Source organism: Toxorhynchites rutilus, chromosome 3, assembly GCF_029784135.1.
Source record: "Toxorhynchites rutilus septentrionalis strain SRP chromosome 3, ASM2978413v1, whole genome shotgun sequence".
In the NCBI taxonomy this organism is placed as follows: domain Eukaryota; kingdom Metazoa; phylum Arthropoda; class Insecta; order Diptera; family Culicidae; genus Toxorhynchites; species Toxorhynchites rutilus.
In genome coordinates, this window is record NC_073746.1 from 330,659,832 (window position 1) to 330,731,920 (window position 72,089).

The 72,089-nt window shown below is 39.1% G+C and overlaps 2 protein-coding genes across 6 annotated transcripts in view; one reads left to right on the forward strand and one right to left on the reverse strand.

Moving 5' to 3' along the window:
• Positions 1-6,579: 6,579 nt before the first annotated feature.
• Positions 6,580-54,074, reverse strand: LOC129778305 (uncharacterized). Of its 5 annotated transcripts, none has more exons than XM_055785121.1 (4): positions 53,985-54,074; positions 22,758-22,985; positions 14,880-17,290; positions 6,580-7,404 (listed from the first exon to the last, which is right to left on the reverse strand). In XM_055785121.1, exons 2-4 carry the CDS (start codon positions 22,767-22,769, stop codon positions 7,299-7,301), a joined length of 2,529 nt encoding a protein of 842 aa, XP_055641096.1. In that variant the 5' UTR covers positions 22,770-22,985; positions 53,985-54,074; the 3' UTR covers positions 6,580-7,298. The 5 variants fall into 5 exon arrangements, with proteins under 5 accessions (XP_055641096.1, XP_055641095.1, XP_055641093.1 ...); XM_055785120.1 differs by having other exon boundaries at positions 53,869-54,053; XM_055785118.1 differs by having other exon boundaries at positions 53,619-54,053.
• A 9,875-nt stretch (positions 54,075-63,949) lies between these two features.
• Positions 63,950-72,089, forward strand: part of LOC129777738 (uncharacterized) — an 8,734-nt gene continuing 594 nt past the window's right edge. The window contains exons 1-2 of the mRNA XM_055784195.1: positions 63,950-64,733; positions 70,893-72,089. The exon at positions 70,893-72,089 is cut by the window's right edge and continues 594 nt beyond it. Coding sequence (XP_055640170.1) covers positions 71,593-72,089 — 497 coding nt within the window. The 5' untranslated portion in view covers positions 63,950-64,733; positions 70,893-71,592. The remainder of the gene's footprint in view (positions 64,734-70,892) is intronic.

The window sequence follows — 72,089 nt, forward strand, 5'->3', positions numbered from 1 at the left end:
CACCGCTTCTTCGCCCTTATGGTATTTCTTGATGAACGACGCAACGATGGCAGGCACTTCGTAGTAAAAATTTCCCCGTTCACGGCCAATCCGGAACTAAAGAAGAGTGGCTTTGACATCCTCTTCTCGTTGATTGTCAACCACAGCAGCACCTTCTTGGGGAACTTGGTGTGTGAAATAAACTTCACTTCGGAGCTCACTTCCTCCATGGGAGAGTAAAATACGAAGTGTCCGCTGCCTGTCATTGTCATTCAGGGTGAGATAGGGCTCGTCGTCCATCACCACCGCCACGTCACGATTCGCCGGGAAAATCTACTCGACCATCTTATTCAGCCGCTGCCGCTGCGTCATTGCCTGCAGATCAGCGGACGGTATTTCCGCTTCCTGACATGAATGTCCATGTTCGCCAGGTACTTTTTCACTGTTTGGCTAGTTGCATCGACCTCCCGGCTAAGCGTACGCAGCGATGTAGCCACTTTTCCCTCGATATTCCTCTTCAGCATCCTTTAGAGCTTCTTGTCGCTCAGGGTCGGCGGCCATCCGGAACCGGGCTTTCTTTCGATGCTCTAATTGTTGTTCATGGACGTATCCGGCGTCCACAAAGTGCCGCACGATGTTCGTTTTCGACGCTGCGGGCTACCGTTCTTTGAACGCGCACACTTCTGAACGGAGTAGCTTCACTGTTTTCGCCATCATGGTTAGAGTTCGACTGATAGAGCTGTCAATTTTTTTCTTCTGACTCATGGGTTACTATGATTGATGCTGCATGGGTAGTTTCGTCAGTGCGTGTGAAGGTAAACCCAAGGAAAATCGGCAATTTTTGTCCATTTTTTTAATGCAAACGTTAGTTGGAGAAAAATTATCAGATCAACTGCGCCATAGCTCATGCAGAGTTCAAGCACATCCGATAACGGTTTTACCCAAACCATCCCGTAGCGTGCATTTCGCTCTAACACATGGTCGGTGTTCAATCAGACCAGACTTAGTAACAAAATAAGAAAAAATGAATTGATAGTGAGAAACAATCAAGAATTTCTCAAACTACATTCTACATTCTTTTATTAGATCACACCAATCATAGAAACGTTAAAACAGTCAAGTTTTTTACATTAATTCATTTTAAATGATCAGTAAAAACTGATAATAGTTTACAGTCAGAGTGAACCAAGTGCATGCGACCATTGCGACTAGAGAGGAACCACGTTTTCCTGATAACCCGAGAATGAAAGAAATTTCAAACGAAATATTGGATTCCTTTGCATCAGAAGATTCTCCCTTTCGTTCTTCAATCAACTCGGAAAAGTAATTCATATTGAAACACAATGCATATCTTTTTCAGACAATTAATAGTTTTTGAAAAGACGATCGAATATATTATTATTTCTTGTTCAGAAAGAGTGGACCAAATGTCAGAGAGTAAAAAAATTTATTAAACTTTTCATGATCAATTCAAATCTTACCGTGGACTTTCATTGATTGCGAGTACTCTTTTTCCAAAATCACTATACAGTCAACTCTCAGTTACTCGATGTTCTATAACTCGATAATTTCTCTAACTCGATGAATTTCATAGCACCTATCACCTTCCTCACTCGATTGATTTCCGCGTACATGTTTTTGTGCGTTATTAACTGTCATTTCAATTGCTCTTCAAAGTGACGACGAAGTGTTCGTGTAATCAAGGATTTTTTTTCAAGTATGGAAAACCACGAAAAACCTTTCAAGCGAACGATGAAAAAAATAACCTTTGCAGACTTATTCATTAAATTTACTTGTAACGAAGAACGTAATGAATCACAATGCATGAATCGAACTAACATGGGATCAGTTTAAACTTTTTACTCACAAAGTAAATATGTTGAATTCAATTAAATTCGGAAATTGTTTCATACAATTCCAATAGATAGATCCAATAGATCCAATGGTTAACGCTTTTCACCAGCGACATTTCGGTGGTAGGGATTGTCGGTATCGGCTTCCATTCCAAATCCATCGCTCAACAGCTCATTTAAATTACATTGAAAACATTCTACCGTAAAAAGAAAAGAATAGTTAATTGATTCCAATGAATGGCTTGGAAAATGAATATAGCAAGAAGCCAAGTGACCACTGGTTTGGGTCAAACCTTGTGAAAAAATCATCAGATTTGGAACATAATGAAGCTTCCAGTTAGGAAGACTGGTGTTGGATTTTCTTAACGAAAATCTATTAGGTGTACCGGTAAGTTTCTTCGGTTTTACAACAGATGGCGTAACTTGATTATTATTTCAGTGGATCAAATTTCCAGACATTCGTTGGGAAGCTACTGGCATTGCGCGTCTTTTTCAGTGTATGTCAAAAAGTTGAAGCGTAAACAACATAGTTTTTGCCAATTCGAATATGTCGAATTTTGTACCAACGTGAGTGTTTTTGCGGGGAGTGCTACTTCATTACGTCAATATGAAGAAAAATGCTGCATAAGGTCATCGCATTTTGGTGGAAATTTATGGTATTCAAGCTTGAAATGAGCGAACGTGTCAGACGTGGTTTGGACGGTTTAAACGTGGTAATTTTGACTTGGAAAACGAAGAACGTTCCGGACCGCCAAAAAAGGTTGAAGGTGGAGAGTTGGAGGCTTTACTCGATCAAAATCCGTCACAAACGCAACAAGAAGTTGCAGATACACTTGGAGTAGCTCAGCAAACCATATCTGATCATTTAAAAGCCATGGGAATGATCCGAAAGATAGGACATTGGGTGCCATATGAATTGAAGCCACGAGACGTCGAACGCGAACAACTGCTCCAACGGCATACAAGGAAGGGTTTCTTGCATCGAATCGTTGCTGGCGATGAAAAGTGGGTCTATTACGACAGACTTAAACGTCGGGCAACGTATAGATACCCCGATCATGCATCAACATCGACAGCCGCGCGGAATATTCACGGCCAGAAGGTTATGCTGTCTATTTGGTGGGACCAGCTAGGTGTGGTGTACTATGAGCTGCTAAAACCGAATGAAACCATTACGAGGGACCTCTACCGACGACAATTGATGCGTTTGAGCCGTGCACTGAAAGAAAAACGGCCACAATACGAAAAAATACACGAGAAAGTTATTTTGCAGCATGACAATACTCGGCTGCATGTCGTGAAACCGGTCAAAACATACTTGGAAACGCTGAAATGGGAGGTCCTATCCCATCCGCCGTATTCTCCAGACATTGCTCTGTCCGATTACTACCTTTTTCGATCGATGCGAAATGGCCTGGTTGACTTCTCCAATTTTGATGAAGTCAAAAATTGGATCGATTCGTGGTTAGCCGACAAACCGGCCGATTATTTCCGCAAAGGGATCCGTGAATTGCCAGAAAGATGGGAAAAAGTTGTGACTAGAGATGAGCAATACTTTGAATATTTAATTTGTAACCATTTTTGCAGTATAAAGCATTAATTTTTGAGAAAAAAACGAAGAAACTTAACGGTACTCTTATTATATGTGAAGAAATGTCACTACTACATTTTGCTTCACTACTACATTTTGGTTGGGATATCTTGCCTCAGACAAATTACAACTCAGCGATGAGTCCACCCAGCAAATAGAAAATCGCATAACTAGGCATATTCTAAGTAGCATACAAAGTGAGATCGAATCAAAATCATATATAATGTCGATCAAAGGATAAACTGTGTACATCGATTATCGTATAAAATGCCTCGATTTTATATATCACTTCAGATTAAGTCGGTGTAACAAACATCGGTTTTATGATATACACTATCGTAAAATCGATCTATACGGAATCATATAAGCATATCAAGCTGATGCAGTTCGTGAGTCGCATGAACATATAAATTGAATTCATATAACACTGCGAAAAATTTTATTACATTCTGTGGAAAAACATTCAACAGTAGATAATGTTAGATCGTAACTGAGGCCTTATTACATCATATTAGGAATTTGACATGACATGTTTCGCGATGTCGTATGTACAGTGTCGACGTCTGCTGATTTAGGGAGGCAAATTAAGCTCTACCAAATAAGTAGGCCCGAAAGCAGCTTTAAATTGGTAAAATTTGAATAATATTTTTACTTCATGTCATTTGATTACTTAAAACACGTAGCACTGAGCCTTACTTGACCATTTCTATATAAATTTCAAGACATTTCCACTAAAATACAATTGATGACGTATTAGATTACATCTTTTTCGTATTATATGTACGAGTTTTAACTGCTCTAGAATTATGTTCCAGACAGCCGAGCGAGAGAGTTGTTACTTATCATCCAAACCATCGGATTTCAAAGCCCATCGAAGCGAATTTTCTTGACCAGCTCCACCACTCATTTTAAATATTTCTACCCCCTTCTCACTAAAAGTAAATTGAAAAAAATCTTATTTCTAGAATCATAAATGTTGTTATATTAGGCTGTCAAAGAAGTCCTGCGGTATTTCCGCGAGGTGTCGTTGTAAGCGCGTAGTTCTAGTTGTATTCATTGTATCGAGTCATACTATAGCTTGTTGGAAAGGTATTTTTGCGCGCTATAATATAGTCCTTGACAGTGTTTTGTTTGGTTAAGTCGTTCGTGAGTTATAGTGTCGCAAATATGGAACAAAATAAAGAGAAAATCCGACATATTTTACAGTACTACTATGACAAAGGCAAAAATGCATCTCAAGCTGCCAATAAAATTTGTCCAGTTTATGGACCCGATACAGTTTCCATTTCCACCGCACAACGATGGTTTCAACGTTTTCGTTCTGGTGTAGAGGTCGTCGAAGATGCGCCACGTTCCGGAAGGCCTGTCGTCGAAAATTGCGACAAAATCGCTGAATTAGCCGAGAAAGACCGGCATAGTAGCAGCCGTAGCATCGGCCAAGAACTGGGCATAAGTCATCAAACCGTTATTAACCATTTGAAGAAGCTTGGATTCACAAAGAAGCTCGATGTATGGGTGCCACACACGTTGACGCAAAAAAACATCTTTGACCGTATCGACGCATGTGAATCGCTGCTGAATCGCAACAAAATCGACCCGTTTCTGAAGCGGATGGTGACTGGCGATGAAAAGTGGGTCACTTACGACAACGTGAAGCGCAAACGGTCGTGGTCGAAGCCCGCTGAAGCGGCTCAGACGGTGGCCAAGCCCTCATTAACGGCCAGGAAGGTTCTGCTGTGTGTTTGGTGGGATTGTTAAGGAATAATCTATTATGAGCTGCTTCCCTATGGCCAAACGCTCAATTCGGACCTGTACTGCCAACAACTGGACGGCTTGAAGGTAGCACTCATGAAGAAGAGGCCATCTTTGATAAACAGAGGCCGCATTGTCTTCCATCAGGATAACGCCAGGCCACACACTTCTTTGGTGACGCGCCAGAAGCTCGGATGGGAGGTTCTTTTGCATCCGCCGTATAGTCCGGACCTTGCACCAAGTGACTACCACCTGTTTTTGTCCATGGCGAACGAGCTAGGTAGTCAGAAGTTAGCCACAAAAGAGGCCTGTGAAAATTGGCTATCCGAGTTTTTTGCCAATAAGGAAGCGAGCTTCTATAACAAGGGTATAATGAAGTTGGCATCTCGTTGGGAACAAGTCATCGAACAAAACGGCGCATTATTGACTTAAAACAGATGATTGTAACTAATTTTATGAACAAATGAAAATTTAAAAAAAATATCGCAGGACTTTTTTGACAGCCTAATATTTAAAAATGGCAGTTCGTTAGGTTATGATAATAATTGTAACCTCACGTAGATTTTCCGCCATTCGTTTTTTCGTTTGTCTGTAGTAAATCGTATATGAACATGTCAAAAGTTGTACTAGATGCATCTGTAAGTCGTAATTCATCCAAACTAATTCGCAAGCAATTGTCTAGATTGTGTATAAGCTTCACTTTTGCATGTATATGGCAGTTAGGCACATCATATACCACCCAAAATATACAGCATCATAATATACGCTAGTTATACAATTTGATGTTTGCTGGGCAGACTTCGATTGGCTTCCAATGTTGAAAGAGCTTTACAATGCCGTTACCCAACAATATTTGACAGCTGAACAGAATTAGTGTGCTAATTGGTAACCTATAGTAAACCTTCTGGAAAAATGTTATTCGTCGAATAAGAAATAGCTTGACTTATTAGAGGGAAGAAGGAAGGAAGGATGTTCAATTAAAGAGACTTTAAAAAAATTAATTCTTAGTCTTGCAAAAGTCCCTTGGCAAAAACATTACATTTCCGTTATTCCTCTACACTCGCGCCTTGAAAAAGGCTAGACTCGTCCAGAAAACGATGTTCACAAGTCGAATATTCAAAGATTAAAGGTGACCTTAGAGGGATTGATATCGTATTGAACAAATACCATATGAATAAGCCATATCGAATGCAATCATATCAACTGCTTTAGAAAAAGAAACTTAAAGCTTGTTTTGATTAATCTGAATGGTTTGATTCATATTGATAGGTTGACAGGCGCTACGTTTACAGGTGATGTTCGATAGTTAATAAATAAAGTAATAATAAACTGTAAACGTGTGATAATAACCATAATCATCAGCGATTTTGATTCAAGTTTCTTTATTCAAATCTCGTCACTCCTGGAATCACAAAAGATGTTTCACTCCAAACAAGACTATAGTAACCTAACTCTATCGTTTATTCAAAGGTCTGTTATCTCAGTTACCTCAATGTCAGCTTGACGCCCCAAATTTGTGTGTGTGTGCAGTGACAAAATGTGCAATCTCGTTTTTTTTTTTACTGTAAACGGAACATTTGAATAAGTTATGAATTAAATAACAGTTCACATAATTTAAATAAAATCATAATAAATATCTGCGAGATTTCTCTATTTTGTCACTTCTTCGTTTCAATCTATATCTTCTCCGAAGCGATTGGTTCGCTAAGTGTTGGATTGTCTTGGATTGATTACTTTTCTAGGTTTGCAAGAATTGTCTTCTGCTTCGTGTGTCACGCTTCGCTCATTATCCGCGAACGACGTTATTTTATGCGATTACTATCTAAAGGCACTATTACATATTTATATAAATGGTACTGTCGAGAGCCTAACGTTAACACAATTTTGTTTTCCTCTTTACCCTCTTCCTAATCATCCTTTGGCATTTCAATTCAGTAGGGTGGTGGTGCTCAGGCACCAACTTCGCGAACCTCTACTGACGCGACGCGATCGTTTTGAAATCAGTTTTGCTTTGAGAATTAATAATCGCAATTTTAATATAAAATCTTTTGCTTCATTTTGGGGTCACTTCGGCTGCGACTTAAGTTTTTATCCTTTGCGACCGCTTTCGTTTACATTCACGGTTACGTTCGCTGATGACACACGAATCTCGCACAGTCATGCTGTCTGATGGCATCGGTAACCTCCGAGAGATGGTCAGTTAAAGTGGCTCCCAGCGTCGGATGCATCCTACAAAAAAGATGTAAATTAGTGTCGGTGTGTTTGGTATACATGACTAGCGGTGAAAAGCAGGGGTTATTTATCGGAACATGTCGTGCTGAGGGAACGATCATCGGTTTGCATAATTTGTTGCTCGAAATTTCCATGAAAATGAATGGGGGATGCTAAAACTGTACAAAAAATAATATTTTTTTAGTGATAGTTCTTATTTTTCATAAATGGCACTAACGTTCATAGAGGAACTTCGCCATCTCAACGTAGTATTACTTGCGTCATTTTTTTATTAAAACTAAGTTGAGATTTCTATACCAAATAACACGCCTTGAATGCATTCTGAGTGACAAGCTCTAGAATACGCGTGACTACAGTGCAAGTCGGAGGAAATTTATTTGACAAAAAATTCCCCTGGCCAGCATGGGAATCGAAACCAAACCACAATCCGTTCGAAATCGACTTTCTATCACATTAGCAAGGTCGATTATAATTTTAAAATTGTTGAAATTTTTAAGGAAAATTATTACTTGACCTTATTTCAATATTTTGAACTTGTAGTTCTCACCCTTACTTAACTATTTTTGACGTAGGATTTCGTTTTTCGAGAATATATTGAGGGGAAAAAACGAGTTTTATCAGATATATATTCCTCAACAAACAAAAAATGGTGGCTTTTCGTAGCCTGATTGGTTGCGTGTCCGCTACTAAGCGAACGGTCAAGAGCTCATAACTCAGGGCCCCTCAACTGACCATTTTAGTGTGTTATTCTAGCTACTATGTCCACGCAACAATAATCATGTGTCGGTAATCCCAGTCCCTTACCGCTCACATTTTCGGTCTGCTGCATCGGTAATTGGCACTATTAATCACGCAACAAAGGAAGCTTCATATCAACAGTCCCGCTGTGAACAGCCGATCTGTGAACATTCGAACAATAGCAATATTGTTACGCTGAAAAAGGCGACATGTGTTGTGCATCGATAGAATAGGAATTCTCTTGCGCCTAAACGGCTACTGTGTTATAGATAAAACAAATGTTTATCGATAGATAGCGATGCTCTTACGCCTCAAAATGGTAACTGTGTAATATACAACAAAAGTTATCTAGGATAAAAAATGTACACGAATGAATTCGGCTCTGTTACAGCTGAATTGCTAAATGAGCCTAATAAAATAAACTGTTGGGATAAAAAAAAACAGACAAAAAATAAATAGTTCTACAAGTTTTTGATATAGGACTATGTCTTTGATTTCTATATAGGGGGGTAACTCAACGAAAAATGTAACGTTTCATTAAGAGTTTTCAAACGCATATTACTCAAAATCGTTATCGCGACGTTATGTTGTGTTATATACCATTAGACAGGAAATTTATCCAGTTTTTTTTTGCTCAAGACATGAACAGTGAATATAGTAAAAAAGTTAACAATTTGACAATTCAAATGGATATGTTTTTTTTCTCGATTTTACTAGCCTCGTTTTCCCTCACAACGCAACGAGCAATCTTTTTACCTACAATTAGGCGTTAGCTCATAATGTTAATAGATGCGTATTATGAATTATTCTCGATTTACCGATAATAGGCCTTTATCATTTGTCGGAATCAATGGAGGGATGATTTAGGAATGATATTGAAGATGGTATTGGATGATTGCACTCTATACTCTCCAAAGATTTGACGAGAGCCTGGCTCAAAAGGTTAAACGTCGATAGAAAATTTATTATATTGAAGTTCAGGTTGTTGTCCAATCGATTCGTGCTCAATTCACGTTTAACGTGTAGGTCTTGCTACTAACAATTTATGGAATTATGGTCCAGGATGTCATTATATCAAGCATGTTTTTTGGTAATGTAAAAAAATGCCATCAATGAATTTAACCGGCTGATGATTTAGAAGTTCGAAAAGGTATACTCATGCATATGTTCATGACTTCCATTTGGTGTATCAAAAAAAAAAAACAAAAATACAGATTTTGAACAATGAAAAAACTCAATTCAAATGCAATTACTACACACAATCACAGTCCTATGCCAAGATCCCGTCCGTGCCTCTAGGTCCAGACCCATCAACTTTTTTAGTGAACCGATGTCAACCAATGATTTTTTACGTAATCTTGGATGTATTTCCAGTCATCGTACGTAGGATTTTTTCGAAATATTGATTTTTGACGAAATAGCGACATTTTTTTTGTAAAAAATGCGTGTTTGCCTTAAAAATCGAGACAAAAATATTCACCAAAATTTTATTTTCCAAAAAATCAAAAAAATAAATCCTACGTACGATGACAGGAAATTTGGTGGAGAGTCTGGGAAAAACTATTTTATCAAAATCGGATAGACCGTTTCGGAGGTGGAGCTCCCACCAGTTTGCAAAACTTAGTTTCGAGAAAAACGCGCTTTAAATTTTTGATCCGCGCTCCTCACGCAAAGGTTTAGGTCCACTAATTGGCTTGTAACTTTGGAACGGAGCATCGGAAAAACCTGGGATAAAAACTACAGTAAAGTAGAACTACAGTAAAGACAGTAGAGAGAACATTTTAGGCCAATTTTTTTTTAATTTTTCAAGTTTCCATAGTGTGCTACCCCCTTAAGAAATATTCTTTTACATGAACATTTCCATCCGTCACTAAATAAAACCACCGATTATCGAAAAGAGGCGAATGTACTTTTGAAAAAGAATCACTAACGGGTGACGTTCAGTTTAAAGTTTGAAAGACATTTTTTCGAAACATATAATTCTCGCGTAACTTTTGAAAAGGTCCAATGTAACATTTTCGCCAACTCGAGAAAAACGTAGTTGAAGACCCGAACATTATTTTGCGAATTGTCTTAAAAGCTATCAATCTTTATTACTGTTTTCACCACTAGCTGTCAAGAATAACTTCGTAAAACCAATCGTAACTATTGTTCCGTGATTTGAGATTAAGGTTGAAGCCTCGGAGCGAAAAATGTTACATTGGACGTTTTGACTGCCCGCGTTTGCACATTGGACATATTACGTTGCACTATCAAAATTAGAAACTGACTAATAAACAACAATCCAAATATCAGCATTTCGTTCTAAAGACTGATTATTATTGTTATCACTCGTTGAATTGCACTGAAATCGATAACAACACCTGTAAGAAACAAATTCCAAAACGACCGAAGTACGACTGCGAGTTGTTTTGACTGCTTTGTTACTTCGGACGTTTCGGCCTTCGGAGGAAAGTGGCGTCCGAAGTAACAGCCGGGTGCTTAAAATTCATTGGATATTTTTTGTATCGGCGACAAAAAGATGAAGAAGATAGATACGTGAACGATTGTTTTTGTAATACATTCAATGATTGAAAACTAATAGCGTGCATCCATTAACTCGATTTGTTTACATTTGTTACATAGGACCTTTTCAAAAGTTACGCGAGAATTATGTATCATGGTCGTGGGTGTGGGTACGGACTAACCTCCCTCGTCCCCCGTACACTACGCCACTGCATATGTCGATTGGGTTTGAATCTCGGATTGTAAAATGCCGAAGTCGATCTCGTTCGGGTTACAGAATGCAACATCGTGCTAATTTCAAACACGATCGGGTTCCGGAATGCATATTGTGGCAAACAGTCACCCTGTATTATCGACTCAATGGAAATGTGAATTGAACTCAGGTCGACATACAGTCCATATGATTGATCATAGCAGGCAATGCTCTGGTGGTCATGAAAAACCTTGATTCGCCTTTTTAAATTTTTTCGCTTTTTTACTGTCAAATAAAATAAAAACCAGTGATGTAAATCAAATTCATATTCTTTTTTAAGATCCAATCAATAAATAAAAAATAACAGATCACTTTTTACACAATATCGACGTAGAGGAACGTGACATCGAATATTTGGTTACCCGAAAAGTATTTGCTGATTCAAGGCTAATAAGACTAATTGGATTTGCTATTGAATTAGTTGGCAACAATTGTGTTAGTCCACAAAATTCTTAAAAAAACAGAAATAAATTGATTTTTTATTTCTTCCCGACATTTTTGTCCACTGCATCTACACACACCAAGATAAAAATTTATTCGTAAAATATTCCAACTTGAGAGTTGAAGCTGTAAAATAATGTACATCCCATCTTTATGCGTTCATTCTATCTATCTATCTATATATATAAAAATGGAGTGATGTCTGTCTGTCTGTCTGATTCTTATAGACTCGGAAACTACTGAACCGATCGACATGAAAATTGGTATGTAGGGGTTTTTGGGGCCGGGGAAGGTTTTCGTGATATTTTGAGACCCCTCCCCCCTCTCTAAGGGGGGGCTGCCATACAAATGGAACACAAATTTCTGCATTACTCGGAAATTAACCAAGCAAACGAAACCAAAGTTGGCATGTGAAAGTTTTAGGGTGCAATAAATATTTTTATGATGGTTAGACAGTCCTTCCCCCACTCAAAGGGGGGGCTGCCATACAAATGAAACACAAATTTATGCATTACTCGAGAATTAATCAAGCAAATGAAACCAAATTTGGCATGTGGAGGTTTTAGGATGCAATAAATGTTTATATGGTGATAAGATACTCCTTCCCCCTCTCTTAGAGGGGGCTGCCATACAAATGAAACACAATTTTTTGCATTACTCGGAAATTAATCAATCAAACGAAACCAAAGTTGGCATGTGAAAGTTTTAGGGTGCAATAAATGTTTCTATGATGGTTAGACAGTCCTTCCCCCACTCAAAGGGGGGGCTGCCATACAAATGAAACACAAATTTATGCATTACTCGAGAATTAATCAAGCAAATGAAACCAAATTTGGCATGTGGAGGTTTTAGGATGCAATAAATGTTTCTATGGTGATAAGATACTCCTTCCCCCTCTCTTAGAGGGGGCTGCCATACAAATGAAACACAATTTTTTGCATTACTCGGAAATTAATCAATCAAACGAAACCAAAGTTGGCATGTGAAAGTTTTAGGGTGCAATAAATGTTTCTATGATGGTTAGACAGTCTTTCCCCCACTCAAAGGGGGGGCTGTCGAGTTTTGCTAGAAGTACTAGGAATGTTACAGTAAAAGGTAATTTTAAAGGGTAGATTAGAGGATCAATCAATGAATAGTTCTGCGATTGGGCGGGACGAAGTTTGCCGGGTTAGCTAGTGTATAATGAAATTGTATTCAATTTGTAATGAAAAAAAAAATTATAGGAGGTTGTGTCCAAGATACGACCGCATCGTTGACGTAGAACTACGCTGTTATTTTATATAAGTCGCATGTTTATAACTTCGGATACTATTTTATAATTCTGTGAAATTTTAGAAATAACTGTTTGATAGAATGTCATGTCATCATGCTACATGTAATTTAGTATTGCCTCAGTGGAATCACACCTTTAGGCATCGTTCTCACAACGTTAACCAAGCGCCAAACAAGCGTTCTCCATAGCATGCATACAGAGCCATACATTGGTGGCTTGAAGCTACTAAGACTATAAACACTTCTCATCATTTTGCATTATTCTTCAAAGAAACGCTTCTGTCAATATTACTGGTCTCGAAAAAAGTTGCATTACTTTCTAATGCTCAAGATAAGCGCAACTGTCATCCTTAGTGGAGAAAGTTTTGCTACTGGCAAGCGAAACCAAATCACACACAAAATTGCAGAGCGAAATTTACTTACTTGGTGACTTAATAAACGAAATAAACTCTTTCTGTTAACAACTGTTAACATAACAACCCTGAAAAAAGTGGCATTTCCCCTTCGTTGCTCGTCGATAAGTTGTCCGTTATTGACAGCTCTGTTCGGGAAAGCACACAAATGGATAGAACAAATGTATGGAGAAATTGAAACAATTATAGTGTTATATATAGTTTATAGTTATCATGAATTTTAACCATTTACACACCAGGGGATCGTGATGTATAGCATATCAAACAAATCTTAGGGAATTTTCGATTCGTTTGGTATGTAAATCGCCAAAATCCGTTCGTGGCAACAATAATTATTAGCGTTAACTTTATTTCATTAAAACGTGACCTGTTTTCTAATTTGGCACCCTTAATGAAAGACGTATTTTTTTATCCCATTTATTTATTTATCAGGCTCATTAGCATTTTATCTGTAACAGAGCCGGGTTTTTATCGTGTACATGTACATATAATTATGTTTCTATAAATTGTAAATTACACAGTAGTAGAGTAGCCATTTAGGCGTTAGGTTTTCTGTTCCATTACATTATGGTAAATTACACTGTAGTAGCCATTTAGGCGTAAGGGTATTCTATCTGTTCTTCCATTGTTCAGCAGACCGGACAGCGGAGACAGTTGAAATCGATCATTGTTGGATTATTTATAGAACAGCAGCCCGATGTTTCTTGCAGAGCAGAGCAGTTGTATGGATGAATCGATCTTTGTTCCACCGTGGACCGATGATCTCCATAGATGATGATGGTTAAGTGGACGTAGTGATTCTATAACAACACAAAGATGGTTAATTGAGGGCCCTGAGTTTGAACTCACGATCGATCGCTTATTAAGCGAACGCGTAACCAAGTGGCTACGAAGACCCCCGTGAAAGTCGTAGTTCTACGTCAAAAACATGAATAACTTTTCCGTCAACCCCATAGCTTCCCATGTAAATCTCATGGTCGCATCCATATACTCATCCATCAACATCAACGTGAGAAAGATGAAAGATGACACTGTATGCACTCTGTATGCGCTCTTCAAACTGCAACAAATTGCATGTATGTTTTGGAAAACTTCATAAACAGTTCATCTTCTTCCCCGTTTACCTTCCTGTTACTTAACCGTGATTGTTTATGTGCAACTTCAATTGCAAAACGATGCCGTTGCAATTATGGGTTTTTGTTTTGTGCAGACATAATTTCGGGTGAAAAAAATCACGCAAACCGCTTTCACCTGTTTCGGCAAGCACAATGCGCACAAATCGTCATCGCCACCAGCAGGGAAATGGAATGGAATTTCTTAACGATTTTCGAGAGTCCTTCCATGCAAGCCATAAATCGTCGTATCTGGGCCTCCCAGGAAAGCAAAAAAAAAGCCATATTTTATCACGGCGAAAGCCTTTCGCGTACAACATCATCTACAATTAACATTCCCTTTGTGAACCCATCTCAGCATCATCGCGGTCGGTCAGCAAGTTGACCAATCGCAACGCAACCCAAGAGGAAACATTAAAAAACCATGTGGAATGAACTTGCGAATTTGCGAAAGTGATTCACCCCCTAGATGGGCATCGAGCACTAAGCATTGGTCAATGTGTGTATTTTATAAACCACAGCAGACGACATGCAAAGAAAATTGCGAAAAGAGAGAATGAGAAAAAGCAAAGCGAAGTGTACGCGAAAACCCGACATGAGAAAGTCGTGATGTATTGTAACAAAATAAAATTAAACGAGACGAGCGTTGCGTTAAAGGTAACGAGGGGGCAAACTCCTTGCGGCTCCATTCCATTACATCATATTATTTTGGTCAAAATTAACACGCGTCATACTTACATCTCCAGCATTGTGTGCATTTTTTTCTCCATGAGTACCACATCGTCGGCATCCTGCTGAACCATGACGAGACAGAAGGTTCTTTTGGCACAGGAAGGATTCTTCCAGTTGGTCTGCTTAAGCTGCTGCTCGAAACCAACCCGTGAGGGTCGCGAAAAGTCTCGCTCAACATTTTGCAGCGATTGCCCGGAGCTTTCGTCATACGCCGTCCCAATGGCACGCTTCCACCGGTTACGTAATTCTCCATTGTTGTCTATCAACTGAATGCCTCCGTCCGGAATTTCTTCGCTTTCTTCCGGTGATTTGAGGTCAATTATTTCTATCACGTCACCCTGGTCGTCAAATTTGTCGTTGCGATAAATGTCGTTATGATCGAAACTGACCGTTTCCGCGGATCGTTTGGAACGCTTGGATTTCTCCGCATGCTCTACGGGTTCCATGTGAGTGATGGCTGTTGATGGTACAACTAGAAAATATTTCTCCGGGTGCGTTTCGATGCCGTCCAGTGTTCGTTTGTGTTCCATATCGTCCAACTCGAAAACCAATTGTTCGCCAGATCTACGCAGCAGGTCCATGTCGAAGATTCGCCCAACAGCCACAGCCCCCAGGCCCAAAGCAGCGCCTCCAGCAAGCACTCCTAGAGCCGGCAAAACAATTGAATTTGTACCTGATGCCACCACCAAATCAGCTTTGTCCTTAGCTTCGCTAGGTCTTGGAATAAATCCCAGGTTCTTGGAGATTTTCTGACCGGCTTCGACCAGCGGATCGAGCACTGGTCTGGCGAACTGTTGCATGCTGTTGATTCCGCTTTGAAAACTATCCTTTACCTGTTCGGTGATCTTCAACCAGAAGGGACGCTCGGGTTTTACCCGACGGATGAATCCGTAGGTATAGGGATAGGTTGCTGGAATTTTAACCGGTTGGTACAACTCCTCGTAAGGATTTTTGATCGGATGCTTCACCGTTGGTTGGCTTTCATAGTAATCTTTTCCGAGCATGGCCGGTTCTATTGCAAACGGCGAATGGTCATTATGTTTGCTAATTTCAACGTTGATCACCTTCTTCGAAGACTTCGAGCCAGGCTTGTTTTGCGGTGGCACAGGTTTCGCAGGCTGTACTCCCAACTCTGGATGGGCATACTGTAAAACCGGCTTCCGAGCGTCATCTATTTCGCTATTAATTTGATTTGAACCGGGGACGGCGTACAGTTTCGATACTGGATATACCGGATTACCTGGGTTCTGTAGCATTCGACGTTGGATTTTCGGCTGTTCGGCAAAAATCTCTTTATTTGACGTACGTGCGGCATAGTAGTGTTTCTTGCTTTCCTGATCGTTAATTCTCCGGATGTACTCAAGCAGTTTAGCATTGGAAACTCGTCCATTGTCGGCACGTGAAAACGGTCCAAAATTTGACGGCATCCTTACCGGTTCTGGGCTACCAGCCTTCCCACCCGATCTCAGATTATCTTCCACGCTGAACGGACCGAAGCCTTTGGAGCTTTCATCATCATTCGGAAAATTATCGGCCGTAGTGAAGGGACCAATACTCCGTTGGCGATGTTTCGATTCACTCGAGGGAACCGCGAATATCAGCTGACCGTAAGTGTCCTCTGTGTTCTCCATTTTCTTCGGAATGTAACCTTTCTCGTACGGGACAAGCTCTCCGTTAATTACACGAGCGTTCCTCCAAGTCTGTCGTTTATCCGCTTCATCGTCGGGAACACGAATTCCATGCACCACCGGTATTCCATCCTCCCCAATCTCTTGCATTGCGCGTGGTTTCTTCTGTGTCTTCAGCGAAGGATTGTCCTTCATGAAGATTGCATCCGAACTAATCATCACCGGAGGAGGAACCTTCGTTGTAGCCATCGGATCAACAGGACGACTGCTTACCGCAATCCTAACCGGTCTTCGGTCGTTCTTGATTGAGCTTTCATCCTCGTAGTACCTCGCCGGTCGTTCAACTCTGTTCACATGTTCAAGGAAAGCATTGATTATATCGACTGACTCGGGATTATTGTCACTCGCAACACGATAACCTTGAGGATTTGAAGATTTGCCATTGCTGGTGCTCGGAGACATATCCCTAGGGTGACCGCTTTTATCGTCACGTTTTTTGACGATTATTTCTACCATCCGACCATTGTTGGAGCGAACGTTCAGTTTTTGTACCTTCTCCGGCTCCAAACTGCGACCAATTTTGAGCTCTGCCCGGGTGTAGGAAGGCCGCAGCATTCGCAATTTCGGTTCCGGCGGAAGCTGCGGCATAGTGTAGAATGACGACGACGAATCTGATTTCGTTGTCACCGTTACCGTTCCATTGCCAGTGGACTGGGCGTTGGAGGCTGTCGGTGAGCAGTTGGTCAGTAGCAGCAGCCAGAGGCCCAATGTGAGTAATGACGGATGCATCTGGGCGGAATGAGAAAAAAAAGCTGTGTTAAATTTCATTCACTATAATTGTGCGTCTGAAAGGTTTTGTATGTATGAGTCATCCATTCATCTGTGTGCTGGCACTTTCTGAAGATAAATAATTCTAACAGTAAGTTGGGTTCACAAAGGAAGAATACTAGGTATTCAAACAGGTTCATAAGGTGTTCTACGATGACAAGCATGACTCCCCAAGAGCTGCTGTCTTAGTAAATGCCAACATTAAATGCTTTCCTATTACAGAGTTCATTCAAAGGGACATCGTCGCAATCAGAGTGAAAGTTCCAACCGCCAAAGGGAGATCCGACATCGTTATTGCGTCGGCTTACTTTCCTGGCGACATTCCTGAGGTTCCCTCATGAGAGGTAGTGGCGTTTGTTAAGTACTGTAGGGAAATCAACAAGGACTTCATCATCGGATGTGATGCCAACGTTTATCACACAATGTGGACCGACATTAACTACCGAGGTGAGTGTCTTTAAAAATTTCTCTCGTCAAACAACATAGATATTGCTAACAAAGGAAATGAACCAATATTCATAAACGCAATCAGACAAGAAGTCTTAGACCTAACGCTGTGTAGCCCGGTTATTCTTGGCAAGATTCATAACTGGCACGTTTCCGAAGAGGCGTCTTTGTCTGATCATAGACACATTATTTTTGAATGGGATGGTGGCATGACAGTTCAGAGAGAACACCGAGATCCCAAAAAAAGCAACTAGGATCGGTATTCCCTTGAACTCGAGTCAAAAACTCTAAACTAAAAAAAAAGATCGATTCAGCAGCTTGAAACAGCTTCAAAAGAATTGTACGAAACGATAGTCTCTGCCTACAACAGAAATTGTCCACTAAGAAGAGTTTCTTCAATAAGAAACGTTCCATGGTGGAATAAAAGACTTGAACAGCTTCGCAAAACAGCACGGAAACTGTTCAACAGAGCAAAAATTACTTCGGACTGGTCTCAATACCAAAAGGCTCTAACTGAGTACAGCAGAGAACTGAGACGATCCAAACGAAAATCCTGGGTATATAACTGCGAAAGCATTGAAAATACTCCGATCGTTGCTAGACTCAATAAGACTCTGGCAAATGACCACTCGAACGGGCTAGGTTCCTTTAAAAAGGACGACGGTTCGTTTACAAAAACTCCCTCAGAAGTACTAGACTCACTGATGAAGACTTACTTCCCGGGATCTATATCTGTTCACTCGAATACAAATCCTGTCTATAATAGCGACACAAAAAGTTCCCGAAGGTACCTCACAAGACCTGAAAGTGCAAAGGATGTCGCTAACATAGTTGCTGGGTTAGTCCTCACGAGGGCCAGAGTAGTAAACGGAGGGAGATCCTTTCTACCTTACAAATCTGCAGGTGCAGATGGGATTTTTTCAGCCCTGATTCAAAATGGAGAATGAAAACTAATTCCATCTCTTATCGAGATTTTTAAGGCAAGTCTGATACTGGAGCACATTCCTACGATATGGAGACTTGTTAAAGTAGTTTTCATTCCGAAAACAGCGAAACGTGACAAATCACCGCCAAATTCAGACCAATTAGTTTATCATCAATATTGCTGAAAAATATGGAAACCTTTCGTTGCAAGGTTGCCCACAAGGACGGGTTCTATCACCTCTCCTTCGGTCACTTGTAGTTGACGACCTTCTGATAAGTTTAGAGGTAAAATGATTCGAGGTTCTGGGATTTACCGATGATCTAGTCATAATGGTACGTGGCAAGTTCGATGACGTATTATCGAGCAGAATGCAATTGCCCTTAACTTCACACCATCTTTGTGTATCACAGAAGGTCTGACAATAATTCCCTCAAAAACAACAATTATTCCTTTCACCAAAAAGAAAAAACTGCATCTTCAGTCTTTACATCTTGGGAGAGAGGAAATAAAAAGCATTGCTTCAGTGAAATATCTAGGTGTTATCTTAGATGCTAAACTAAACTGGAACACGCACTTAGATTCAATAATTAGCAAGGCCAACCTATGGGTATGCTCTAAAATGAACGGAAGAACATGGGGCCTTAAACCAAAAATGGTTATGTGGGTCTGCACTGCAATTGTGCGGCCTTGGATAACCTATGCCTCACTTGTATGGTGGCCAAAGACTAAGGAGACTGTAGCTGCAAAAAAGCTAGACAAACTCCAACGACTAGCATGTGTTGCAATTACTGGAGCAATGCGAAGCACTCCTTCAAAGGCATTGGAGGCTATCCTTCACCTGGTACCTTTGAACCAATATGTTCAGGTAGAGGCCAAAAAAAGCGCTCTAAAGCTTAAAAGATGAAAAAAAATACTAGACGGGGACAATACTGGTCACTTGAGTATCCTGAATCACTTACCCAGTGGACCAGCCTCAGAGATGAACTAAGTTGGATGGATGGAACCAAGGACCAATTATGACATTCCATACATAGTGATCGAACATTCTCGTTCAGTATGGGATAAAGGTGGCCCCAACGTTTGGAATGGTTCAATCATGTTCTTCACTGATGGGTCGAAAATGGGAATCAGAACAGATGCCAGAGTGTATGGTCCCAGAACAAAAATGGCTATGGGAAACTGGCCAACAGTTTTTCAGGCAGAAATATATAATAATAGAATAATAGAATGTTTAAATGTCTGCCTCAAAAGAAAATATAGACATGCTAACATCTGCATATTCTCAGACAGTCGAGGGGCACTTAAAGCTCTAAATGCTTTTGAATGCTCTTCAAAAATTGTCTGGGAATGCATTTCCTTTTTACGGCAATTAAGTCAGATAAGTTCTCTACAATTGTACTGGATTCCTGGCCATTGCGGTATAGAGGGCAACGAGCGAGCAGATGAACTTGCCATTCTGTGGACTTTCTGACTGTGTGTTGAAAAGTGAGCTGAATAAATGGGAAGACTGGGAAGTGACAGCCAATTGGATGGCTTTAAAACTTAAACAGGCGAAAACATGTATTACGCCGAGTATTAAAATTACTCAACAGCTGCTAAGCCTTAGGTTAGCTGCAATGATTGTGACGGTTTATCAAGTCATTTATCATTACTACTCATAAAATTTGATTCGCAGTTGCGCAATATATTCCTTGTTCACATTTCTTGGAATAAACTTCAAAACCTGAAGGTAAGTTTAATGAAATGCGCTAGACAACAATGCCAAATAGAATAAACATTGAATAAGCTATCAAACTTTGTTCAGATATGAATTATGAGTTTAAGTTTCCTCCGATATGATTTTGAAGACATTTTATCGTAACATGTGAAGACATTTGAAAAAATCACCTGGCATCCCTGCCCAGAGTGACAATTTTTCCCGGTCTACTACTGACAGTTGGACGAAATGTTGATTTTCATACGATGATTTTCGAAGCGAAACCGAAATGGCGTTTTTTTTTACGCACGAACATTTAGAGGAAAGGAGTCTTGTTTCGTGACTGAGCACTGTTATTTGTGTAGGGGAAATCATCAAATTCTAGCGCCCGTTTTGTCTTCGCTCGTTCTAAGCAAAACATAAAATCGACAGCGCGTCTCCTTATGAACCGTATACGCTTGTGTGAAGAAAAATATTTCAACAGATCCAGATTTAAGCGCGCGGTATAGAAAAAATTCAGCGTAAAACTCAGCGCAAAACTGAGCGCAAAAACGGCACTGACAACAAAACATTTCATCTGTGTTTCGGAGCGTGCTCATTCGCCAGGGCGCATGTGTGCACAAGGAGTGGGAGCTCCACTGAATACAAAAATCTTGTTACACATCAGCACCGGGTTTCATTCCGAAGACTGCCCGGGAAGCTGACAAGACCGATAAGGGCTACGAATACAGTGTTGTGTGCGAATGTCGGGTGGATTATCGGATTCACTCGAGTTCCGCAGGGGGCTTCTTCAAGGTGATGGTTTCTCTCGCGTGTTGTTCAACATTGCGCTAGATCCGGATCCGAGCACGACAGGACCCGTTTGAATAGTAGTTTAGTGATCGACGGCGATGAGTTCGAGGTAGTGAACCAATTTGTCTACCTTGGCTCAATGGTAACGTCTGACACGTCTGACGTCTGATCCGGAGACGCATTATCAATGGGAGTCGTACCTACTATGGTTTCCAAAAACATTGGAGATCAAACAGACTTAGCAAACGTGCGAAATGTTCGCTGTACAAAAGGCTCATAATACCGGCTGTCCTCTACGGGCACGAAACGTGGACAATACTCGAAGACGACCGGCGAGCACACTTCTTAACCCACATCGTTGAAAGACTCCATCTTCGGCGGTGTACAGAAGGACGGCGTATGGAGACGAAGAATGAACCGCGAACTCACGCAATTCACCGGCGATCCCAGTGTAAAACTTTTAAACTGAAGCGAAATGATGAATAAACTGGTAGATAAAAGCAGTGCGAAGTTTTTCGAGTTAAGCTACGGGTCGAGGTTCACTACAACTACATGTCCCAGAAAATAAAACCATCATTATTCATCTCCAATAATACCTAGCTTCCGAACTTCTTGCAGATCTTGAAGAAATGAATCACCTTTGATCATCCTTAGTTCCTTTTATTTTTGCAGTGAACATTAATTGACAGTAAGGCATCCCCAAATGCGATGAGTGATAGTACAGTGCAAAGAAAGGAAGGAATGATGATGTAACTTATAGTGAAGTTCAGATAAAAAAGTATTATTACAATAACAATAAAGAGAGTGCTGAGTGAGTGTTTCGAAAAGGTCATGTTTACGTTGGAACGTGCTTTGAATGTTTCTATTTCTATCATACAAAAAAAAAGTTAAATAGGTTTAAAGCACATTGCTCAATCTAGAAAGTTTCACAACCATCTGAAGTGTGTTCGATTGATAATAATCATTCCCTTCTTTCCCTTTCACTAAAATCAACCGGGTAACTATTTCTATGAAGTCACTTCTTGCTGCAGAGTAAGTTCATTCATATTTGTTTTAACGAAGCCCGAAGAGCGATTGTTGATTTCCTGAACCATTCTGTTCACGCACAACTCTAACAATTCGCCTATTTTTTTTGGTTTTTTCCCTTCAAACATCTTTCGAATGAGTCAGTCTGAACTGTCGTTAGCTTACATTTTTTTTTCGCATTCCGTTTTTATTGTTTACTTTCCAGTGCTTCGCAGAAACGAAAAGCTAGGAAAGCAAACGAACAAAAGGGGGTCATAAATCAATCGGGTATTACGGCATCGGAAACACAATGTGTGATCTCCCCGCTGGCCATTTTGGTCACTGTGTTACAGCCACCCGGCCGAGGCTTACAACGTAATAATAATTTGGAACTCGCCGTGTTTTGTAATATGTGTTTTGCGTTTTTCGTTCGCATGCTTCGTGTTTTCGTTCCCATGGAAATTAGTGACTCTGGTATTGGAATATTTCTTGAGAAGAAGGAGAAACACACGACGAGAGATGACTGTTTTACTTCGGTTAGATTAACGAATCAACTTACTTACCTTTGAGTTCATGATTGTCCCGATTCTAGCGGCGTTTTCGAAAGTGCGTTTACATGTGCAGCTGCTCCTCCACACGTCAGGATTTGCCTTCGCTTGGCCTGCCTTCGCTCACTTCCTCACAATCCGACTGTGGGTGTGTGGGTGGGTGTATTGTGGGACCTACAATCGCTTCCTCGCGCAAAATTGTTCACTCACTTATTGCCGGCTAATGGTCATCTTGTGCTTAATCTACAAACGAGAGATCGGAAGAGACAAAAACACACAAAAGAGACAAATCTTTGCCTTCGATTAAACTGTTTTTTTTTTCGTGTTTAAGATGAAAATAGTACTTGCTATGTATCGGTTTTGAATAGTTTGAAGCGTGTGAAGCATTAGTTTTACCCTGTGTTTCAATCAAGAAGCAATAAAAAAAAGCGCTAGCGTGATTTACAAATGAGCTGAATTCAATACGATTGGAAGTGGTTGAGTGTGTTTTTTTTCGGTCATCAAGAGTGGTTTTACTTTTTCCTACACTGGTCAGTTTTCATTTCCATCGAAATGAGCCGGAATGAATACAAATTAATTGCATAGGAATGTGTTCCAGGCGTTAAGTGGATTTTTGGACGCAATAAATTTAAACTGTGTAAATCAAATCTGTTTATCATTATATCTCGATGGATTACTTTCGCTGGCTGGAAAGACACTTTGATTGGGAAAGAGGGGTATATATGTTGGAGTACATTATTGTTATATGACCTAAGAAAACCGCAAACATTTGTGAAGGGAAATCCATAATTTTATTTGATAAATGCCTTTCGACATGGCCGACACGGTCTGAGGGCGCGGTGGTCTTTCAAGTCTTTGCAACACTTTCTAAAGCACGTGCGAGTTATTGTTAGCTAATGTTAACAAATAAAGTCATGATTCCAATTTCATATCGTTATCTGAACACAACTCAAGATGTTCACTTGACCGTCACAGAGTAATGTTAGTTGCCAACTTTTATGAATTAAGAGTAAGGTCGCGTTTTGAATGATCGATCCTGTTGCAGTAAAAACATAAAGCGCAATGCAATTTAGCCGGGTGTGCACCGCAATAAATTGAGCGGGAACAAAACACAATCGACGAAGCAGCAGATCAATCCCACTTATAACAGTTCAACACTTTATCTTTGTAGTTTCCGCGGTGAACTCTGGGGGACGTTCTGATTTATTATGTGGTTATGCATTGAAGAAGGAAATGTGGACGATTTCCACGTAATTATAGTGTTTTTTCGTCCATCAGCTTGATGGGTATTCCATTCCATGTTCTGCTATTTCGTGAAGTGAAAGCACGGTCTAAGTAGATCGCAATTTGTGGATTGTCAATTGGGTTTCAATGTGCATTCATGCTCTCGGAAAGATAAAAGCAGAAAATATTCTGTCGGGGTTCGGTCAAAACGAACTAAGCGCCAAAAAACACTTTTTTAGATACAAAGCGGACTCGATTATCTACAGTCTCGGAATTTTTTTTTACTGTAAATAAACAAATCCTGTATATAATCGAGTCAAATTTTTTTTTCTATTCGTTTTTTGTGCATATATTTTTTTTTCTTTTAATATGAAAGAAGAATTTAATTTTTGATTCATCCTCTTAAAGTCAGAAAACCCCTTTCTCACATAAAAAATAAACTTATCCCTAATCTTTCAGGAGTGACAGACGATCATATTCTGTCGAATGTTCGAATTTCAACAATGACAGTTTTTTTTTGTTTCGGACTTTGTTGCCTCAAATATGCTCTACATTGAAAAATACGCTACGGACGACAATTCTGTTAGTTCCATTTGAAAGATGAGAACATTTAGTAGAGGATATAGTAGTGGAACATCTAAATTAGTGGATTTAAACAACATTTTGGACGTGGAAACTTAAAAGTTAGTAATTTTTAATGTTATTATTTTTATTATTTTCATCCTAAACATTCATATCAAACTTGATTGTTTCTACAAATTAAATTAATATTGCTCTACAATTCATTCTTTGACACCCCGCTTCTATCTTTCTTAATTTCGATGCAATATCGATATATACAATTCCTGGTGAAAATTCAAGCAAAATCTTCAAAAATCACGATGTTTACCCCACTGTCTATATAATAGCCAATTAAATTTCACCTTAACGTTGACGTCTAATTTGAAACGTAAAAATTTTTTTTTCAATCTGTGTATAATCGAGTCCAAAATTGTGTATAATCGAGTCCAAAATTGTATATAATCGAATTCACAACAATAGAACCACTAATTTTTCCTGAGTTTTCAGAGATATGTAAGAAGTCGGTTGAATTGAAGTATATAGTGTAGGACATAATAACTATCTTCATTCATAAGACTGGCCATTTGAACTTTATTGTTGTGTTCAGGCGCGAAATATTCAAAAAACTGAAATTCCAGTGTTTCATGACTATAGAACCAGATGGAACAACTCTCGCTCATTTACAACATTAATGTCAATTTCACATGAATTACAATAAGTTTCTAATTCGTAGATCATCGTAGATCATGTTGTAGTATGTATCTCGTTCTACGCAGAGTATACTGCTCGTTTAACCTCTTCAAATCACTCATACTGCTTTTTTTTTTTTTATCTTCGCTTATTTTTCGTCGGCCTATTTCCGCCACTTTAGTGCCAATCGCCGACATCAGGGAGGCGACTCCACCTGTTCCTACCTATCAGACTCAACAACTCATGAGCCGGGCCAACTTCTTTTACTTCCGCTCCGAAGGAAGACGTAACCAGAGATTTTTCGCCTCAGAAAATCCCAACGACGCCAGCTGGGATTGAACCCAGGCCGATCGGATTGTGAGGCTGTTACGCTAACCATACAACCACTGGCGCCGTCGACTCATACTGCTTGTAAACTGAAAATAATATTCGTACGAATACTCCTCAAAAGTTTTTGACAGGTTTTTGATCTGGTAAACAAGCTGACCGGTCCAGAATCTGAAGCCCCTATTCATTAAACTATGCCATGACCTACCGAATTTTATAAATTGATGCCAAATTACCCAATTATCACATTGTATTGATGCAAACACAGCAGTAAATAATTCTGAAGTACTTCGTTGCACTTCTGACTGTTCATTCGTTTTGACGGTAAGTAATCTAAACCATGCCTTTTTCAGGAAATTCTCCCCAAACAAAAAAAAAATCCCATCTCCAAAGCTGCGGGTCCAAAAACTAATGTGGAAGCTTATCCCATGGGTTTTACTATTTCAAGCGAACTTCTCAGATGAAAAGAAATTGAATTTGAATAGAATTTTTTCATACTGGAAGGATTGACGGAACGTGTCATTCCATTTTTGAACTCGTAACTTTGCAGGCGGCAGTTGATGATTTTAGGAGACTATTTCAAAAAGGCCTGGTTCAGATAGCTTTTATTAACATGAATGAACAGTCAGAAGTGCAACGCAGTACTTCAGAATCATTTACTGCTATTTTTGCAGATTATGAACTGGTCAGCTTGTTTACCAGATCAAAACTGTGTCAAGAACTTATGAGGAGTATTGGTACGAATAGTAGATGCAGCTTACAAGCAGTATGAGTGATTTGAAGAGCTTAAACGAGCAGTATCCTCTTCGTAGACCGAAATACACACACTACAACATGGCACAACTTGGTCGAAACCACCCAGAATGGGTTATTTGAACTGATTGAGAACTAAAGATGATCTACGAATTAGAAACTTATTGTAATTCATGTGAAATTAACATTAATTTTGTAAATTAATGTTAACTAATTTTGTAAAGGAGTGAGAGTTTTTCCATCTGGTTCTATAGTTGTGAAACACTGGAATTTTAGTTTTTTGAATATTTCGCGCCTGGACACAACAATAAAGTTCAAATGGCCAGTCTTATAAATGAAGATAGTTATTATATCCTACACTATATACTTCAATTCAACCGACTTCTTACATATCTCTGTAAACTCAGAAGAAATCAGTGATTCTATAGTTGTGAAACGCAGTGTATAATCGAGTTCGACCTGTATTTCAAGTTGAAATTTGGGCTCCCACTAATTGACCGTTGCTGATGAAATCTATTATTTTCTCGTTCACGTGTTACAAAAGCACTGATAATATGAAAATACGTAAAATAACACATAAGTATAGAGAGAAATGATTTGTTTGATGTTTTGGTACACATGCACTCAGTTCGCTTTGGCAGAATGAAAATCTTGTTTACGGGAGGTACATATTTCATCAGATGTTGAATATTAATATCGAGAAATGTTGTGCCCATTTGGGTGTAAACTTTCTGGTTCTAGAATGTATGATCGAAGAAAATTATAAAAAAAAAGATTAACCAAAGTGAACCAAGTGAAAAAAATGTCATTTAAAGTATCATTGCCTCCTACAAGCAATTGCTTGGACGTCATAACCAAGTCTTTCGCAATAACATAACACTCCTTTTCTTCTGTGAGCTCACATCTTCGTCTATTTAGGATTCAGAATCTTGAAGAAAATGAAAGAACAAATTTTTGTAGTTGCTAGACGCGCAAAACTTCGTTCTCTTTGCAGCCAGAGCGAACGAAGTGCATGCTTACTATGAACATAATTCCATTACACAACAAATAAGCATTTTGTAACGGCCCTAATTTAATAAATGGTAGGGGAAAAGGGGGGAATTTGGACCACCTAAGAAAATCGCCTAATATTTCCAAACCAATACGGTTTGAATAAAAAATGTCACATTTTATACTAAGCTACACTTGTTTTCTCGCAATCAATAATGTTTAATCATTATATCAAGCTTTAAACTACCAAATATATCATTGTATAAAAGAGATGATTTTTGGACATTAAAATTTGATGCGGGGTGATTTGGACCGTCTATGGGGTGATTTGGTCCAGTGTGTGTTTCATCGAAAAAAACATACTTATGTTTATGTAAAGTATTTTGGAATAATGTTACAATCAGTAACAGTGTTCTGGGATCGATACCAGGTGTCTCGGTCAGACCAGAAAAATTGGATTGAGACCATCTCGAATTCTGCATGGATTTTTTCACTGTTGTTCGAGCATTTTCAAACACTTTTAATGCTTAGTCAAAGAAAATCCATTCTTGATGGCCTGCGTTGCTCTTTCAAGCTCCTCCTTCTTCCAACGTTGTCTGCCCATCCTCTTTTTGTAATTCAGCGGCATCTGGAATCAACTAGACCAAAGAAAAATCTCAAATCTGTAGGACCAATTCACCCTACAAAAACGTGTCCCCATACCCCATACAACATGCAAAAATTAAAATGCAATTAATTTCATTTGTTGTTATCAAACTTACGGTTTCGCTGCATCAAATTGTTTTTCTTCTGTAAGCGAACAGAACTTTACTGCACAATACACGAAAAGTTTGTTTAATGAGTGGGAAAAACCTTAAAACCATGACGTACTTTTTGAGATAATTGGGTGGTCGAAATCACCCCGTATGTCCAACTCACCCCGTGTTACCCTACATATATTGATATACATATATTGTTTTTGATAAAATAATTGAAAAAATAAATGAAAATAAATTGATTTAAAAATACATTACGCTTGGTTCGTTGTGGCTGAATGCAATTTCGAAAAAGGCTGACCAGCATTCTTGACACGGTTTTTTTTTCACAGCCTGCTACACATAATTTTGTTTTGGAGCTGTTGTCAGTTGTCCGAATGACACGATATTTTTATAGTCGACAAATTATCATTTTCTGCATACAGTGCACAATGTGCACAATGCACAATGCACCTCCGGGAGCATTTAAGTGGAAATTAGCATTAAGAGCTCGACAGTTGTTCTCTAGACGAAAACTGTCTTCGACAAAGTTATTACATATAATAAGCTCATTTTTATGTTATCGAAAATAGAGTCACTAAAATTGTCCAAAAAATCCAAAAAATCTAACTTTCTTATCTTTATAGATTGAAGTAAACATAGTTCAATAATGTTGTAGTCTTAGTTATTTGAGACATCTTTGTAGAACAAAGTTTTTTTCTTTCTCTTGAAATAACCGGTATAGCGCCTTTCAACTAAGTTGCTTTAGGGTCACCATGAAAAAAAAAACTTTTTTTTGTTCTAACTTTTATATTTCAAATTTTACATGCAAACTGTCTTCGAAAAACTTTTAGAGCTTACTAATACAAACATTTTTCGATGATTGTACGTTAACTTTCAAATAAGACCACAAATGTTTCTAAGTAGGAGATTGTGGACATTCATTTATCATCTCGTAAACCGATTCGATACTATTTTCGAGTATTTGGATTTCCATTTTGCTGGAATTTGTACGTCGACCAAGCTTTAGCGAACCAGGCCTTTTCAAAAAAAAAATCGAGTTCTCCGACTCAACACGATGCTATCGAGCTCCAAATCATTACTCTACCTGCACAGCAAATGGCAAAAAAAATAGTTGAATCACTTGTCAAATTAGTATCTTTCAATAACTCACCTCATCCATTTTGTCTGTTGGTTTTAAACAGTCTCGGTTCGTCGCCATTTGCGCGTGATTAATACAGGCGTACCTTTTTTTGTGCGGGGGATAGGGACCGCATAAAAAAATTGTGCAAAACTTCACCAGTAGCTTTAAAAAACCGTGTTCGGTACACATTTTGAAAAAAAAATTTTTTTTGTGCGGTAGAAAGGGACCGCATAAAAAAAATTTCCCCCAAGAAAATAACTCAAATCCACGCCGTTCACTGTTCAATTTCGTTTTGCTTCCCTACTTTGCGATGGGACAGTTTGCTTTTTCAGTTGCGCGTGGCTGTTTTGTGCTTTTAGTTGCATGCCGAAACGTGATGCTGTTAGATATCATGCCATGCAAAAACTTAGATCATTTGATGGGAGGAGGGGAATGATTTCAGAAGTGGATAATTGAGACGCAAATATGCTTTTTTCGCACTGAAATGCATATAAACCATCGAACAAAACTAAATGGACGATAACTTCGTCAAATATGCTTCTTTTCATATACCGCACAAAAAAAATCGCACAAAAAAACCGCACAAAAAATCGCACAAAAAAAAATACGCACAAAAACAGGTTTTACTGTAATGCTATATTCGTCTATATAAATAAACATTTCGTCTATATAATTAACATTATTTTCGGCTCATCAGACCAAATTACCTTCTACTGTCATTATCTGATGGGCTCAATATGAAAGGGGTGTAAGTGACATCATCGATTTCTCTACATCGACTCTCTCGTTTGGTCATAACTTAGCTGCAAACACATTCTCTGCTGTATTTGACAATTTGGAAGATAGGTCAGAACCTAATCTATCGGATTCTATATCAATCTCAAATTGGAACGTTTTTGCAGTTGAGTTATTAACTAAAGAAAAAGTAGATGAAGAGAAATCGATCAAATCACTTACACCCCATTTCATTCTGAGCCCCTCGTCTTTTCTTTACTGTTCGACAACCGATTTAATGAATCGATGATACTCATAAAGCGCCTGGTCGGGTAAGAGAGTAAAAAGTGCCCCCAAACCAAATCACCAGCTGTATGGCAAATATTGTATAGGATATCAAATGAGAATTTTTGGCGGTTTTTTTTTTTGAACCCCTATGTGGTTTAACATAGGGTCTAGGGTGAAAAACGTACTTTTTCGTTTATTTCACGCCATCCTCAAAAGCTTTGAGATAAAAATTTCAAAAAAATACTGAATGTGCATCTTACTACGGTGTATCAAGAAAAATTATCAAAAAAAAATCATCAAAAATTTAAGTACTAAAAAAAATATTGAAATTTAGAAAAAAAAACTTCTTTTTATTTAGAGATTCAGTACTACTCTAATTCATATTTAAATGGGTTCCTACGGCTTTTCTAGATATGTGTGATTTTTTTCAGTTTTTTTCATGGTTGCGCGGTACAAAAATATTTTTTTTTATATTTTGGGAGTAGTACCATTTATTGAGTCCTTATATGCTACACCATAGAATCTATGGTGAAAAATGCAACTTTTCGTTTTTTTCACGCCATTCTAAATAGCTTTGAGACTAAAATATATTGTACTATTGCCAAAATGTTTTATTTAGTATCCTATACAATATTTTCCATACAGCTGGTGATTTGGTTTGGGGCACTTTTTATTCTTTTACGCAGCCAGGCCCTTTGGAAATATAAAAAAGATAATTTTTTTTGTACCGTACAAAACTGAAAAAAATCTGAAAAAATCACTCATATTTAGAAAAACCGTAGGAACACATTCAAATATGAATTAGAGTAGTACTAAATCTCTAAATCCCAAAAAAAAATTCAAAATTTCAATTGTTTTAGTACTTCAATTTTTTTGTAATTTTTTTAAATTATTTTTCTTGATACACCGTAGTAAGATGCACATTCAGTATTTTTTTCAAATTTTTATCTCGAAGCTTTTGAGGATGGCGTAAAATAAAAGAAAAAGCTCGTTTTTCACCATAGATCTTATGTTAAACCACATAGGGACTCAAAAACCCGTCAAAAATTCTTATTTGATATCCTATACAATATTTGCCATACAGCTGGTGATTTAGTTTGGGGGCACTTTTTACTTCCTTACCCGGCCAGGCCCTTTCATCTCAGATCGTTCGGAAACGGCACGACTCTTCGAAAATTCCGTGATTTATTTGTTCGATTGGACCCGCACGCTTCCCCTTCCTGTCGTGTCAGAATAATATGAAATCAACTTAATTCGGACCCAACATTCATCCATCGGTTGTGTTAACGTGTTGTTTTTAATTTAACTTGAATTGCAAGATTATTTCAATATTTACTCCGTCCGTTTTCGTCATTGGTTAGGTCATAGATTCAAATACAATCTTCTAACTGAACTAGATTAATAACTTGTAGTGAATAGTGAATGTACATTCTGTCATATATTCTCGTTTTTATGTCTTCAAAGCTGTCAAAACGGATCCCACGATGCGGCAATTAAGTTTCAGAAACAGGGAAATGTCACACGGAACCATTTCTGGGGAGTTACTGTGCATGTTCAATCACTTTCGTGACGTTTTTGGTCAAAAATTCGTTCACAATGATCGATCGATGAATTATCGGGGTACAAAACCCAAGAGTTATCCTTCTACAAATCTGGCCGTTTTCGATTAATTTTCTCTCTCAAACGCTTCATAACGCCAAGTTAATACTCCACAGCGAACATTAAATCGTATGAATAGCCATAACTGGAGGTGATATACATACATCCTAGACACATTTGGATGATATATGATGCATATTACTGACAAATACACGTAAAAGTGGAGGCGATATACGTATATGTCATATTTTATACGCATATAATGCCGTATATGACGATATACGATGATATTTACACTGATATGCGATTTGACCCGACTTTGCTATATAAAATGAATAGAATTTGCGGATATAATATTGCATATCGCGACACTAGGATGATCGTTATACCGATATACGACTTGAACCATCAATGATATAGAAAATTTTTGTTTTTGTATTTTATGCGATTTCGGATACATATGATACATCCTTTGATTGATATTTTAAACGATTGTAATTTGATGTGAATTTATATGCGACCTAGCATTTACAAAAGATATACGATTTTATGTTTGCTGGGTATTTATGGACCGTTTGGCCTCCGGAAGGAATTCGAATATTGATGAAAACAGTCAGCATTACCTTTTGATCGACTTTGACGTCGTCAGTAATTATGCGTTGGATGAACGTGGGATCAGAATTTGATCGTTCAATCATTTGGCAGCCACTTGATTGCGATGAATTTTTTGAAGAAAATTGAGCTGTCTTGGCACTAGTCGTACTACAATTTACTTTATTCTTAAAACAACAAGAGATATGGCCCCTACAAACGGGCTTGTGAGAGATGTTTATCTCAGGGTCTAGCAATTTCCGAGCACCAGTACTTTTATGTTGTTGATGTTTTCATCAGTCAAAGAGGTTGATGGTAATACCTTGTATAAAAGATTGTTCTCGTTAGATCCGACATAAACTGCAAACATGTAACAAGGGATTCTCTACACGCAAAATGCGTATTTTGAAGAGCGAAAAAAAAATTAACATTCAGTCTTGTATAATCGATTGACGAATTATGGTTGATCCTGTATTACACGTGCCTGATGTTATAAGTGGGAATTTGTATTTGTTAATAATGTTAAGCGATACGCGTTGCCTTCCAATCAATGGAAAACGTTGCCGAACGCGTAGACCCATAGCCATGCGGAGTATTACAGGTTGAACCTAAAAGAGTCATCCGATCGAGCCGTAGAGTAGTTGAGGAGTCTCGTCGGTTTTTTCCACACATCGCAATGGAAGAAAAGCAAAACAACTATCACTTTAGGGCTGGCTGAGTTTCTTCTGTGCAAGTGTTTGCTTTTTTATTCGCTTCCTTCACTTCCACTTCCACTCATCTGTGTTCCGTTCGGTGTGTACATCGCTTACAAAATCGTAGTAAAAGTGAATCTTTCAACTAGTTCGCTTGAAGTTGTTGTTTTTTCGCTGTTTTGTTTACATGATGCAAGTTTATCTCCTTCATTGCGTTTCACTTCTCGGGGTCTGTTGTTGCTGCTGCTGCTTTTTTAGGGAAAACGTAATAACGATGGTCGATCGTTTGCGGCTGTTGTTAACCTGAGCATCTGTGGTTAACAATTTAATGCTTTAAAAGTTGTAATACATTTAATAACTCGAAATGCACCTTCGCCATGTTCGATAGTAATCAATTTGTCGATACCCTGGGTGCGACCAGCGGACCAGAGGAATCTCCTGCTGTTATCGGCAAAAAGTGACCAAACGTGTTCGTCATTTATGTGTCCATTGGCAAGTGTATCATCGATGTGACGAAGCACTTGTCCAACTGTTCGAGGAAAAAAAGCGAACAATATCACCGAGCCATGTAAGCTTTATTGTTCGTTGATATAATTATTTAATTATATGACATTCTTGCCCGACACGTCTGAAGCTGGGATGGTTGATCACGTTCACGTGCAATCGCCTCGATGATATAATCCATTCTGTTTCACTTCATTTGTGAACCGCTGGCAACGGAATTTCACTTTCTTTTTCGCGGCTGCCGTTGCCACTTCGAGGTTTGGTTTGGTTACGTTCGAGTGACGTGAGAGGGGCCGGCTTTTCGTGCTCACATAATATGTATTATTTTGCACGCTCTTTGTGTTTACCTGCCGTGTAAATCAATCGTTTGAAGTAATCAGCCGTAAATTGAATTGTTTGTTTTTCGTACTTTCGTGGTGATGGGTGCGAAAAATATCATTAACACACTTTCTCAACACACAGTCGTGTTGCGAGATACCATTCGAAGATATGTTCAAAATTTCGTCCGTTTGCTCCGTTTATGGTTCGTGAGTATAATCAGAGCAATTGGTGCAGTTAAATCCGAATCGGGAAACCAATCAAACACTGTTTGATTGAGCAATTTGTAGCCGCAACATGGTTGCACATATTTAGCTCCACAGGGAGCAAGAAAGTAACATTTCTTCCTAATTTGAATGTTCTCAGACAGCTCCCATCAAAAAGGGGGCACTTTCCGTATCCACAAAACTTATAGTTGTTGCTATTTACGTAATAAGACCTCCACGGCCTAGTTCCTAACGGTACCTGTGCTAATCACACGAAACAAAGAAGACAGAGATTTTCTTTCGAACAAAAGTTTCCCCGGCTTTCTGGTACGATCGTGCCTATGGACTTCACCCAAAATACAATACAGTAATCCAAAATCCATTTTCACGTACGTAAACATTTTTGATTATTTGTAAGAGCTTTGCTGTACATCTTTCGAGTGCGTGTTTTGGTCACTAGATTATGCTTTTGCTGGCACAAAAAAAAGATTACCTTTCTGTAATCTGATTCTCCGGAGAGTTGTATGGTAATTTTGACCCTTCCATAATTCAAGTGACGAGTGTTTCACAAAAATTCACTTAAAACCGATTAAATTCCTAGAGGGAAATGAGTGCTATGAGTACTATACTCTGTTAGTGTTTGAACCCCTAAAGATAATGCACCAATTAGATTACAGATTTTCATTTTCTTGATTTCATAGCGAATAATTCGAAGAATTATGTCTTTTTTCGATAAAATATTAGGTGTTCAATTATGACTTTCCGAATTGTTTCATAAAACCCAGCATCCGTTTGAAACATAGAAGTTACTACACCCAAAGTAAATTTTTAGCACATGTTATGGCATCCCAATTTATTACATTAAGGTGAAGGTGGAAGCTAGTCACCAATGGCTGCCACAATGGCGCTCATTCCTTTCATCTACCTCCCTCACCCCTCGCCGGAAAATCAATAACAGTGTGAAGAAAATGATTGTTTTCACACACTTCCCTTTAAGTAATATCAAACAAACTCTAATCGATTTTCGAGTATTAAATTTTCATCTGCTGTCGCACTGTATAGTGAAAAACATCGGAAAACTCGAGCTAGAGCTCCGAAAGCTAAATTTTCATTTTTCAATTTTCGGCAATGGTTTTGTTTGTATTGGTGAAAGCATCGATATTTTTTCGACACTGATGCCAGACAACATCATCAAAACAGCTATAAAAATCACTCAATAAAATGTTATTCCTGAGTCATAGCGTTTCATGTCATGAAAACCAATAGAATAGAATTGTGTTGATATCAATACAATTATTATTTTTACGTTTAATGGGTCTATAATGTAAGTTTTAGCAACTTTAACATTGGGTAAGAAAATTGTATTGCAGAGCTCGGAACACTGCCACGGCTGCCTATGCTTTCAAAAACAGTAAACGGAAAAGTATTACATTCAATCAAAATGCCTCGGCCAACGAAGAGAAGGGTTGAGTCTCTCCAACGTGAATAAGTGAACATCGAGTTACTATGCGGAAGAACTTGTTAATACCAAGAGAGCCCCAATTCGCATGTGTTATAAATTTGCTCATGTTACGCTTACGTATAATCAGAATTTTACTTCATATGCAAATGCACCTTCTATATTTATTTATATTTGCAATTGTTCATCGGAACATATCGTTCATACATTTCACTTTAGTATTGAATTGTTATTTCTTATTTTCAAATGTATTCAAAGACTCGTGTCAATGAAGTGTCACTCAGTCTGATAAGTGAATTGATCTATTTACGTGTGCTTTGCTCTTCTCTCACAAACACTGTTACCCCATTTTTACACGTGGATTTACCTATACTACTACAATGGCTAGCTTCCACCTTCACCTTAAATGAGCTGAAAAATAACAGAAAATGTTTTACTCTCCAATACATGTATATCATTTGTATAGGGCGCTTGCAGCGTGCATATGGATTAGTGATCTGTTGAGCAGGCAAAAGAGATCGCTGCATAGGATTTATATGGATCGACAAGATTGAGCTTTGTTTAAATAATTATTTTAGCGAAATAGTTGTAGAACTTACGCGCTACACTACATTAATAACATGCGAATATATGTCTCTTTACATAAAAATATTTACTTTTATCGTCAAAGCCATATATACGGAGAAAAATAGAAATTTCTGTTATGGCTATGATCCATATCAATCGAAGCAGATTGATTATTCAAGAAGTTTCACAGAAAAAGTGCAAACTGCACATTGCGATTGTATAGCCGGATTGTGTGAAATGTGCTCCCATTTAGGCTTCGCGCTTTTTGCCCTAAAATGCTGATCTCGTTAAGAAGTAAACTATAATGAATATTCGTTTGCAGATATTCTTAATCGGTGGTTAGTTTTGCCAAAAAAGCAGATGATTATGTTGAAATTAAGAGCATATTCAGCCAGAAAGATCAATCAACCCTCAGATATGATTTCCGGGTACCTGAAAGCTCTGCGATGAAGTGGAATACGGTTATAAAAAAATGATCGGAAATGAAGAAAACCCATCAATTGGCTAATTCATGGAAAATACAAGGAAGCATTCGAACGTGAGCTCGAGCTTCTGTGTCTTCAATCTAGGTCCGAACATGGTGATAATCCTTTCCTGTTATTTTTTCGATTCAAATTCGCTCTAGCGACGATCTAGCGACTTTCCGCTCAATGAATATCGCAAAATAGGTGCTAGTAAGTTAAGCATTACGCGTCACACAAAAGCTCTTGTTCGATAAATAGCTTGCCTAACTGTTTCACAAAGTTCATGTTAGTTCTATGAAATATTTCGCGCTTATAGAAAGATCGCAACTTTATTTAAATCATCTACAAGAACGTCGATTGATAATGAACCCGCTTCTGCTGCATAGAAGCTACGAATGTAAACAAATGATGTTTGCCCAACAGATGCTCTGCATGTATGTGTAGCTAGAGCCCTATAATATATATGCTAGAGCCAATATGAGCGAGCGAAACAGGAGACACATTCAAATGAAAGCATATGAAAGCTTTTTTACACGGCCCAGACAGAGAAAGATATATACTCGTTCATGTCTATTACGCTTATAACAGCACTATATGGCTATCGTGGTCGTGTGAAATAGCTTTACATTCCAGCCGGCCTTGGTTCGATCCTCATTGTCGTCGTATGGACTTTTGACGTGGGATTACGTCTAACCGGAGTATATGGGGGGTAAAATGAAAACCTAAACACAGAACATGCAGGAAAAAATGAAAGATTCCGAACGCTTATAGCTCGTACATTTCTAACTGGATCGGAAAGATGTTTGCATCAATTGATAGGGAATATTTCTACGCTTCTATCGCAATTAATAAAATGTTATTTTTCATTAGAGAAACAATTGAATAACTGTAAAATGTTAAGCGTTATCAAAACGCCCTACCTGCCTTGTTTTGATTGGCCCGATTTACGGTTTCCCCAATACAGCCATCAAAACCAAGCAGACTTGGGGAAATCTGCATTGCGAGTACATGAAAGTTGGGGGTATTTTTGTTCCGACTGAAATGTGTTTCCCTAACACAGAGTTCAAATCCATGGAGCGTGGAGAAATTGGCATTCTAAATACATGTAAGTAGTGATCCCCGATTTTTGAAATTAATCGTTCATCAGCTAATCGAATACTTTTCAGCAGTTTGTTATTCGATACGATTAATCGCCCCAAATAATCGATTAATTGATTAATCGTTACACTGAGAGAAATAATTAGTTATACTAATATTTCTCATTTGCTAGAAAGCCATCTGGAATCAAAAAAGTGTTCATTCTGCCTGAAAACTAATCATTATCTTCTACGCTTCCCTAAACTGGTTAAGGAATCTCAATTCGCGGCATTGAACTTCTTTTGCGAGTTTAGGGGAGCGTTAAAGATAATGATTGAATTTCAGGATAAATCTGCAGCGGCCGTACTTTTTTTTCTTCTCTGGGTTTGGATCGATGAATCGATGTAAATTATTTGTTCGCATCGATTATTAGTTGCGCAGTATTCGTTCGCTTAATAATCGATTTCTGTAGGAAATCGATTAATCGATTAATCGATTAGTCGAACGATTATCGGGGATCACTACATGTAATTCGAGGGCATTTTCGTTCCGACTGAAATGTGTTTCCCCAATACAGACATCAGAACCAAGGTGCCTGGGGAAATTGGCATTGCAAATTCATGAAAATCGGGGGCATTTTTGTTCCGACTGAAATGTGTTTGTCTAACAAAGACATCAAAACAAAGATGCCATCATACCAAACGTAAAAGGATGACAGTCCTAAATTTACTTGTAATGAAGAACATAATCTATCACATTGCATGAATTTACCTTACATGGCATCATACAAACTTTTTACTCACAAAGCAAAAAAAAATTTAAAAAAATTTAATCAATACAAACATATGATTGCTAAGCTAAGGTAGTCCCACGTCAACCTTGCGATTATATCTTAGATATAACCCACCCATTTTTTTTTGACACAATCCCAAATGAAATGAGGAAAGAAAACAGAAAGAGATATCTGCTCACATACATACAAACCATTTTCAAGTTTTTAAAACAGCTCATTATTTGCGCAGGAGGTGCTGGAGGGCCACAGCACATGAAATGGCATCATTTCTGCCAAAGATGAAATATTTCCAGCCAACGCTAGTTTGGGTGTAGTACTTCATTTAAAGTATGAAGCATCGAAAGGCCCAACTTCGACCCATCTTTCAAGCAATTGAACGCAGATAGAAGTCAGGTTGTTTTGAAGTGATCCAGTTATCAAGCCATTTTTTATTTTTTCCAGATGTCGGAACTGCTCTTCAGAAAAAGTCGATGCCATGAACCGGAACAAATACAGGGCAAACTCGATTACAGTGGTGAAAAAAATAATAGGTGTAAGCATCTGAATTATAACCTTTCATATATTATGCATATTAATACGCCATTTCTGTGGGATGCTATTTGTCAAAGCTCATATTATTTTGACCGTTAGCGAACGTAAACTTTCATTGACCAGTATTTGAGTGGAAAAAATAATATGTGTTTATTGGATATAATAAGGATATATTTCATAAGTAGGCTTTGAAGTTTTGCTTTTTGTTTACAGACAATAGGTCGTGGTGAACATTGTAGTCTCGATGAAAGACGGCTGATTACAAAACTACGATATGAAGGTAAAACTTTTAAACAGATAGCAGAAACCATCGGCTGCTCACAGAATATGGTTACAAATGCCCTGAAATATCGGAAGAAATCGAAACACAGGAAAACTAGCTCTAGGGACTGCAAAATACTGAAATTGGCGAAGGAAGCTATCAAAAAGGAACTTGAACTGGAAGTGACAACTAGAACAATCCGGAACTGCTTGATTGATTGTACATACCGTACTCGTGCGGCCACTTCTCTCATATCGGGAAGAAATCGTGAAAAAGACTGGTATTCGTTAAACATCATCATCTGGAGAATCTCAAACGACATGGAGCCAGCTATTTCAGAAATGTTCTATGGAGTGACGAAACAGAAGTTAAATTTATGCAGATAGTCGACATTATGTTAGTCGTCCCAGAAATAGCGAGTTCTCTCCACAACACACGAAGAAGACCATCAAGCATGACGGGGGTTGCGTGATGGGTAGGGGATGCGTTTCATGGCATGGCGTTGGATAAAGTTTCTTTTTTGGATAAAGTCTATTATGACACAGAATGAATACCTTAGCATTTTAAATGAAGTAATGCTACTTAATGCAGAGGAAGAAATGCCATTAAAATGGAGATTCCAACAGGATAACGATCCTAAACACATCTCGTAAAAGGTTCGTTGAAAAAGGAATTAACGTTTTGGACTGGCCAGCGGAGACTGATCTCAATACAATAGAAAATCTTTGGAACGAGGTCAAGAGAAATGTAGCTATTTAATATAAAACACAAAAACCGGATCGGGTTGTGGAACGCGATTCAAGAAGCTTGGTATGCTATTCCGGTAGAAACATGCCAGAAGCTTGTCGATTCTCTGCCAAGACGTTGTTGAAGTAGTTGAAGTTATCATCGTGAGCGCTTAAATGTTTGGAATTCGATGCGTTACGATAATGCTCAGTATCGGGAAAATGTTTATCGTACTGAGCTGTCGAAGGCATATACAATGGATTCATAAATGATTCATTCTGAGCTGTAAAACTAATACGTGGTGACAGTTTTATGGGCAATAATTGATTGGTTTGAGCCGAGCATTGACCTAAAACCAACCAAAATATGTGACCAGAAACAAGACCGTTATATTACATCATGACAACACTACGGCTCATACTTTTATAACGATTAGAAACTATTCGAACAACAATGGATCGGAAGTTTCACTAAGTGTCATGAAATAAAGGGTGTCCCACATCAAATAGCATCACGGAAAAAACGCTGTAGAAAATTACCCTTTAAGTATTTTCTCTTGAAAATTTGGGTATACGTAGTTTAGAGTGTATTGTTTACACTGCATTTTTATCGCTGTCAGCTTTGCGTCACCCGAAAAGCAACGTCGCGAATTGATTTTGCGCAAGCACCTGGAAAATCCTCAACTCTCTCATCGGGACATCGGAAAACAACTCGAAATCCTGCAGTCAAGGGTGAGTCGTGTGATTAAACGTTACTACGAACTCTAAGCATCGAATGGTAGGAGAAATGCGGTCAGAATGTATGCTCTATTAGTGATCATGATCACAAGCGTGTCATGGAAGCGTTTAAGCGGAATCCCAATGCCTCGGTCAGGGATGTGGCCAAAAAGTTGAATCTGTCCAAGTTTTTCGTTCAGAGAGCCAAGGGCCGGGATAGACTGCATACGTGCAGAAGGCTCCAAATCGTGACGAACGGCAAAATACGGTGGAAGAGTCACGGCCCAGGAAACTGTACACCTAGATTCTGACGAAACCTCATTGTCTCATCATGGATGATGAGATTTACGTCAAGGAGGACTTCCGGCAGCTTCCGGGGCTACTGTTCATCACCGCGCAGCACAAGCTTTATGTTCCGGAGGAAGTGAGGAAGCAGAAACATTCAAAATTTGCCTAAATATACATGATTTGGCAAGCGATCTGCTCATGTGGCAAACGGAGTGCGCCGTTCGTGACTACCGGAACAGTCAACGGGCAGAGATTTATTTCGAGGAGTGTCTACAGAAACGTCTGCTTCCTCTGTTGAAGGAACACCCCTACGATCTTCTAGCCGGATCTAGCTTCGTGCCACTATTCAAAGGATGTCCTGGGGTGGTACGAAGCCAACTTGAAGCCCCAACGCCCACCCACCAAAAGCACCGGAGCTAAGGCACATCAAAAAATACTGGGCTATTGTGAAGCAGACACTACCGAAGCATTTCAAGGGTTTCAAATATGAGGAACACATGAAGAAAAAGTGGATTTCCGTACAAAAGAAGCTGCAGCCAGATGTTGTACAGAACCTTATGAGTGGAGTTAAGCGTAAGGTGCGAGCATACGGTTATGGTATTAGAGTTGAATGAAATAAATATGTCAAAAGCTTACTAATGTGTTATATTTTATTGTCTGAAAGTGTGAAAAGGATCAGTCAACTAGGTAATTTTTTACAGCGTTTTTTTGTGATGAAATTAGATGTGAGACCTTTATGCTTCGCTTCAAAACGGGGCACCAAAACTGATTTTGTTTTTTCTTGAACTCAGAGATAAACAGCTGGATGTCCATAGATTAACAGATATAATGGAATGGTGAAAAGCGATGGACATCGATACTTGGAATTCTTGCAACAATTTGTTTAAGAGAAGCATTTACTCTCAAAGAGGCCGGTTTTGAAATTATATTCTATTGAAAAATCAGCTAATAATTTTTTGTGTGGAATTAAAGACTGCTGGGCTGCTTGCTGCTTGGAGACGAGAGAAAAGAAGATTCGGATAAAAAGTATGTACAATTTTAAAGTATGTATTGCTTTTCAATGTGGTCATCATTCAATGCTAATACTCTCAGCGTGGAACAATTTTCCTCATTTTGTCACTTTGTCATTTGATTTTTCTTGAATGCAGCACATGACAACCACTTTCAGCTCATTATCTGAGGTTTAGTGATCACCATTGAGCTCTATCTTGAGTAGTGGTGACAAACATAAATTGCAAAAAAAAGGGAAATGGGTTTTTAATAATAACAACATTTGGTGGATCACACCATTGAGGATAATGGCGGGTTCCTTCGGCTGAAGGAAGCCTGGATGATAGCTCAGGTTTATACACGAAATTACACGGAATATGGTACTTAAGGAAGACCATTGGATGTGGCTTGCACTGGAGAGTTAAAACACATTGGAACAATCTCTAAACACGGTATTTATTTTGGCGGTCTAACACGGTAAACGTTTGGATTTGGAATGAAAGGTATATTGGTAGGAATCTTCTTCATGCACGTATTTGTTTGTATGCGTTCGCGTCGGGCTACTGTGCTGGTTGCGGATGCGTCATACACCAAACACTGCATTTAGAATGAGAGGGATAGATTTGGATGGGAATAAGGATAGGGATCGGAAAGGGAAAAGACTTTGTTGGATAACTGCTCCTCTTTCGCGCTGTCGGTCGCGAACATACTCCCCCCGGGCTTAAATCGGAATTGGATCGCACAAATCACCACGAGTTGCCCAGTATCTATGACTGGAACATGGAGGGGAATGGAATTCCAGGTAACCTCTCGTGGTGGACAGGAATCATTCAATATGTTCCGCATTTCGTCATCTGTCTTGGGGAAGGATGCAGCGAAAACAAATTGACACGGTTGACAGCTCCGGGATGAATTACAATCGCTGTTATGATGTCCTTTACGCAGGTAGTTGTAACATATTTTCAGCTCATGGATTTTGGCTTGTCGTTTAGGAACGGATATCATACTAAGTACTCCAAATTTATAGTTGGGGTGCGCACCGACACACAGGGCACCGGATGGCTTGGCATTGATAGCACACATTTCGGTATGTGCACCTTTCATCGCGTTGTTGGGTTTCGTTATTGCATAGGTTGGTTGAATGGCATAATCACATGATGGACTTTCATAGCATTCAGGGATGACATAGCTTTCATCAACGATATCGGCATAGGTTAAAATCACAGCTTCTGGAATAGATGTTTTCCACATCTTTCTGGTATCGTTCTTCAGTACTGACACTTCGGTTAGATTCTTAGCATCTGCTTCAAAATCGGTGGGAAAATGTATATCGTCAAAGGCCACTGCATTAAAACGCGAAAAAGTCTCAGGCTCATCTTCATCTGTAGATGTGCGATCCGCTAATGGCTGCTGCTGAACAATAATGCGGGGATGATCGATTGGTGGAAATTCAACTTGCTGGGGGATGGAAACTGGGGTCGGACACATCGTTTGCATCATACGTTCGACCAGGACACATGTTTCGTAATAGTGTGCCTCAAAATCAAGGTACCATTCATCATGTTCTTTGAAATGATCTTCGTGACACATAACGTATATTCGATGATGGAGGGCGACACACTCTTCAAAATGACGTTTTGAATTTCTCGCATAAACGCTCAAACTTGCGGCATCAATTTCGATTTCACTCACCGCCCCACAGACTGCGCCTCGAATACGCGTTATTTTTGCCTTCGCACTGTCACGTAAATAAATCAGTCTTTCTACATCCGCCATTTCTTCTTTTGGATTTACTTGCATTTGTGTGTGTTGCATCAATGAGATCATATGAATTGGAGAGAAAGAACACTTGAAAACACACACAATGATATATACACGATTTCAGGATCGTGCACGTTCGGACACGTTACAGAACGGCGCTTAACACACGGCGTCGTTTGTTGGTTAGTTTCTTCTTTTCACGGGATACACGGATTTTTCGGGAAACACTACACTGGAAACGTCTTTTTTCCTCCACACAAGCCATGGAAAAACACACAACACTCGGTTGATTGCAAGTCACAAGTTGCTGGGAGCAACGGAAGTGGGCGCTCGGTTGAGCCAACACATTGTAATTACCACGGCTGTGGTTCACTAATCCGGCTCGAAGGACCAAAAAATGGTGGATCACACCATTGAGGATAATGGCGGGTTCCTTCGGCTGAAGGAAGCCTGGATGATAGCTCAGGTTTATACACGAAATTACACGGAATATGGTACTTAAGGAAGACCATTGGATGTGGCTTGCACTGGAGAGTTAAAACACATTGGAACAATCTCTAAACACGGTATTTATTTTGGCGGTCTAACACGGTAAACGTTTGGATTTGGAATGAAAGGTATATTGGTAGGAATCTTCTTCATGCACGTATTTGTTTGTATGCGTTCGCGTCGGGCTACTGTGCTGGTTGCGGATGCGTCATACACCAAACACTGCATTTAGAATGAGAGGGATAGATTTGGATGGGAATAAGGATAGGGATCGGAAAGGGAAAAGACTTTGTTGGATAACTGCTCCTCTTTCGCGCTGTCGGTCGCGAACAACATTTTAAAAGCCTTGTTCTGTGATCGGTATCGTGTTAAAATGGAGAAAACAAATTTGATTCCATTTGATTTTTTTTTTATTACACGTTCAAATAAGTGAGTAATCATGCGAAGGAAATTGATGTTAACAGTAAGCATACATATCACGCAGCACTGCGTACAACATAGGGATTGGAATCCTAAGCACCTCAGAAACTTGACTGATTCAAGCAACTGATCTACGAGACATAGGGAGTTCACACTACTTATCAATCAAGTGTCATATAGAACGTGATCAGAGGATTGTAGTTGCATAAAAATGACTAAAAATCATTCATATGTTTATCGACCTCCATCACTCTATTGAGTTAAATATAAATTGTTTGCCAACATGAACACATAAAATAGCAGCCAAAAATCATCGGAAACATAAATAAAATGGAAACAACATTCCATTTATGGGCAAGCGAGTATAAAATTAACCCAAAGAGAATTCATTCACTCGACCAAACGTAGGTCCATTCAAGCTTTGTTGAAACGATTTGCATGATAACTGCGGAAGGCCTAATGTGTGTGAATATTTCTGCACATTATAGAGAAACGATTAAAAATAGTGTTGGGTGTGGGTTAGGTTATATTTGCAAGAGCAATAGCGCTTAATATGAGTTACATCCTTCGCTACCCAGCATTAACATTTTTGACCTGAAAATAATCAAAATGATCAACGATCAAAAACTTCGAGAGGAAACATAATTAGGTTTACATAACTATGTAAAAGTGTGATTTGGAGAAACGGAGGAAGGAAAGCTTTTTGCAATTCGAGGTTTTCAACATACTGTTTTTGACGTAGGACTACGTCTTAAATTAAGCGTGCAAAATCAGAAAGCAGGTCACGTTTTTATGAAATAATGTTAACGTTAATAACTATTTTTTGCTGCGAACGGATTTCAACGATTTGCGTACCAATCGAATCGGAAATTTTCTAAGATTTGTTTGATATGATATACATTACAATCCCATAGTCTGTATTGGTTAAATTGATGAAAATTGGAAGCATTCCCATTTCCCCATACATTTGTTCTGTCCATTTGTGTGCTTTCCCGAACAGAGCTATCAATAACGGGCAACTTAGGCAGATGCTAGAATAGAAACAACGAAGGAGGATAGCGAAAAGAGAATATTTGCGAAGTAAACTCCACCCTTGCATAGTTAGTAAGCTGTGGCTAGCGTATAAGTATTGCATCTCCTCTGAGGAAAGTTCTCAGAATTTTTCTGTACCCGAAACAACAAAAGTCGCTAATTCTGCTCGTTTTGTGTTTTATGTTCATTTCCTGTACATGTGAATAACACACCTTCGATACTTTTAGTTGCCATTCGTATTTGCTCTCGTGCGCGTCGGCTCTGTTCTGATGCAACAAGCTCCTAGCTTTGTTGACGAATTTGACCGAGAGTCGAGAAACGATTTTTCATAAACGGTCATTCTCGCGATGTTTCATTTTTATCGCTGTAACTGTGTGCATCTGTTAGACGCGTGTTTAATGCTTGTTGAATGGCGATGCACGGAAGATGCCTCTCGTTAAATACTCAGTACAATGCGTGCATTGATATGAAGAAACAAATTGCGACATATGACCAATTAGTGTATAGTTCTCGCAAATGCAAGAAGAATCGTTGCTTCTCGAAATGAATCTACAAAACCACGCAAGCCACTAAACCTTTTCAGGGTCCCCGGAACTTTTTACTAAAGGGTTAATTATGTGTATGTGTGGATTATGTATCGTAGTCCTATTCATCCACAGCCATGTAAAGCTTTTCTATAGCTATGTTGGACATTCAAAAATAGAAGTATCTATGAGCTTAAGCTAAGTTATAATTTATCATCAATAAATGAACTGTACGTTCATCAAATTATAAATTAACATTTAAAACAGCAAACCAAAAAGCAAAATGCAAGAAATGTAAGTTGACATATAAGTTAATACTTACATCAGAGTGAGTTAACACAACTGATTGAATGGACCAGTCTGAACATAATTATAAATAATTAACAAAATTAGGATTTCGCTAAAAATATCATCCGAAACGTTAATGGTCAGGCTAGATTACAACACAAAGTATTGTGAGTGGATTCACAAGCAATGCCGAAATAAACTGCCTGCTGTTTGATTGATGATGATTTGCCAGTTTTGACCAACACTTAATGGTTGATGGATGATGGTTTTTCCCCATCTTAATTCATTAAGACAACAAAAAGTCAGATGAATAAATAATAAATAATAAATAAATAATAATAATAAAAAAAAAATCATTGGATATATTATTTACTAGCTAGCCCGGCAAACTTCGTCCCGCCCATTTACTTGATTAATTCTCGAGTAATGCAGAAATTTGTGTTTTATTTGTATGGCAGCCACCCCTAAGAGAGGGGGGAGGGGTATCTAACCACCATAGAAACATTCATTGCACCCTAAAGTTTCCATATGCCTAATTTGGTTTAATTTGCTTGATTAATTCTCGGGTAATGCAAAAATTTGTGTTTCATTCGTACGGCAGCCCCCTCTAAGAGAGGGGTAAGGAGTATCTTAACACCATAGAAACATTTATTGCATCCTAAAACCTCCACATGCCAAATTTGGTTTCATTTGCTTGATTAATTCTCGAGTAATGCAGAAATTTGTGTTTCATTTGTATGGCAGCCCCCCCCTTTGAGTGGGGGAAGGATTGTCTAACCATCATAGAAACATTTATTGCACCCTAAAACTTTCACATGCCAACTTTGGTTTCGTTTGATTGATTAATTTCCGAGTAATGCAAAAAATTGTGTTTCATTTGTATGGCAGCCCCCCTCTAAGAGTGGGGGAAGGAGTATCTTATCACCATAGAAACATTTATTGCATCCTAAAACCTCCACATGTCAAATTTGGTTTCATTTGCTTGATTAATTCTCGAGTAATGCAGAAATTTGTGTTTCATTTGTATGGCAGCCCCCCCTTTGAGTGGGGGAAGGACTGTCTAACCATCATAGAAACATTTATTGCACCCTAAAACTTTCACATGCCAACTTTGGTTTCGTTTGCTTGGTTAATTTCCGAGTAATGCAGAAATTTGTGTTTCATTTGTATGGCAGTCCCCCCTTAGAGAGGGGGAGGGGTCTCAAAATATCACGAAAACCTTCCCCGGCCCCAAAAACCCCTACATACCAATTTTCATGTCGATCGGTTCAGTAGTTTCCGAGTCTATAAGAATCAGACAGACAGACAGACATCACTCCATTTTTATATATATAGATTAATATCGGATGCATGCTACACCCAAACTAGTGTTGGCAGAAAACATCTCATATTCGGCAGAGAAAATGCTTTTTCGTGTGCTGAAGGGTTTTCTTTGTTTATTTATTTAGGCTCATTAGCATTTTAGCTGTAACAGAGCCGGATTTTGATCGTGTGCATGCAACATGTTCTGTCGTATGAATAAATAGCACCTTACACAGTTGCCATTTTTAGGCGTAAGAGTATTTCTTCTATACCATTGCATATGGTAACAGTTCGGCTGAAAAGTTAATAAGGTTGACGTCAAGATGGCGCCTCTTACAAAAATCTACTTCACTATCACAAAGCACCATCTTCCAATGGATACGTGTCAAAATTTGACAGCGATCGGTCGATTGATTCGTGAGTTACAGCATTGAGAGTGAAACAACTTTTGTCATTGTGAAAAAAAACAAAAATCCTGATTTCGTGTATTGATAAAGCATTGCTTTTTGACTCTGCTGGAGCGGAGTCCGGATAACGTTTGTCAAGCCATGCTGTGGTTTGCACTGTATTTTTTTCTATCCAAAAAGTTATCTCTATCGCTGATGATTTGCACCGTTTTTGCACCAAATTTTGCGCCGATTTTCTATACATGTTTTACACCACGCTTGAATCTGATTTGCTTTCTCTGTTGAATTATTTTTCTTTACACGAGCGCATACGGTTGGTATGGAGGCGCGCTGTTGTTTTTATGCTTTGCTTTGAACGAGCGAATACAAAACGGGCGCTAGAAATTGATGTGTGTGTGGTGCGCATCATACATGTGAGAAGCAATGTTTAGTATTTGAATTATGCGCTGTGTTCATTCGGCGCTCTCATGTTTATGAATATGGTACACTTCGTACCAAGAGAGAATACGTGTTTGTTATGAACGCGCGCTGATGAAAATTGAACTCGAGTGCAGCGCAGCGTATGTTTTCTGAAGACTGTATGAGAGTAGACCTCTCTTTCTCTCAGACTGAACGTCAGCATGGCAGTTGTACAAAAAAAAAGTCCAAACGATGATAAGACTGGAATGCTTTATTTTTAATGCTTTATTCTGCAAAAATGGTTACAAATTTAATATTCAAAGTAAAAGTGGGAAAAAGTTGTGACTAGCGATGGGTAAGCTAGTCACAACTTTTTCCCATCTTTCTGGCAATTCACGAATCCCTTTACGGGAATAATCGGCCGGTTTGTCGGCTAACCACAAATCTATCTAATTTTTGACTTCATCAAAATTGGAGAAGTGCTGGTCAACCAGGCCATGCTGCATCGATCGAAAAAGGTATTAATCGGACAACAACCATTGTCATGGTTTATTAGCACTTTCGTGTACTGCTGTTCTACGCATAATTGTCCCACGGTTCATAGGGACATAGTACAGTTATGTGTCGGCTAACCACAAATGAAGTCAGGAATGCTATGAGGAACGTACCAGTGAATGCCTTTAACTTGCGTATTGGTGACATTGCAGTTTCGAACGTTCTTACAGCCTTAACAAATATGAAGTCCTCGGTTTCAGCGGGACCGGATGGAATCCCAGCAATCATTTTAAAACGTTGTGCTGAAAATGTCTGTGAGCCTCTGAGATTCATCTGCAATAAATCACTTTCAGACTCTGTTTTTCCGGATAAATGGAAGGATTCCTTCATGTTCCCAACTTTTAAAACAGGAGACAAGAGAAACATCGAAAACTACCGTGGAGTTACATCATTGTGTGCCTGTTCAAAGCTGTTGGAAATACTAGTTTACAATATACTGATACACACCGCTAGAACGTATATATCCCCTGGTCAGCATGGATTTTTCCCAGGAAGATCAACTACCACTAACCTGATACAGTTCACATCTGATTGCTTATTAACTATGCATGATGGTTATCACACTGATGCTATTTATATACACCGATTTAAAGGCTGCGTTTGACCGTGTTAATCGCCGAATTCTACTTGCAAAAGTGGAACGATTAGGAATCGAAGGTCGGGTTGTCAAGTGGTTGAGGTCCTACCTTGTTAACCGCCGTCTTCGCGTAAAGCTTGGTTGCCACGAGTCATGCCTTTTTACCAACAGCTCTGGAGTTCCTCAGGGGAGTAATTTAGGACCGCTTCTGTTTTCTCTGTTTTTCAACGACGTGTGCTTTGTTCTCCCCAAGGGTGTAAAATTTCATACGCAGATGACCTAAAAATCTATTCAACAGTACGATCAGCAGACTGTAAGCAACTGCAGGGTTATCTTGATCTCTTTGAAGACTGGGGCAACAGAAATTATCTGGTGATTAGTGTGAAGAAATGTGCCATAATATCCTTCACCCGTAAACTGTCTGCAATCCAATGGTCTGCGGAGAAACGCTGGAAAGAGTCTCGAGCATAAGAGATCTAGGAGTAGAGCTGGATTACAAATTGACTTTTCGGAACCATTACTCCAGCATCATCGCTAAGGCTAACCGGAATCTAGGCTTCATCTTTCGTGTTTCAAAGGAGTTTCAAAGGAGCGGATTGAAGCAGTACAAGCGAGATTCGTTAGATACGCACTACGGTTTTTACCCTGGAACAACCCAATCGAGCTGCCGCCGTACGAGAGTCGATGTCGTTTACTTGGAATGACTACCTTGAAGATAAGGAGAAACCACCAGAAAGCCATATTTGTTGGGAAACTACTGCTAGGAGAAATTGACGCTCCCAACATACTTTCACGAATCAACCTCAGCGTCCCATCCAGACAACTTCGCCCTCGGCAAATTCTTGGGCTGAACTTTTATAGAACTGAATATGCCCAGAACGAACCAATCAGATCAATGTGTGCAATTTTTAACGAAGTTTATAACTTATTTGATTTTAATGTTAGTGTTAATGTATTTACTGATCGACTACGATCAATGTTATAGTATTAAGAATGTATTATAAAATTCATGTAGACTTTTCTGTTCGATGAATAAATGTAAATGTAAATATGTTGAACGGCAGTGTATCGGATTCAGTATCACCGAGTATGGTACCGGAAAAAGCACTAAAATCAGGTGAATGTCCTTCAAGAACAACGGCTGCATCTGCATCCGAATTCAAGGTCATTTTTCCCAGTGTCCGGTTCTTCGCTTCTTGCTGTTGCCCGAGGAGCATTCTTGTGATTGGCCTCGTTCAATGTTGCTCTCGACTTGTTTGCCAAAACCGGAAAGGCCGTTCTCCGAGTCATTATCTCCAGCATCCACATCGCTGTCTCCACCGCTTGGGGGCACGATGACAAAGTCAATATCATTTGTTGACACTAGATTTTCGAAAGCGTCTTCGTCCAAATCGGGATATCATTTTTTACACTCGTCTAGTAGTGTTGTGTCACAGATTTGAGCAATTTAGAATCCTTTAAGAGGTAAAACTTTGATAAATTTATGGTTGCTTTTGCGACTCCATTAAATTCGAACTTTGCAAGCTTCAATACACAACAAAACAACAAAAATGACAGATAAAATGACACTGACACAAAATACACTCTTAAATTATCATGTGGTATCATTTAAAATGTGCTCAACACTTTAGTTTCGTATTAAATTTAATACGCTGGGCACTAATGGGTTAAATCCGCCTTTTTTTCAAGTACAGGTCATTCGATTGTACACAATTTTGGACTCGATAATTTTTTTTCAATTTCATATATGAAATATTTAAAAAAAAGAAGTAATATTCCAACGTTAAGGTAAAATTTAATTTGCTATTATAAGTACAGTGGAGTATAGTGATCGTAAGGAGATCATGATTTTTGAAGAATTTTGAAGAATTCCCACCGGGAATTGTTTATAACGATATAGTAGCGAAATTTAAAAAAAACAGATGTTGGGTGTCAAAGAACAAATCGTAGGGCGGTTAGAGAGCTTTAATTTATATGATAGAAACTTCAATTCAAGTTTTTCAATGCAATTTTGAGAAAAATAATAATAACACCTTCAAAACCACTTTCTGCAAAGTTTTTCACTTCCATAATGTTATTTAAATCAACTAATTTAGATGTTCCACAACTATTCCATGTACTAAATTTTCTTTCATCTTTCAAACAAAATCGACAGAATCGTCTCACGTAGCGTACTTTTTAATGTAGAGAAATTTGGAGGCAAACAGAGCCCGAAACGAAAAAAAAAGTTTTGTAGCTTTGTCATTGTTGAAATGCGACCATATGCGTTTCTTCTAATATTATCGTCTATCACCTTCTGAGATGTTCTGCATGAATTGTGTCGCATTTCAAGCCAGATGTGGAAAAGTTGTTTCCCAGCGATGAGAACTGCGTTTTTCGGTGGAAAATTGAAATCTTCTCAGTGCATGCATTCATTCATCTTCCCTTACCAATGGCACCAAATATTTGTACTAAAAAGTTCATTCTTGAATTTTTGTAATGTTTATTTTTGCCTGCAATAGTTTCGCATTCCTTCGTTAACCACGCGGTTGTGTCCCGGACATGATCCTTTTAATTTTTTATAGTAAAAAGCTTCCTACTGCTGGATCGTCACCAAATAAAATTCGATCACTTTTGCAAGCTTCTGGGAAATGTTTTGGTTCAGTTGTATTTCAGTGAGGCGACGCTTTTATTCATGTTTCACTGCAAAAACATCATCGTACTTGACTGACCAACTTGTAGCCCCGATTTGACCTCGATCAACCATCTTTGGGGAATATTGGCTGTGAGAGTACACGCCAACGTAAGCCAGGTTAACAAGGTAAACGATAAAAGCATATGCGAATGCACACCAGTTTATTTGTTTTGATTTTCGAATTCTTGGATTATCTGGAACATGAATCGTTCAATTTAAACCTCTGTAGAGAAATGTGATGGAACCATCATCTCCCAAAAAAACATTGAATCTAATGAATCGCCTGAAATTTCGTTTCTGGCGCTAGATTTCGTAATTTTGATCAAGATTGTACCGAGACAATCGTGGAAGAGATTGGTGGTTGCGAAAAATACACGGTTTTTTTTTGAACGGAGATTTTCTCCCAGTAAAAGAGTTCAATTTGCCATTCTATGATTCAAAGCATTCTAACAGATAGCGAAGCGTCTGCGTTTGCTAGACCAAATCAATGTCTGGGAACGAATAATTGCACTACCACTATCGCATTAATCCGGCCGAATGACCCCGTTGGTCGAACTTTGTCCAAACGATCACAAACCCGGTACAGTCCAGTTAGTGCACTATTCCATTAGCTGCCATCCCGCTGATCGTAGCGAACAATGCAATTGTGCAGTCCATCGAATTTTCACTCCCTCACAGTACGCAGCCAACCGCATCTATCGAAGATGCCTAAGCACTTTTCAAATAACGAAAGTGTCTTCAGTTTGCATTTCCATTTTCCGCGCGCTTCTTCTTCTTCTTCAGGGATGGTGCACCTACACAACAACAGAACACGACGGATGCCCACTTATCATTTTCCTCCACTTTTCACCGCATTTCAGTTTCCGTCACTTCTGGGCGACCATCGTTCGTTCGTTCCGTCCGAGATGTGGGGTTTCTCGAGATTTTGTTACCGTAACGCTTCAAACCGATATCTTTTTACATAAAAAAAACATAAACACTTTTCTTCGTACCAATTTCAGCTCATTTGTAGTCGAATAAAGGGAAAATATTATAGTGGCACTTGCAAGCAGCTCGGCATGTGAGTATGTGAGATGAGGAATGGAAAACAACACTTAATAGAGCATAAAGTACCAGCGAGAGAAATTTTTAGGTGGAAAACTGATACATTTATCAAATGTTTTTTTTTTCTTTTTTTTCGTTTTCACGTAGACTGTCTTGTACTGATTCTCATATACAAATAATGCCTGATGGTACGCACTTTGCTAGTAGATTTCTTCGAAAACAAAACCAACAAATCATCTGTTTGTTTTTTCTCATAAAAACCACATTTCCATCACATTCATTGCGATCAAATGTTCAATAAAATTGGAATATTTTTCAGTATCTATCCGTTTGCGAAAAATACCACTATTGATAGCTTTCTTTTCACTCTGATCAAACCATGCTGTGTTATCTTAATTTTTTTTTTGTTGAGTTTAGCAAAACCAAGACCATTAACTAATCCGTACAATTTCAGCTAGCACAAAAGTGATCAATTCAGTGCACAACGCATCAACAAAAGCACACGCGCCGCAATCAAATCAAATCCGCGCACCAAAAGCACCGAAAACGGAAGCGAACGCACTTTTGTAACAATCGAATCGTTTGCGCCTGTTCCTCGCGAGCACTGGTCTGTCCTGCGCGGTCCTCTGATATGCACTGTCTGAGTAAAACTGATTGCCTGCTGGAGAAAAATTAAGACTCGAAGCGCGTCGCGACAGACACAAAACCTCCAAGCTCCCCAAACCAGCGCTCCACAAAGCGGCGTGAGCGAAAATTAATAACGTAATAATGATGGAAATAAGTAAATAACACGAAAAAAGGAGTAGAGGAACGCTTAAGAGAAACACAGAGAGAGGGATAGCGATAGAGAGAAGTACAATGAAAGAGCAAAAGTCCGAGCAAAGGCCATCCAAACCAAGAAAAAAAGTGATGCTGATGCAGTTGGAATACGAAAATGCGCAACAGAGACGGCGTGGTGCGCCGCAACAGGTTTTGCTTTTAGCCCGTCTTTTGGGGAATTGTTGTTGTTGTCGTGTTGTTGGAGCCACGTAATGTAAACTGAAATTGAAAGTGATCCTAATAGCCGCCCTTTGGGTGATTAATTGGAATTATTGCGATTGGGAGGATGCCCAGCATGAGATAAAGGGTTCTCTCAGCGGTACAAATGTATTCATCTTTCACATCAGCCAGTTAAAGAAAATCTTCTGAAAATATTACAATGAGTTTGCGTTTAACAATCGTTCGCTGTGGATTAGGGTTGACCTAAGTATGGAATAAATAAAGGGCGAGTATGAAATTATTCCCCCGTTCATAATACTTGTAACTGTTTTCTCACTTAGCAAAATTTGTTAACATTCTGTTAATTGCGTAATTGTGCCACCGGAAAAGAAATCAGAATACGGAACGGTCGGGAAATAATATGTCGCGTGAAAAATTCTGAACTGCTCTATCGTGCTTTAGGAAAAAAAATTATAGAAAGTTGTGTTCAATACACGACCGCATTGTTGACGTAGAACTACGCTGTAGTTTAATTCAAGTCCCTTGTTTATAACTGCCGATATTATTTTATAATGCTACGAAAATTTTTGAAATAACCATTCTACCAGTTTGGTCGCCTTGATTTTTTTTTTAAATTTCAGAATCATTTGACGATAATTGTTTGATGATTCATTCTTGTACTCGCAGAACAATACATGCTCGAGATAAGCGCAGCTGTCATCCTTAGTGGAGAAAGTTTTGCTACTGGCAAGCGAAACCAAATCACATACAAAACAGAACGACATTTACTTTCTTGGTGACTAAATAAGCAAAATAAACTCTATCTGCCCGCGAACCCAAATAAACTAATTACTTATTATAAATAATTGAATAACTTGGTATTCCCTAAATATTTTTTGGTGCACAACCTTAACACCTGCTTCACCATAGCGTCAGTTCTATGCATTGATGCAATGTCAAAGGCACCAACGAAGCCTTTATGATGACAGTAAACAAACAGTGTTAACTGCTTGGAAAAAAGCTGAATATTCGCCTCAGCAGAGATTCATTACTAGTACCCTAGCGTAAATATTTCCTTCCCGCTATTTCCCCTCCTTGTTTATATTTATCATTACAAATGGGGTTTCAGTGTAGCGAAGATGCACTATTTTTTACGTACGGGTTATGAAGCATGCACATACGCACACAAATATCCATATATTGATGGGTTAAAGCAACTAAATATACACACACTTATCTCTGTTTTGCGCTCTTCTCAACAGAAGCCCTTTCCGTTAATATTGCCAGTCTAGATTAGCTTAGCTGTCATCCTTTGTGGAGAGAGTTTTCCTACCGTCAAGTGAAACCAAATCACTGACAAAATACCAGAACATTTGTTTTCTTGGTGAGCTGACGATAGCCTAGCTTGATGATTCCCCACACAATTGTGTAGCTCAAAACATTAATGCAATGGCGTCAGTTTGATGCAATAATTGCAATGCAAGAGACATCAGCGAGGCAAAACAAGGAAGAACAAGCGATGTTAAATGTTTCGTATCTAGAACGATACTGAAAGTATGCGTTTCCTTCCTTTCCTTGTTTAATTAAAGAGACTTTAAACTTCATCAGTTCATTCGTCTCTAGCCTTCAAAAAAGCCCTTGGAAAACTCTACTTTTTTCTCATATTATTCCTCCACCCCCATTACCTTGAGAAAACCATTCGATCCCTCGCCGTCCAGCTCGCCCAGCAACGGTGTTGTCCAGTCGGTGTCTTCACGAAGAATGAAGTTTGCCTCAGCAAGATCCACTGTTTATACTGTAGACAAATATTCCTCAACGTTCTTCTTTTCCTTTGTTTACGGGGACTTCACGTCTTACGATTTCCCCTTCGTTGCTCGTCGATAAGTTGTTCGTTATTGACAGTTCGGTTCGGGAAAGCACACAAATGGACAGAACAAATGTATGAGGAAATGGGAATGCTTCCAATTTTCATCAATTTAAACCATATACAGACTATTGGAATGTAATGTATAGCATATCAAACTAATCTTAGGGAATTTCCAATTCGTTTGGCATTTAAATCGCCAGAATCCGTTCACGGCAAAAATAGTTATTAACGTTAACTATATTTCATGAAAACGTGACCTGTTTTCTGATTTGGCACCCTAAGATTTGGCACCCTAAGAAAGACGTAATTCTACTTCAAAAATATAGAATGTTGACAAATGGATGGCCATTTAGGAGATCATCAGAAGTTTCCAGGAACGATTGACACTAAACCAAAAGCCCGAAGCAGAGAGGCAACCGGGAGCAGCCAATTTGAACAATATCCATACATTTTTATCTTGAAAGGTTGGTGTTTGACAAGCTTACATTCAGGAGGTCAAGAAGAGAAGCTTATATCGAAGCCAAGCCGGGATGTACTCCAGTAACGCCAGTGACTGACAGTATAACATATGATAATAAAAGTAACTAATATAAGCATAAAAGCTTATAAGCGAACAAGAATCAAACAAGAATACATTCCACAACGATAAGAAACGTTGGCCCTAATACGTTTGAAAAATTCCATAGAGCCGTGGCACTCAACATGTGAAAAGAAGTTATACAGTGGTAGACATTCGTTTAGCCGCACCCTATTTTTCATCAATATTTTTAAAAATAAGTCAATTCTTTGTACAGTTTTGCTCATAAAAGACGATTGTTGTTTATTTTCATCGAATTCATTCTAAAAAAAAAGTATAAATTCACTTTTTGTTTTGTAATTCAAATATGCGGAATCAGGGTGGACATTCGTTTAGCCGCATTCTAAAATTTTAATAAAAGAAAATTTGTGCTGCAAGTTTCGAGTCCAATCGGTAGCTAATATTTAGTATGTCCACCTCCATTCCAGATCACTTTGAAAACTCGATTTGGCATCGAGTCAGACAGCTTTTAAATTGTTGCCATATTGATTATTGCCCAACATTCCTGAATTACTGCCTTGAGACTGGAAATGTTGTCAAATTGTCATCCGTTTGCATAGACCATCTCGGCCAAAATTCTCCATAGGTTCTCTATGGGATTGCAATCGACTGCAAGCAGGTTATTCAAGAAGCGGAATGTCCGTCTCGGCAAACCATGCCTTCGATTGCTTGGAAACGTGGATCTATGCATAATCTTGCTGAAAAAACGACATCCTCGGTAGCGTTATTCCCAATATGGCCAATCAAAACGTCCTCCAGTAATTGACTTGATGGTACTTGATGGACACTGCGAATCGTGAAACGTGAAACGTGAAACGTCGACGTGACCGTGTGCAGCGTTCTCAAACATTTCCGTGGGTTGCATACTATCGAACAGCAGAATCAGAACAAGCGTCCTAGTGGAACTCGGGATCGGAAACTGCATTTGACAAGAAATTTACAGTTTTTTCCATCGAGACAACTCAATTTCACTTTCCCTAGCCTGTCTTCCCAGTTGAGATGTTTCAGGGCCATTAAAATGGAAGTACTGAGGATGTTAGATTGGGTGATGGATTTAAGAAACTGTGCAGAAGTTTAAGATGTCAGTAAAAGAGTGTTGATAGATGCTTTTAATATTATAAAGAGCATCTTCTTCATATAGTAAATGAATCAATGTTCCGTGGCTCTGATCAAATTGGTCGACTCTGTTACAGCCGAATTGCTAAATGATGAATAATAATAAATAAACAGATGGGACAAAAAGCATTGATTGATTATTGTGCATCCGTTTTGTTTCTTGCACACAAAAGACATATGCAACGAATGCAAATGCTACAAAGCGAAGTCATGGGCTTGATATTAAAATGTACCTTTTTGAAAATATTTTCCTCAAACCATCAAACTGCCGCTTGCAAAGTTACGAGTTGAAAAATTACATGACACGTTCCGTAAGTCCTCAGTATGAAGAAGTCCTATTCAAGTTAAATTTATTTTTATCAGAGAAGTTCTCCTGAAATAGTGAAACCCATGGGATTAACTTACACGTTAGTTTTTAGACCCACAGCTTTGGAGATGAGATTTTTATGATTTGTGGAGATTTTTCTCAAAAAGGCTTGGTTAGATAGCTTTTCTTTAACACGAATGCACAGTCAGAAGTGCAACGAAGTACTTCAAAATTATTTACTTCTGTTTTTGCATCAAAAACACCGTGTTAATTAGGTAATTTGGCATCAATTCATAAAATCCGGAAAGCCAGGGCATGGTTTCATGAATAGGGGCTTCAGATTCTGGACCAGATGAAAACTCTATCAAGACTTATGAGGAGTGATCGTACGAATAGTAGATGCAGCTTTCAAGCAGTATGAGTGATTTGAAGAGATCAAACGAGTAGTGTCCTCTGCGTAGAACGAGACACACACTACAACATGGCCCAAATTGGTCGAAACCACCCAGAATGGGTTATTTGAAGTCATTGATAGCTAAAGATGTATAATACACTGAAACTCAGAAAAATGGAGTGGTTCTATAGTTATGAAACGCAGTGTATAAAGGGTGTGTCACATCAAATTGCAGCACGGAAAAAACGCTGTAGAAATTTAATTTTTAGGAATTATATCTTCAGCTTTCGCCTATAATCAGATAAGAGTGTATAGATCACGTTGGCCATGCTTCACTGTCATTTTTTCGTAAATTTGAAAAAATGTCGTCGAACGAAAAAGAGCGTCATGAATTAATCCTGTGCACTCATTTCGAGAATCCGGAGTTGTCACATCGGGACATCGGTAAGATGCTGGGAATCGTCCAATTCACGGTCAACAGAGTGCTAAAACGATACTTCGAGAACCTAACTATCGACCGGAAGGTGAAGAACGGCAAAAATGGATGCTCCGTCAGTGAAAATGATCACAAGCGCGTAGTTAAGCAGTTTAGACGTGATCTGAAAGGTTCGGTCCGGGATGTCGCCAATAAGCTGAATTTGTCAAGTTCATTCGTCCAGCGGACCAAGCAGCGGGAGGGCCTGCGTACATACAAGGTTCAGAAGGCTCCTAACCGCGACGAAAGGCAAAACATGGTGGGGAAGACGCGAGCCCGGAAGCTGTACACCGAAATGCTGACGAAGCCGCATTGCCTGGTAATGGACGACGAAACCTACGTCAAAGCGGACTTTCGTCAGCTGCCGGGCCTGTTGTTCTTCTCCGCAGAGGACAAATTAAGCGTTCCGGAGGAGATTCGCAAGCAGAAACTATCCAAGTTTGCCAAAAAGTACATGGTGTGGTAAGCAATCTGCTCTTGCGGAAAGCGGAGCGCCCCCTTCGTGATGACCGGCACGGTAAACGGGCAGGTTAACCTTACCCTACAGAAGCGCTTACTACCACTATTGAAGCAGCACGAGGGCCCGACCATCTTCTGGCCGGATCTCGCTTCGTGCCACTATTCAAAGGACATGTTGGAGTGGTACGAAGCCAACGGGGTCACCTTCGTGCCAAAGGAAATGAACCCGCCCAACGCGCCGGAGCTTCGCCCAATAGAGAAATATTGGGCGATTATGAAGCAGGCCCTCCGGAAGAACCCAAAAGTTGTCAAATCGGAGGCGGACTTCAAGAGAAAATGGATTTCTGTTCAAAAAAAACTACAACCTGACGTTGTACATAACCTTATGGACGGGGTAAAGAGGAAGGTGCGAGCATACGAGCTTGGGCTCGGAGTATGAATAAAAAGAAAATGCCAAAAGTTGTTTAATAGTTTTTATTTTGCTGTCTAAAATTTTCAAAAGGATCGGTCTACTGGGCGAATTTCTACAGCGTTTTTTCCGTGATGCAATTTGATGTGACACACCCTTTAATACACTATCCCAAATATTCAGAAATATTTCTAATGAGTGTTTAAAAAATGATTTGGAATTGTGACCTGTTCGATAATAAGTGTTATCGCGTGATTTGACGAAGTGGAGACGGATAGATTCCTACTTTTGTATTCGTTTGTACATGTGTTTTTGTTTTATTTTTGTCTGACTATAATAATGATGGTATTAAGTTTACTTTTAGTTTCTCTTTCAGTGATTAGTTAATTTGAAAATATTGTGAAGTCCACAACAGTTTGAGCATTGCGCGCGTTGACAGGCATAAAAAATTTAGCTTGAGCGAATGCAGAAGAAAATAAATTTCCAAAAGTAATGAACTTCATTTGGAAGGGTCCAATGTGGAAACTGGAATGAAGCTGGAGATAGCCAAACCTGAATACTTCTAAAATCTTCTGTTCAGTTACAACGAGATTTTTCAAGGTTGTGACAGATCTGATAGCAGATTTCGATAAACACGTTTGTCCCTAAGCTATGTATAACCTGAAGTGTCAGTAGAACTCATCTGGAGGGCCTAATGAAGAAACTGGAATGATGCTGGGGATAGCCCGACCGGAATTCTCTTAAACTTATCTGTTAAGTGGATGGTTATAACGAGTTTTTTTGTGTTGTAGCAGATCTGATTGCGAGTTCCAGTACACATGTTTTTAACCCGATAATGAAGGTCTTGAAGTGTTGTCTAGAATTAGGCTCGGGTTTGCTCAGCTGTCTAGGCTCGAGAGTGATCGGCGTTATCGGGAATCTAATAAGGATCAAGGATTTGTTTGTGGATTGGAAATTGTCTCAAATGAAATGCCCTCACGTAATGCCTCAACATATTCATTTAGTAAAATTTGTATGTCTGTGACAAAAATCAGACAGTTTTATTTTTTTTTATTTTTTATTATCTTGCCTACTGGCTCAGGAAAGGAAAGTCCTAATACATAATCATCTTCAAGATAAACCGTTCAGCCTAAACCTTTGTAGGGAATTGAGGTGGAAAAAAAACATTAAAAATATAAAACAGAATTGGTTCTCAAATGGGGATCAACACTAGGGTAGGAGCCTACCTGTTGGTCTCAAATGTTCCTATCTCACGCCTCCACGAAGATCATATGACGACATTTTTAGATCGGGCGTGAACTGGAAACACACACCTGGTCTTGGCTCCGAGAACGGGTGTCGAAAGTGGCTAAGTGAGGGGGTGCGAGCGAGTCAGAGCGCTATATCTCTCCCGGGGAAGGCCTCCCGGGTCATGGAGGCCTTGCCAACCCGCTGTCTCCCGGGCAAAGGAGATACACCCAGAAAATGGAGCTACGTTCACGAAGAATACTCAGAATGCGATCGCCCGAGGAGGGTCCCCGAACTGGAGCTGGTCCTGGAACGGGCGTAAGAGCGAGCGGCCAGCGGCTGGAGGGCGATGTGCAAGAGCGGGCCACCAGCCGGGTTCAACCCGAAGAGCTACCGCCACACGGAAACAGCAGCCATCGACATCACCAACGAAACGCTGCGCCTACGAGGCGTGTTGCGACTGTCAGACGACAGTCGTCCACACTTGTGGGTACTACTAGGCGACGGATCATGTGGACACATGAAATGAATGAATTCGTGATCCGCGCCTATTACATCTGCACTGCTTTGGAGACGGACATGAGCGGTCGCCCTCGAATACTCGCAATGTTCGAGGAAGCGTATCCAGAGTTCGTCGGGAGGCTTGACCAAAACGCGATGAACGCGAGGCGTAGAGCGATTGTACGCAACAATATGCTCTCCCAAACGCAAGTCGACGAGATCAAGCAGCAGGTGCAGAGAGAACTAAGCTCCAGAACAAGCAGAGCAAGCGATGTGTCGAGACGAAGTTCAGTACGGCTGAGCAATTCATTCGCGAGTGGGGCACGCGAATCAGCACCAGTGGAGGCCACAGTACAACAACCCCCTGAGCCGGAAGATCCACAGCCAGATCAACAACTACTACGCGATCTGGTCTTCCATTACGACGAGGCGATCTCACAGTTCCGCGACACGGACCCTTTGTCGCGCCCCAGGATCCCGAAGTTGCAGCATTCCCGCAGGCTGACAAGTGCAGTAAAGCTCATGAACGAGCACGTTCTTCCGCTGCACTTGGTTGATGCTGAGAACATGGAGGAGCTGCAACTGAAAGTTTACTGTGCTGCTGTGGCGACCGCCAAAAGTTTAGGATACCGTATTAGGCCAAGAGGCGGACTGCTCCAACATCTCCGTGAAAGGCGTGAGCCTCCATGGCGAAGGAGATTGGAGCAACGGATCCTAAACAAGCGCGCCGCAATTGGAAGACTGATGGCGTACAAAAGAGGCAGCAGATCGGCGAAATTATGTCGCCAAGTTGCTGTGATCGTGCGGCCTACTGAACTTCGCCAGCTGGGAGCTCACCAGCTGACGGAAAAACTCGACACACTGGTACAGCAATTGAGCGTCCTTACAAAACGGCTGAAACGTTACTCTGACTCTGCAAAGCGCCAGGAACAAAATCGGATGTTCAGAGATAACGAAAAAGCGTTCTACGACCACATTAGCGACGAGAAGCCCGACTACCGCGAAGGTTTGCCAGATATTAGCGATGTGACGAACTTCTGGGCTGGTATTTGGGAGACCCCAGTACAACATCGCGACGGGCAAATGTGGTTAAGACGGGAGGAGGAGAGTTGTGGTGAAATTGGAGAGATGCCAGCTATCATCGTCGATGAGAACGATGTCCGCGAAGCCTCGCGGTACCTGAGGAACTGGGCAGCACCGGGCCCCGATGGTGTTCAGAACTTCTGGCACAAGAAGCTGACCGTCGCACATCAAAAGATAGCTGAGTGCTTAAACAAGGTGCTACGTGACCCACACAACCTCCCTGAATTCGCCACCCGTGGCGTCACATTCCTCCTCCCGAAAGACAGCAACACATTGAACCCATCAAAGTACAGGCCGATAACGTGCCTATCGAGTCTGTACAAGATATTAAGCAGCATCATAACCGCCAAAGTTTCTGCCCACTGCGAACAACACCATATCATCGCAGAAGAGCAGAAAGGATGCAGAAAAAATACGCATGGCTGCAAAGACCAGGCCATCATCGACGCAACCATAGTCGGCCAGGCGGTTTATAATCAGCGGAACCTAAGCATGGCCTATATCGATTACAGGAAGGCTTATGACTCCATACCTCACTCGTTTCTCGTCCGGGTATTGGAGCTCTACAAAATTGATCCCGTCGTCGTTAGGTTCCTGCAGCATGCGATGAGGCAGTGGAGCACGTCTCTGCACCTTAGTGATGGGGAAAATGTGTTGCAGTCTAGAACGCTGCAGATAAAGAGGGGGATATTCCAAGGCGACTCTTTCAGCCCGCTTTGGTTTTGTCTGGCACTGAACCCCCTCAGTAGGACGCTCAATAGAAACGGTCATGGCTATAAAATAAGGTATGGCGACGGCGCCCACGAAGAAGTGACCCATACCTTTTACATGGACGATCTCAAGGTCTACGCTGATTCACGTCAGCGTCTAGGTGTAGCTATCCGGGTTGTCGAAGACATAAGCAGGGACATCTGTATGGAGTTCGGCCTCGACAAGTGTCGCTGTGTCCACCTGCTGAAAGGACAACTTACCGAATCCGGAGGCTACGAGGTCTATGACGGCGAGTTTATAAGAGACATGGTTCGTGGCGAATCCTATAAATATCTTGGATTCCGACAGCTCACCGGGATTCGCCACTCCGACATCAAGACGGAGCTGCGAGACAAGTTCTTGAGTCGAGTGAACTGTGAGTTAGCACAGTTAGCACAAATCGAGACCGCATAGCCGATAAGCGGAATATAAACATCCGAATCACCATCCAGCTGCATCATCATCAACAATCACAACTTATCGGACCACCCGGAGACCAAGAATAAACAATCAACCGTTCACAAGAATCGATATCAGCATCGCGCTGATGCCATGAATAAACATTCCCACATTCAAGATGTTGTAAACACAAATCATTGATATATATAAGCAGGGACAATGAATGTAAGGTTAGAGTTAAATTTGAATAGTGAATAGATGCACATCGTGTGCTCGAAAAGAAGAAATTGTTTTTTTTAAGTAAAGTTTAGTGTTTAAGATTAACTGGCGCCCGAATAGGGACCTTGCCAAGTGAAAGTAGTGCCAAGGAAGTGAGACAAGTGAAGTGATAGGGTGAACGATAGAGTTACCACCCACACTATCCGAAAAAAATATCCGAACGCACGAAGCCTCTCTGGACCGCAGGACCTCTGCAGCCGTGTGGAAGAGCCCCTCAGTAGCCACAACAGTTAGAAGCTCGCTTGTGGACCGAACAGGAATTTGCCGCCACACTGGGAAGGAAGGAAGACACTTCAAGGATCCCGACCAACCAGTCTCGCTGAACCCGCCAGCGGTTGGATAAATCAAAAGGTGATAATAGGACATCGAGACAAAAGTACTGGACACGCGCACCGAAGCTTTTCGAGACGTCACTGAAAGAGGATTGACATCCGAAAGTACGTTGTTCCGCAGTCTTGTGGTGTTCCCACAAGATGTTCAGGATTTACATGTAAGTACTAAAAACAAAAACAGAAATATCACAAAGTGAAATAAAGTGAATAATTTAACAAAGATTCAAATACAAGTAGTGCAAATAATTGTATAATTCCAAAATATAGTGTGACAATTAATTAATTAAATAAAATAACAAAACAATTAATTTCAGAAAAAAATAAAGGTAATTTCCAAAATATTCATTGAAAATAATCATATTATTTAAAAAAAAATATATATATATTCTTTTTCAGGTAAGGTTAAAATTTTTTGATAATTTTCCAACAATATTTTTAGGATAAAACTTTTTGTGAAACAAATATTTTTAAAACAAACATTTATTTTTATATTAAACAATTTTTTTTTCAGGTTAAAATAAACATTTATTTTATTTTTTAACATTCAATAATTTTTTTAAACTGGATAACCTGCTAGAAGCATTTAATCAATTAAAAATAAATAATATGGAACAATTCGACGTTAACCAACTACTGAGCAGGATTGCCGCTCTGGAAGCCGCTTCCGCTCCACAAAATATTCCTGATTACAGTGATCCACCCCTATTTTTCACAAAACAAGACGGTTCTCCCGTAAACCCAGATACTTTTGAGAAAATTCCCGATTTAGTCAAAGACTTGCCAATATTCACAGGCGATCCAAGTGAATTAAATAACTGGATCAGTGATGTTGACAGTCTAATCCAATTATATAATACTACTGCAAACCATAGTGTTGAATTGCAAAATAAATTCCACATGGTATGCAAAACTATCAGACGGAAAATTAGAGGAGAAGCAAATGACGCTTTAGTCGCTTCTAACATTGGTATCAACTGGACGATGATCAAGAAAACACTTGTCACTTATTATGGTGAAAAGCGTGATCTTGAAACACTCGATTATCAATTAATGACCGTACAACAAAGAGGAAACTCTTTAGAAATTTATTACGACGAAGTAAACAGATTGCTATCACTAATAGCAAATCAAATCAAAACAGATCACAGATTTAGTCACCCAGAAGCTTCAAAAGCTTTAATAGAATCTTACAATAAAAAGGCAATAGATGCATTCATAAGAGGGCTCGATGGAGACATTTATAAATTCATCCGAAATTATGAACCAACTTCTTTAGCAAGTGCATACAGTTATTGTATCGCATTCCAAAACGTAGAATGCAGAAAAATGCTAACTAAACCAAAACATTTTGAACATACAGCAGCACCCAGAAATTTAATTCCAATTAATCCTCTAAAATTACCACCACGTATGTTAAAACCAAATCCCATTCAAAATTTCAGAAATCACAATTTCAAACCCCAGCCCTTTATTAATAACAACAATAATTTTAGGCCCCCATTTCAATGGAATGCTCCAAAACCAAATTTCCAACAATTTCCGCAACATTCCTTTCAACCAAAACCACAATTACCTCCCAGAAATCCTTTCCGACAACCTCCACCAGAACCTATGGAAGTAGATCCATCCATTAGGACTAGACAAATAAATTACGGCAATAGACCTCAAAATACAACTCAGGTAAACCCAATGAAGAGACCAAGACTCTTCAACATTAAAACCGGCCAATATGAAGATCCCCAAAATTTCGTTGAAATTAATCCCAATGATCACGATTATCCATGCATAGATAACGAATATAATGAAGAGGAACAAACCGAAGAATCATCTCAATATGAACGATATATGAAAACAATTGACACACAAGAACGGGAAACACCTGAAGAAGAAGACATAGAAAAAGCAGAACTAAATTTTTTAGATTAAAATCTGCCCTACCATACTTTCTTTATTTTGGTAAGGCAAAAGAACCACTAAAAATTCTAATTGACACAGGATCAAACAAAAATTTCATTCACCCTCGATACGCAAGTATCAGCCACAAAATAAAAAAACCTTTTTATGTATCTTCAGTAGGCGGAGATATAAAAATTAATAAATATTCCAGCGGAAAATTATTCAAACCATATTCTAATGTTTTGATTAAATTCTTTCATTTAAATGAATTAAAATCTTTTGATGCAATCATAGGACACGACACATTAAAAGAATTGAAAGCAGTAATAGATACTTCAAATGAAAAATTAATTTTAGAAAACAAATTCATTATTCCTCTACTCCAATACAAACTACAGGAAATCAACAAAATAAATATTCGAGATGATCACCTAGACAAGCAACAAAAAGACAGACTCGGAAAAGTTTTAAAAGATTTTCAAGATTTATTTCAACCTCCGGATGAAAAATTACCATTTACTACAAAGGTCAAAGCCGATATCAGAACTACTGACGAAAATGCAGTCTATAGCAAAACTTATCCTTATCCTCAAGCTTTAAAATCTGAAGTTAATAAACAATTAGAAAAACTTTTACATGATGGAATTATTAGACCATCACGATCCCCTTACAACTCACCAGTTTGGATAGTACCAAAGAAACAGGATGCTTCTAAAGAAAAGAAATACAGAATGGTTATAGATTACCGAAAATTAAATTCAAAAACAATTAGTGACAGATATCCAATTCCGGATACATCCACAGTCCTATCTAACTTAGGAGAAAACAAATTTTTTACCACATTGGATTTGGCATCAGGATTTCATCAAATCCCAATGTCTGAAAAAGATATAGAAAAAACAGCTTTTTCAGTTAATAATGGAAAATATGAATTCATTCGTTTACCCTTTGGCTTAAAGAATGCACCAGCAATCTTCCAAAGAGTAATGGATGACGTTTTAAGAGAACACTTAGGAAAAATATGTCATGTCTATATAGATGACATCATAATATTCGGTAAAACACTTGATGAACATTTGAAAAATTTAAGAACAATTTTGGAAACATTAAGAGAAGCTAATTTCAAAATTCAACCTGACAAATCAGAATTTTTAAGGACCGAAGTCGAATTTCTTGGCTTTATTGTTTCAAAAGAAGGTCTAAAACCAAACGATAAGAAGGTTGAATGTATTCGTAAATACCCTGAACCAAAAACTCTGAAAGATTTACGCGCATTTCTAGGACTGTCTGGATATTATAGACGTTTTGTAAGAGATTATGCTAAAATCGCAAAACCCCTTACAAAACTTTTAAGAGGGGAGGATGGCCATCGCCAAATTCTGAAAAATCAGTCAAAAAACACAATCATCAATCTAGATGATGATGCACGAAATTCATTTAATACTCTTAAAGAAATTTTATCTTCTAAAGACGTTTTAACATTTCCAGATTTTGAAAAAACCTTCATTCTCACCACAGACGCATCAGATAAAGCAATAGGAGCAGTGTTATCACAGCAATTCCAGGACGGCGAACGACCAATAACATTTATTTCTCGAACTCTTTCCAGGACCGAAGAAAACTACGCAACAAACGAAAAAGAGATGCTTGGAGTCGTATGGGCTCTTCACAACTTAAGGAATTTTATCTACGGAGCAAAACTAAAAATTTACACAGATCATCTCCCACTCACATTCACATTATCACCCAAAAACAATAATGCAAAGCTAAAACGATGGAAAGCTTTCCTTGAGGAACATGATTATGAAATGTTCTATAAACCAGGGAAATCCAACGTAGTAGCTGACGCACTTTCACGCATCCAAATAAATTCATTAACCCCTACTCAACATTCGGCAGAAGAAGATGACAGTTCCTATATACCCTCAACTGAGGCTCCCATTAACGTTTTTCGGAACCAATTAATTTTTCAGATTGGGCCTAATTCATCCTATGAATTTAATGTTCTTTTTGAAAAATACAACAGACACACTTTTGTTGAACCAAATTTTGATATAAACTTTCTAAAGGACAAACTACAACAATTTCTCAACCCAGGAATATTGAACGGAATTATGACAGATGAACGAACCATGGGAATTATACAAGAAATTTATAAAACAAACTATAATTCAAAAATTTTGAAAGTGAGATTTTCGCAAACAAAAGTAGAAGATATTCAAGATGAAGAACAACAGTTAGAAACAATCAAGGATGTGCATAATTTCGCTCATCGGAATGCAAAGGAAAACTCACTTCAACTCATAAAGAAATACTTTTTCCCAGGAATACATAAACTTTTCCAGAAATATATAAGAACTTGTGAAATTTGCAAAATGGAAAAATATGAACGACAACCTCAGAAATTTATCCCCGTAAGAACTCCAATCCCTAATTATCCTGGCGAGATCATACATCTCGATATATTTTGTTACAATGCCAATTTCCTTTTTATATCCTCACTTGACAAATTTTCAAAATATCTCAAAATGAAACCAATTAAGTCAAAGGCCATTTCTGATGTAAAGAATGTTCTTTTGGAATTATTATATGATTGGGACTTGCCCGCATTAATTGTAATAGATAATGAAAGTTCTTTTATATCAAATGTCGTAGAACAAAACATTATAAATTTAGGTGTCAAAATCTTCAAAACTCCTGTTAATCATTCTGAAACCAATGGCCAAGTAGAAAGATGTCACTCTACAATACGAGAAATAGCTAGATGTGTTAAAGCATTAAATCCAGATATGCCAATTACTACTCTCATTCAAGAAGCAACTCATAAATACAATAACACAATACATTCATTTATTAACAAAACACCAAAAAATATTTATATAGGAGAAAGTAGAGATAATGCGTCCTATGAAGAAATAGCAAGAAGTCGAGACAAAAATAATGAAAAAATATTAAAATTATACAAAAACAAAGAAGAAAAAATTATTCCAAAAGCTTATCAAACATACGAACCCAATAGCTATGCATATGAAAAAACAAATACTCACAATAAACGTAAGAGTCGATACAACATTATAAAAATAAAAGAAGATCACAATACATACATTATAGATTCCAATAATCGAAAAATCCATAAATGTAATTTACGAAAGAATACAAGCGAATAAAAACATTTTTCGTTTCTTTACAGACTCGCCCTCTGCGCGTCTCAAGTACTGGCAGGAATTCAAATACACGACCTTACAAATAACCCACTCGCAATTGTACCACTAGGAAAAGCAAAAATAAAAATAGGACACATACGCATTGTACATCCTATTGATTTAATTCAAATTGGCAATACAATTTTCAATGTTAATAGTGACATACAGAATAATCCTTCAAATAATCCATTGTATGAATTAATCCAAATCAAAAATTATAAGTTATATGAAACATTTATGAAAATCAAACCATTTGTAAACAGAAGAAAAAGGTGGGATACAATCGGAACAGTTTGGAAATGGATCGCCGGCAGCCCAGATGCAGAAGATCTCCGAATCATCAATCACTCCATGAACGCCCTGATAACCATGAACAACAAGCAGTTATTCATCAACGAAGCTATCGACAAACGAATCCAAGAAATAACAAACATAACCAATCAAGTACTAAAGATCGAGAATGAAAGAACAAAAAACCATTCCCTCGAAATTAATCAATTGATAATTCTCTCCAACATAGACTCATTACAAAATCAGGTAGAAACATTAGAAGAAGCAATTCTAATGGCCAAACACGGAATCCCTAGTAGCAAACTACTATCGATAAAAGATTTTACAAAAATTGCAACCTTTCTACAAAACCACGATATTCACATAACTTCCTTCAAAGAATTATTAACACAAGCCAAAGCACAAGTAATGCTGAATAATACGCACATTATCTATATGCTAAAGATTCCACAAGTATCAACTGAAACATTTGAATACGACTACATTGACTCAATAATCAAGTCAATGAAACGCATTTTATTGAACAAAAATTACATTATCAGAAATCAAACAAATGATCAATGACGCTGGTGCAGAAGTCTCATCAAATTGTACCAATTCCAGTCAACCCCTATATGGATCGTTTTTAATACAATTCAGCCAATGCAATCTTCATATCAACGGCGAACAATATTCCAATTATGAAACAACTATTCCTGCAAAAACATATGATCCTACCACTGGACTTCGTGTTAACGAAATTCATATCATAGACGCACCACCTGTGGAATACCTTCAGAATTTAACCCTTGAACATCGCGAAAAATTGGAACTATTAAACCTGCAAAATCATTCCTTGAGTTGGAAACTCAATATCTTTGGATCATTTGGACTATCAACAATAATTCTAATCGCAAGCACATTTGCAATTCTTCGATTCCTTTCCAGACGTAAACAAAAGGCCAACATAACAGTCCACTTCGACAAAAACGCTGAGACCATCCTAATAAATGAGCCACCAAAAACAACGGAAATTAAACCTGACACCAACAACACAGAGGAATTATCAGACGAAAGAAAAAAAACAACTTCAAGCATTCTTTGATGCACCAACACCATTACGCACCATCCAAAAGTAAACTTTGAGGACAAAGCAATCAAGAGGGGAGGAGTTAGCACAGTTAGCACAAATCGAGACCGCATAGCCGATAAGCGGAATATAAACATCCGAATCACCATCCAGCTGCATCATCATCAACAATCACAACTTATCGGACCACCCGGAGACCAAGAATAAACAATCAACCGTTCACAAGAATCGATATCAGCATCGCGCTGATGCCATGAATAAACATTCCCACATTCAAGATGTTGTAAACACAAATCATTGATATATATAAGCAGGGACAATGAATGTAAGGTTAGAGTTAAATTTGAATAGTGAATAGATGCACATCGTGTGCTCGAAAAGAAGAAATTGTTTTTTTTAAGTAAAGTTTAGTGTTTAAGATTAACTTGTGTCCTGAGGACTTTCCTCAACGCGGGGAACAAGGTACGCGCGATCAACACATTCGCGGTTCCCCTGCTGACCTTCAGTTTTGGTGTAGTCAAATGGAGCAAAACTAACCTAGAGGACCTTGAGAGGAGGATGAGGAAAGCATTCAAAGAGGCCGGAATGCACCATCCTCAATCGGCACTGGAGAGAGTTTCACTACCACGCAAAGAAGGGAGACTTGGAATTGTCGACATTTCTGCACTGTGTGTTGCCCAGGTACGACAACTGCGCGAGTACTTCGCAGAACGCGCCAACCAAAACGCGCTATACCGGGCTGTCTGCGCCGCCGACAGAGGATACAGCGCTCTGCACTTGGCGCAAGCGGAGTACCAACTCAACTGCAATCTGCAGACAGTGGAGGAGAAGATTGCAGCTTGGAAGCAGAAGGCAGTGCATGGTGCCCACCCCCATCAACTGGACCGGCCACACGTCGACAAGGCCGCATCTAATCTGTGGCTAACGCGTGGTGAACTCTCTTCAGTAGTAGAAGCCGACATGATAGCCATCCAGGACAGGATAATGCCGACGAGAAACTGCAGGCGGTACGTCTGGCATCAAGACGTTGATGACATTTGCCGGATGTGCCATCA

Excerpts from the sequence above, each read along its gene's own strand:
- LOC129778305 (XM_055785121.1), bottom strand. Across the intron at positions 7,405-14,879 it reads ATGCACACAATGCTGGAGAT|GATGCATCCGACGCTGGGAG; the intron begins GTAAGTATGACG and ends TCTTTTTTGTAG.